General features: G+C 31.0%; 3 protein-coding genes, 2 long non-coding RNA genes, 1 other non-coding gene and 1 pseudogene across 6 annotated transcripts; 4 read left to right on the top strand and 3 right to left on the bottom strand.

Moving 5' to 3' along the window:
• The first annotated feature begins 19,602 nt into the window (after positions 1 to 19,602).
• Positions 19,603 to 21,468, top strand: LOC114379500 (early nodulin-like protein 2). Its single transcript, XM_028338182.1, has 2 exons — positions 19,603 to 19,914; positions 20,981 to 21,468. Exons 1-2 carry the CDS (start codon positions 19,743 to 19,745, stop codon positions 21,343 to 21,345), a joined length of 537 nt encoding a protein of 178 aa, XP_028193983.1. The 5' UTR covers positions 19,603 to 19,742; the 3' UTR covers positions 21,346 to 21,468.
• Positions 21,469 to 34,378: 12,910 nt separating this feature from the next.
• On the bottom strand, positions 34,379 to 36,117 carry LOC114378717 (pentatricopeptide repeat-containing protein At3g24000, mitochondrial-like). Its single transcript, XM_028337352.1, has 2 exons — positions 36,108 to 36,117; positions 34,379 to 34,983 (listed from the first exon to the last, which is right to left on the bottom strand). The coding sequence occupies exons 1-2, from the start codon at positions 36,115 to 36,117 to the stop codon at positions 34,493 to 34,495; spliced, it is 501 nt and encodes a 166-aa protein (XP_028193153.1). The 3' UTR covers positions 34,379 to 34,492.
• A 4,980-nt stretch (positions 36,118 to 41,097) lies between these two features.
• On the bottom strand, positions 41,098 to 42,048 carry LOC114378432. The gene is made up of 2 exons (XM_028337023.1): positions 41,916 to 42,048; positions 41,098 to 41,657 (listed from the first exon to the last, which is right to left on the bottom strand). The coding sequence occupies exon 2, from the start codon at positions 41,641 to 41,643 to the stop codon at positions 41,374 to 41,376; it is 270 nt and encodes an 89-aa protein (XP_028192824.1). The 5' UTR covers positions 41,644 to 41,657; positions 41,916 to 42,048; the 3' UTR covers positions 41,098 to 41,373.
• LOC114380615 lies at positions 41,766 to 41,869 on the bottom strand. Its single transcript, XR_003659791.1, has one exon. It is a non-coding gene; the product is annotated as a small nucleolar RNA R32/R81/Z41 (small nucleolar RNA).
• A 7,864-nt stretch (positions 42,049 to 49,912) lies between the features above and the next one.
• LOC114379547 lies at positions 49,913 to 52,066 on the top strand. Its single transcript, XR_003659521.1, has 5 exons — positions 49,913 to 49,998; positions 50,640 to 50,772; positions 50,998 to 51,142; positions 51,257 to 51,398; positions 51,634 to 52,066. It is a non-coding gene; the product is annotated as an uncharacterized LOC114379547 (long non-coding RNA).
• A 2,109-nt stretch (positions 52,067 to 54,175) lies between these two features.
• On the top strand, positions 54,176 to 58,399 carry LOC114378716 (annotated as a pseudogene).
• Positions 58,400 to 59,641: 1,242 nt separating this feature from the next.
• LOC114379546 lies at positions 59,642 to 62,290 on the top strand. Its single transcript, XR_003659520.1, has 2 exons — positions 59,642 to 59,841; positions 62,052 to 62,290. It is a non-coding gene; the product is annotated as an uncharacterized LOC114379546 (long non-coding RNA).
• The last annotated feature ends 9,799 nt before the right edge of the window (positions 62,291 to 72,089 follow it).

Here is a 72,089-nt window from a genome sequence, read left to right as displayed (position 1 = left end):
GGAAATTAGTTTTATTACTTCTTTTGATGTTAATATTCAACAAAGGTTACATATGTTACCCCCTCTGCATTATCTAACATTTAATGATTCCATGTCATCATTGGGGATGTCTTTACCTTCATATGGATCAATTCCTATATGCCCACAATTTCCCCAAGTCCCAATTTTTCGAATGCCAAATGTAATGCGGGTGACTATGGTTTGTTCATTCTTCTAATTTGATTGTAAAATTGTTTAATTCCATAGATAATGTCATGAAAGTTTTAATTGTTTATTGTTTCAAAATTATGGTGTTCTTAATAACATTAATGATGGTTCTCGGTAGTACAATTTACTTCAAAATGTCACTATTAGAAAATATGCTTTCTATATCGGTTATTTATGACTTTCAACATCGGTTTTTGAGCCGATGTTGAAAGTACCGACGTTGATAGTATTATCGTTAACATCGGATGTTAACATAAAATTACCAACATCGGTTATATAAATAACCGATGTTGGTAATATGAATTACACCCGAAAAATATATATTAATGTTGAAAGTTAACATCGGTTTTCTGTAAAAAAAAAACCGATGTTAACGAATGTGTTAATGTTGACAGTTAACATCGGTTTTTCCAAAAAATCGATGTTAACGTTCTCGATATTAACATTGATTTTTTCCAAAAAACCGATGTTAACTGTTAACATTAACACATTTGTTAACATCGATTTTTCCAAAAAAACCGATGTTATTTTCATGAATTTTTTTTTTAAATAATGTCTCTGTTTTTACAAAAAAACCAAAATATAACCTGTAAATTTAAAATCAGACCACACAACACACAACATATATGATTTGCATTCTGCTTTCAAATAGGTTTTAGCATAAAACTAGCAATCAACAAAGGTTATTCAATGTTAAAATGAAACAATAATTGTAAAAAATGTAATGCAAAGTATGTAAACTAATTAAGTAACCTAAAGTTACATTGTTGCCTAACATCCTATGTTTGATTTCTAACTTTTAGATAATACTGTGCTCACTGGATGCGAAGCGCCTTGAATCTCTCTGCTTCCAATGGTCTAAATTCATTAAAATACTACATGATCAAATAAAAAAATAAATTAATATTGTAATAACAATTATAAGAAAACCAACTTTGTTTGAAATAAACAATTACCGTCTCCCAATTATTCCTGAAAGATCCTAAGATTATCGTGGACATCCAGTGCATCACGTAGTAGCCACATTCAGTGATTCCTTTTTGTCTATTACACTAAATACATAATAAAATTTGGATATTAATTAAACGTTAACTACAATTAGTGTACACACACATAAAATATATATAAGTAGAAGTTTTATTTAAATCACGTACCTTAACAACAATTCACTTAACAACAGCCTTGGATTTAGGTTGTGGAGTATCATCAATTCTTTTCAAAGCACTAGTGTTGAATATGAGGAACATTATTAGTTTACTTTAAAATAATCAAACACGTCTTTTTGGAATATGATTATATTGCCTATCAACGGGAATAATCTTTCTTACAATATTAGTTTACTTTAAAATACTCAATTCAGTCAGATATCTCAAATAAAAACTCCAAATACTTTATGATTAAAAAATCAATTAGGTTAAATCTTGCTAAAGGAATAGTCTCTTCCAAAATTTTAACTTGTGATTTGGATAACTATTATATATATAAAAAAAACTCATATTTAGTATCTAATTGTGGTGTAAAAATCAACAAACGTATATATTTATTTTCCTATTTTAATCTCAACAAACCACTACTTCTTTTAATTCAACTGAAATTAGCATTGAGTACTCGGATGAAATATTGATCTTGTTTAGAAAATAGTATCAACAACGGCTATAATATCTAAGTTTTGTCCATTTATTAATTCTTATACTATAAATTTAAATCTATTTTCAAATATGAAGGTATTTTTCATTTTACTTTAATTGGGTTCTTGTAATATCTCTGTTTAGATTAAAAAAAATCTATGCATTAAGAGTGTTAATTTTACTAAATAAAGCACATCATGCTCATTAGAAAAAAAAAGGGGTTATATTTCTTTGACATTACTAAATACCCATTTGAAAAAAGAAAAAAAAAGTTAGCAAAATGCAGGTGAATAAAAAGATTGGGAGAAAATAAGGAGTGAGCTTACCAGATGATTTACGCCTATTAGGAGAAACGTTCCAGCAAAAGAAAGAATGAGAAAAATTAGGAATTGAAAAAGAAAGTGATAATATGTATAAAATATAAAAGAATATAATATTTGATTAATTATCTTATGATTGTGTCTTATTAATTAAATATGTGGTTAATTAATTATGAATTAAATTAAATTACATTTAATTTATATTTGTTTCGATTGATTAGTAATTAAATATTTGTTCCGATTAAATTAGAAATATTATTTTAAAAGATAAATACAATATATAAAATAAAAAAATTATATAAATATACATATTCTAATTTATGTGAATAGTATTTTTTACATATATTAAAATTAAGATATTTTTATTATTTATTAGAATAGTATTTTTTATTTATATTTAAATTTATTTAATCAAGTTGTTATTTTTTAAAAGAATTAAATTATATAGTAAATAGATATACTTAAATAAAATGAGAATATTTTCTATTTTTAAAATATTTATGTAATTTATTGACACTATTTTTTATCTATATTACAATAAATAACATGAATTTCTTAATAGAGATAAAAAATGTTATCACTAAATCATAAATATTATTTTAAAAGATAAATATAATATATAAAATAAAAAAACTTATATAAATATACATATTCTAATTTATGTGGATAATATTTTTTACATATATTAAGATTAACATATTTTTATTATTTAGTATAATAGTATCTTTTATTTATATTTAACTTTATTTAATCATGTAGTTATTTTTTAAAAGAATTAAATTACATAGTAAATAAATGTACTTAAATAAAATGAGAATATTTTCTATTTTTAAAATATTTATTTATGTAAATTATTGATAATATTTTTTATCTATATTACAATAAATAACATGAATTTCAAAATAGAGATAAGAAAATATTGTCACTAAATCAGAAACATTGCTTTAAAAGATAAATATAATATATAAAATAAAAAAACTTATATAAATATACATATTCTCATTTAGGTGAATAATATTTTTTACATATATTAAGAGTAAGATATTTTTATTATTTATTAGAATATTATTTTTTTATTTATATTTAACTTTATTTAATCAAGTGGTTAATTTTTTTAAAGAATTAAATTATATAGTAAATAAATGTACTTCAATAAAATCATAATATTTTTTATTATTAAAATATTTATTTATGTAATTTATTTACAATATTTTTATCTATATTACAATAAATAATATAAATTTCTTAATATAGATAAAAAAATGTTGTCACTAAATCATAAATGTTATTCTAAAGGATAAATATAATATATAAAATAAAAAACTTATATAAATATACATATTCTAATTTATGTGAATAATAGTTTTTACATATATTAAGAGTAAGATATTTTTATTATTTATTAGAATAGTATTTTTTATTTATATTTAACTTTATCTAATCAAGTGGTTAATTTTTTAAAGAATTAAATTATATAGTAAATAAATGTACTTAAATAAAATGAGAATATTTTCTATTTTTAAAATATTTATTTATGTAATTTTTTTTATCTACATTACAATAAATAACATGAATTTCTTAATATAGATAAAAAAAATGTTGTCATTAAATCAGAAATATTATTTTAAAAGATAAATATAATATATAAAATAAAAAAAATATATAAATATAAATATTCTAATTTATGTGAAAATAGAATTTAATCTTATATGTTATATTTTAAGATATAATTAATAACGCAATATATGATTTTTTTAAATATAAATAATTAAAAAAAATTATATTAACATCGGTTATTTGAAAATCGATGTCGTTAAGCACTTACAACATCGGTTTTCAAATAACCGATGTTAAAACTGAATTATTTTAACATCGGTTATTTAAAAACGAATGTCATTGAACACTTACAACATCGGTCTTCAAATAACCGATGTTAAAATCACACTAAATTCAGTTTTAATATCAGTTATTTGAAATCGATGTTGTAAGTGTTCAATGACATCGGTTTTTAAATAACCAATGTTAATAGGACGATGTTAAAACTCATTTTTTTTAATAGTGTATCATGAATGGTGTGAAAGTTGAACTATTAAGTTAGGTTCATCTAAGTTTTGTTTTTTAGAATTTATTTTGAATTTGCATTGTCTAAAAGTGGTAGATATTATGTTTAATGTAGGTGGAAACCGTGGTTGAATGTTGTTAATTAATGAAAAAGTTGACATCTTTTTATATAATTATATTTAGATACTTGATTTGTTTGTTGGTTTGTAGCTTATAAATTATTTTTGTTTCTCGAAATAAATAAAGTTAAAAAAATTGGTCTTGCTTTGGTCTTAATGTAAGATTATTATTTTCATGTATTTTAGGTTGTGAGGACTCGGCTTATTGCGAAGCAATTTGCACACATCAAAAAGTGATGATTTTCAGTAATGATAAAAGATTTAACTATTTGTATTAAATCTTGTTTTTTTGATTTATTAGTTGTATTAGAAAGTTTATGTCCTTAGATAAATACTTAAATGATTGACCAAATTAGTAGTTGATTTTAAAATATATAGTAACTTATGATATTTCCTCTATCTCTTGTTCATGATTTAGTAGAACCAATTTCATTTTTTTTTAAAATAGTTCTTTGGTGAAAATTTTTAAAATCTTTAGAAATTTTCAGTAAAATACACATTAATGAATTATAAAATACAAATTATTCACATGATATAATTTTTTTATTATATATTTTGTCCAATCGAAATCAAAGTTTATTTTATACAATTAATATATATATTTAATTGGATAACTAATATTAAATCAAATGAATGTAAACACAATAGCAATTATTTTAGTATATGTTAATATATATAATTGTTTATGTAAAACTTAATACCAGACATGACTTGTCGGTAGATTCCTTAATAAATAATCTTTTTATCAACGTTTGAATAGTAAGTGGTTTGGTTTTTATTTTTTTTAAATAAAGGAAATTTAAAAAAAATTGTCAGTAAGTGAATCGAACCCGTCATCTAGGGTAACTAATGCTTGATACCTTGAGTTATTATTACAAAATCTTTTCATCAACAATATATAATAAAAATATTTACCAAAAAAATATAAACATGTCTACTTTTATCGTTTAGTAATTATTGTATACTTCAATAAATAGCTTTACAAAACACTTAAAGATATGCTTAACTTATTTTAGTTAGTTTTTAAATTATTTTTTTAATTTCTTGGTGAGAATCATGTTTAACATTAGTAATGTTTATTAAATAAGTTTTTTTTTAGTAATTTAACATTTTTTAGATGTTACTTGAAGTAATATTTTTTAAATGTAAGTTTTTATCTTCTTTTTTCTTTCAATTTTTATTTAGGTTTAATTACTCATTTAGTTCCTATAATTTTCAAACTTATCCATTTTAGTCCTTATAGTTAATAAGTGATTTTTTTAGTCCTGTAATTTACCATTTAAGTCTCTACCGTTAAAATTGTTGTTCAACACCGTTAAATTATTATTGTCAGCGGTCTTTCCCCGTAACTCCCTCTCTTCCGGGAGACCCCCGCCTTCCACAACGGCGAGGACTGCGGCTCCTCTCCCTCCGCTACCATTAACGTAGCCATGACTCTTGACACCAACAATAATTTAACGGTGTTAAATAATTTTAACGGTAGAGACTTATTAGAAATTAAATAGTAAACTACATAGACTAAAAAAACCACTTATTAACTATAGGAACTAAAATAAATAAGTTTGAAAACTATAAAGACTAAATGGATAATTAAATCTTTTATTTATTTATTCTCTCTTCACATTTAAAATATTTATTAAATGCTCTTTAATTATACTCTTTTCTACATTAGTTGAGATTTTACTACGTTTTTATTTTCTTCTCTTCCACTATTTAGGTTAGGTTTTATCATCTATACATTTTTTTTTATAAAGCAGAATTTCTTATGTTTACCATTTTATTACATAAGATAATATATAATCATCGAGAGTACATTTTTTTTATTTGGATATTAGATGTTGTGCAGTTTATTTCAACAATTATATTATTTATAATATTAATTTGTTTATGATATACTGTTGATAAATATAAAAGGATAGAGACAGAATTTTGTATGGTCCTCTCTGTCATCCATTAAAAGGACAAAAATAGACTATTTTTTATGTTCTTTCAAAATTAATATACTTAAATGAACTTTGAAGATACTATGAGAAAAAATTGAACTAACTAAAAAGGTCAAATACAAACTTTCAATTATTTTTTAGCTTTCAACTATTAGGTTCTTTTACCAAACATCTTGCACTATCATCTTAGCTAGATTTTAGCTTGTTTACTTGCCAAAATCTTGTTTGACGTTATTAGTAATGTTTGGTGGATATAATAAACATGCATATAAAATTATAATTAATATTATTGTTACTATTAATTACTGAGTTTAAAAGAATAACAAATTACTCCATATATTTTTTTAAAACAGGCATATATAATTATAATAAACATGCATATATAATTATAATTAATTTTTAATATTCTTCCAAAATTACCAATATTTTTTTTAAAATTCATGAGAAAGAGAAAGAGATTATATAATTAATTAGAAAAATGATTTTTTTTTATAATTTTAATTAAATACAAAGTTTGAAAGAGTAAGAGAACTCTTGTTAAGGTAATTTTAGACAAAAAGGCTTCAAGTACATCAAAAAGTAAATTAAAACGTATTTTTAAGTTATTAAGTATAATCTAATCATCGATTATATGAACATAATTTTTTAATTTGTATTACTGACATAACTAGTATGTTAAATCTTAATTAAAATACTGTGTACATCATTCATTAAAATACAAATTCAAATATGTTATAAATATAAAAAAAGAAAAACAAATGTTTCAAGCTTAATAAGATTTAACATACTGGTTAAGTTTGTAATACATATTAAACAATTATGTTCATGCATAGTTGTTGATTAGATTAGACTTAATAAATTAAAAAACCCTTTTAATTTCCTTTTTGATGTACTTGAAGTCTTTTTTCCGAAAATACACTTAATAAAGTTCTGTTATTCTTTCAAACTTTGTATTTAATTAAAATTATAAAAAAAATCCTTTTTTTTCTAATTAAAGAGATAATCTCTTTCTCTGTCTCATAAGTTTAAAAAAATATTGGTAATTTTGAAAGAATATTACAAATTATTGACAAATTTAAAATTACTAGCAACGTAAGATGTTACTTAGTGTGAGATAGATGGAGTAACTTGTTATTCTTTTAAATTCAATACTTAATAGTAACAAAAATATTCATTATAATTATATATTCATGTTTATTATATTCACCAAACATTACTAATAAGGTCAAACAAGATTTTTAGCAAGTAAATAAGCTAAAAGCTAATTAAGATGATACTGTAAGATGTTTGGTAAAAGTATAGCTGAAAGTTAAAACTAGTGAAAAGCTTGTATTTGGTTGTTGTTAACCTAGCCTTTGGAAACCTTGTCCCAATATTATTTAGTTAATTTGAGGTCTGTCATTTCCATCCTTTTATTATGCTCAATGTTCTGTTTTATTGCATTCCATTTGTGTTGTGCCATGTCTATTCTATTCTTTTGTTACATTTTATGGTTCTGGGTAGTGGTCTCGATGTTGTTCACTCCACAAGCACACTATTTTCCCATTTTTTTTGTCTAATTTTTTGTGGTTCGATTTTTGGGACAGGCTAAGGGCGCTACTGAACGTTACGGTGCTTTGCCCATGCAAGGGTTGCAACAATAGGATTCACATGGGAGTGTTGGAGAATGAAGGTGTCATTTTTATCTTTTCTTTCCTTTTTTTTTGGTCTGCTTTTTTGTGGCTTTGATGTTTTCCAAGGATATTCCAGGGATATAGGTTTTCACAGTTTTCCTTCTTCTGTTGTTATCTTTCTCTCTTGAGCTACAATGTGGAACATCTATGTTCCCACTAAAAGGTACTTGCTTTCTACCTCCTTATTCTTTCTTTTTCCTGTGAACCTCCCATATATTGTACTTAAAACCAAAATATTGTGATATGTGTTTATTTTGTGAATGTGGTCAGTGTTTGAATGCACGGGCAAATAGATGTTCCATGAATCAGTGTTTGAATGCAAGGGAACTACACATCATCTATCACAGTCAAGGCAATTCTCACATTTGGAGAAATGAAAGTGCTCAATGTATCTGTCATTTGTTTTCCTGTCATGGAACCATTTTATTCTTTTGTTTGATTGTTTAATTTTTGTGTACTGTGTTCTGTTCTGAGTGATGTTTCCTCTGAAAGGTGCTTCTTGCATTTGATTATTTTCCACCGTAACTGTAAATGAATGTGAGAAGGAGTAAATTGTTTTACTTTGTGTGGTTCAATCTCCTGCTTATTTGTGTTTGTTATTGATCACCCAACTATTCTATTATTATAATTTTGTCCTTTATGATGGTTTAATTCAAATACCAGTGGCTGCTTATTCTTTGCTTGGTCTGTTCTATTTCATGTCACATTGATGTTAGTTTAAATCCAAATGGATATCAACACTATTATGCCACCATTGTCTGATTATTAGTTGCAGGCCAAATGTTATATAAACCTTATTCAAGATCCAAATTTATTGTACAATGCATTTCCTAATTAAACTAATTGATTGTTTTTTGTTTTCCTATTTTACACGGTTGCAGGGTTCCGACTAGACATTTCCTGTGCAGGTAATTCATCTATCCACCATCTTATTAAAATATGATATATATATATATATATATATATATATATATATATATATATATATACATTCTTGATTTTTATGTGTCATTTCTTTATTTTGGAGTGGATTCTGGGTAGCTTTTCTTGAGAAAATCTTGCTGGACTTTGACATTGATTGATAGACATTCATTGGAAGACAACACACCCTATTCCTGACTACATTTATAGTTTAGTCCAGCCGTAGCAGTTCATGGTTATCATTATTCTAGATATCAGAATCTGTTTAATAAATGTTCTGGATGATTGTTGGCGTTATATTTCCCTATGGTGCCATACAATCTATCTAATCATGGTCGATTTCCTAGGAAATGTGATAATTATCATGCATTAATATTCACTAATATACATAATTGATTATATGTGTTGTGCTAGATAAAAATGGATCCCCATCTCAGTCTACACATGAATGGGCCACAAACAGCCATGGATATACATAATTGTACAATATCTATATTGAACTTCTTACATTTTTAAATTGCTTAATTACATGCATTCAGCTAATTTAATTTATATGAATTTGTCATTTATAGATTACTCATTCAGCAACCCAACAATAGACGACGCTGATGATTATCATCAATGTTTTCCAGACAAACGTCTTGCCATTTCCACCATATCCATACAGGAAGTTAACTCCTCCTGATTGAGTGTTAACAATGCGGATAATGGTATCAACAATAGCCTTTTTCTCAATTACATACATTCACCTAATTTAATTTATATGAATTTGCTATTTATAGATTACTCATTCAACAACCCAACAATAGACGACGCTGATCATTATCATTAATGTTTTCCAGACAAACTTCTTCCCATTTCCAGCATATCCATACAGGAAGTTAACTCCCCCTGATTGAGTGTCAACAACACGAATAATGGTATCAACAATAGCCTTTTGCTCAATTACATACATTCAGCTACTTTAATTTATATAAATTTTCCATTTATAGATTACTCATTCAACAACCCAACAATAGACGATGCTGATGATTATCATCAATGTTTTCCAGACAAACGTCTTGCCATTTCCATCATATCCATACAGGAAGTTAACTCCCCCTGATTGACTTACATATCGATACATTATGAATTAGTAATAGATGAAGGTGATGATTATGATGAACAGAACATTCTAGGCACACCATGTCAATTGGTAATTGCATTTTCTTTAAAGTACAAGTTTCTTTTCATTCTCCTCCCATTTGTGGGTATCCTTTCTGATGCAATCCTCCCTAGGAAAGGACCAGTTACCAGAGCCATGAGCAAGAGGCTCCAAGAGGATTGGGCTAGAGTTGATAAAGAAGGCTTTAGGGTTCTCATGAACCTTAGGGTAGATTTTTGAGCCCATGGGCCAAGGTTGGGTCCACTCTTCTTTGTAAATAGTAGAATATGTTGTTTTCTTCTTTTGGGCCTTGTATTTTGGCCATTCTAGTAGTATAGGGTTTTAACCTTGTCCTTCAATTTCGTGCTCCCCCTCTTTCTTTCTCTCCCTCTTTCTTTTCCTCCATTAAAGCATCCTCTTCAAGCTTCTTATCCAAGGCAATTCTTGGTGGTGAAGCTCCTTCTTCCTTGGCTTATTCCCTAGTGGATGGTGCCTCCCCTCTCCTCTTCTCCTTTGCCTTCCGCTGCATATCCATGGTGTAAAATCACCATTAAAGGACCTCATTGAAGCTCAAAGATCCTGCCTCCATAGAAGCTCCACAAGCAAGCTTCCATCACTTTCCCTTCTTTAACAAATGTTTCGCATCCTTGAACAATGGCAGCTTGCTATATACATTATTACTTTTTGTTTTTCGTTGTTTATGGGTTACATAGATATCTATTTCCATTCATAATTTGTTGTATAGATTTTATTCTCAACAAATTTTTGTTATTGTTGTGCTTTGGTTTATCGTGTTTAATTTTTTTGTTCATTTCTCTTGCGTTTTGCTAACATTTGTGGTTAAGTCTTTTCGTTCCTCAGGTATTTAAATTGATCGACCTTTATTTTGCAATTTTGGTTTACATTTTTAATTGGTTTCTGGATAGTTTACCCTCCAGAAAATATCCCTGGCCTATGACATTCATTGAAAGAGATTGATTGATAGACAACTCCCGCCACATCCAATATTAAATCCCACCATTTAATTCTGACTGCATTTTAAGTATAGTGTACACATAACAATACACGGTAATTATTGTACATCTTAGATCACAATCCACTTAATTATTATCCTACATAATTTGATGACTTTTGATTCCCAATACTACCATCCATCCTGTCTAATCATAAAACAAGATTGACAAAATATCATCATTGACATACATAAGTATACGCTAATATACAAAATGAATATACACAATTTAGGGAAGCGTAAAAGACAAATACTAAACGAACACTAATAACTATTCATTGTAACTATTCACCACTAAACTTAAGACTGAACTTTGAGGGGTCACAACTTATTTGGTGTCTTTCCAATAGTCACTGCTATATATTTATATTTACTATATTCATTTTAACTCCTTCCATTTGTGTGAGACCTTAAACTTCCACACGACAACATGAGTACATCGGCATCTACTTCTATTCCTGTAAGTTTTTTTTACCGGACATCATTTTAACTTTATGACTATCTGTTTCAGTATGGCCCTTCATATATTTCTTCTTTTCCTCTATCATTAGTCTTTCACATTACTATTACTGGATAATTCTTCCTTACGTGTATATCATCCACTTTTCCCAAACTTACACATATCCTCTTTACACCACAAACATGATTGCACCCAACATTTTCTGATTTACCAATTTTTTGGGGTACATGTTTCTGTGCAGTTTTTTTATAAATTCCTCCATATTTTGTTCTCTTACTAATTACATTATATATTGTGCTACAGGGCGCCTCCCATTGGATGCCAAAAACCCAGTTTTTAGCGGCATTTCGTGTTGACAAGGTCGGCATTCACCATCCCAACTATTTTTCCATTTTCCTTTTTCCACATACAAAAACAAACTTATTTCTATTGTTAGCATGTTTCCTTGCATAACATTATTGAAGTCCCTTTGTCTTACCATAGACAATGGCAGCCATATTACTCAACTTATGTTTTATTTGACTATAACTGAAGCAAACATTTTGTTAGGGTGCGGAAATATGGCACCTGATATTTGTTTGCTAATGGTCTGAAAGAGTTTAGAAGAGCCCACAACATTAACAACAATGTCATTATCCGATTTTTTGCTCCCAACAAAAATACCTCTTTCGAGGTTGATGTCATGGGACCTATCCATGGGCAATCACATGGAAGGTCAGTGGTTACAACTAGAAGGCACGTCTTTACAACTGATGTCACACAAGACATGGTGCAACACAACTTGCCTTTGGTGGGAGTTTCTAACCCAGTCAATTATGTTGTTGTTTTTCTCTACCAACTTTTCTTAAACACAATCAAACTAATGTATTAGTCAAATAACTGTCCTTTATATTCGTTATATTCAGATAACATTTCCTGCTTATTAAAAAAAATTGTCGTTTAATTGCTGTTATAATTTGGCTGCAAGTTTTTCCAGCAGTAGCTTCAAATTTTTTGTTTGGCTCAAAAAAATATATTCCTGTCCAACGTGGTTATGGTAGACGTAACCAGTGACAGATCACCATTCATGATGGTCTGCCATCCCTTGCAGAACCATGGTTCCAATACCTCTTTGAAAATAACTTGATGCCTGGAGATGAAGTTGTATTCTTCTTCAGGTTTGACGAACATACGTGGGAAGTCCTATTTAGGAAAGAAGTAATATGAGATGACACCCTTTCCAGTTGAAGACCATCCCACAGACAATTATATATTTTTTGGTTTTAATTTGGTTTATATTTTGCTTAATTTTGTTAATCAAATACCTTAGGGTATCAAACAATTTCTTTCCCTTTAGGCTGAAGTTATGAACATATGTTGATGACTTACGATTTATATGCCTTACTTTTATGGTACCAATATTCACTACTATGATTGTTGAGTGCATCTAACTATGGTGTATGCAAAAAACTTTACTTTCTTCCTTCCTTTTCCCTCTTGTGATGCCTAGTGTTGTGGGTTATAAACCCAATCTTGCTACTGAAATAGGTTATTCACGGAACAATTTTAAACATGTTTTTCAGACATCTCATAAACCAAACAACTACAAGGAACAATTTTAACAAATTACCCATGATTCCAGATTTCCAGGCCTAATTGCCGTGTAACATTTGTCCCACTTAATTAGTATAATTTATTACCAAATTGTTTAACTAAACTTCTCTTTCATACCATTTGTTATTCATTCCACTAGTTTTTTTTATCATTTTTTTTACTTTCTTTCTATCATTTCCAACACCAACATTTTTGGATTCCAAATTCAAAGCAATGCCTATAATACCCTTTTCAAATTCCACTAATTCACCCATCATTACTTCATCAAGACCATAAATACGAGTAATATCGTCGCTTACTTGAAGTACGATACCCGTATTTACAATTTTGACTTTCGTATTATATTGCTCAATGCGTTCATGAATAATTTTACTAATTTCATCTGCACGAATGGTTATCATGAAAATTTCTTAATTTTATTTTTTTAGAAGAAAAAAATAATTGGCAATACATTTGGGTGTTAAACATTTTTCCTTTTTAAAAAACGATTTAACCAACACATTTTTGTATACTTACTTTCATTCTAAACAATATCCACCTATTTATAACATTAACGCATAACCTTCAAATCACACTTTATTTCCTTCGTAGTACTCAATATTGATTTTTCTAACTTTCTTATATTAATATTAGAGTATCAGCCCGTGCATCCGCACGGGCCTTTCTCTAGTTAATTTTGAAAAAGCACCAAAATAGTCCATTTATGTCCTTTTAATGGATAACAGAGAGGACCATACATTCTCTGTTTCTATCTTTTTATATTTATCAACAGTATATCATAAACAAATGATATTATAAATAATATAATTGTTGAAATAAACTGCACAACATCTAATATTCAAATAATAAAAAATGTACTCTCTATGATTATATATTATCTTATGTAATAAAATGGCAACATAAAAAATTCTACTTTGTGAAAAAAATGTACAGGCTGCAGATAATAAAACCTAACCTTAATAGTGGAAGAGCAGAAAACGAAAACGTAGTAAAATCTCAGCTAACGTAGAAAGGAGAATAAAGAACATTTAATAATTATTTTAAATGCGAAGGGAGAATAAATAAATAAAAATCAAAACAAAAGAAAAAAAATAGAAGTTAAAATTTTAAAAAACATTATTTGAAGTAGTCTCTCAAAAAATGTTATATATAATTTACTAATTTTTTTTAATAAACACTACTAATGTTAAACATGGTTTTCACCAAGAAATAAAAAATTAATCTAGAAACGAACTGAAATGATGTTTCAAGTATATCCTATATAAGCGTTTCGTAAAGCTATTTATTAAGGTATATAATAATTGCTAAACGATAAAAGTATACATGTTTATATATTTTTTTGGGATTTTTTTTATATATTGTTGATGAAAGGATTTTTTAATGATAACTCAAGGTATCAACCATTAAATACTCTAGGTGACGGGTTCAATTCACTGACTGTGACAGTTTTCATTTTGTTTTGTTTTGTTTTTGTTTTTTTTTTAAATTTCCTTTGTTTTGAAAAAAATCAAAAACCAAATCACTTCCTATCCGAACACTGATATAAAGATGATTTATTAAGGAATTTACTAATAAACTATCTTTGGTATTAAGTTCTACGTAAACAATTATGTCCAACCAAATCCTCAATCATTGCATCTTTCCTCATATTAACCATTCAACCTAATTTGATTTCGAATCAAGTCCTCAATTCTTCCATCTTTCCTTAAGCCAATCAAAATTTGATATCCAAAGCATTTTAGTTATCGTATCAGCTAAAAAAAAATCATATGAACCTAAACACTCTGACAAATTTAACTATTTTCACTACTAGAATTTTGCTTACTAGCTGCAATTTTTTTTTTAAAAAAAAACCCCAAGAAACTAGTTTTCAGTAGATTTAATTCAACGGGCAAAACTTTCGTAGATAATTGGTTTCTGCCAACTATAAAGTCGCAGGAAATTCTTGTGGATTTTCCTGCAAATAAAATCTGGAGGAAATTTCCTACAGAATAAAGTCGCAAAAAAAATCCTTAATTAATTTTTTGTAGTGCATCTAGAAATTTCATGCGGATTTAAAAGTTGTAGGTAAATCCACAAGAAATTTCCTTCGAATTTTCATATCCTGATGAAATTTCCTGTAGATTTCCTTGCAGAATAAAATTATTAGGTAATTTATTGTGATTTTAATATATATATATATATATAATTATTTTAAAATGATCTTTTAATTTTAAAAATATCTTAATTTAATGAATTTATTATAAAATATAGAAAATTTTATTTAATTTTTTAAATAATAATAAAATTAAAAATTAATCTTTATAATTGAAAAGATAAGTATTATTTAAAATATTAAAAAGAAGAAGAACATCTCTAATGCAAGAGTTCAATTTGAGTTATTAATTCTTTTTTAGTATTTTGTATGCGTGGGTATCATCTCATACCCTAAAATTAATGAAAAACTATAAGAATAATAAATATTTCTTCATGCTATTTTCCTTGAATTAAATGCCAACAATAACAATTTTTGTTACATCCCGATCCAACAAGCAATCGGTGAGTATAAAATAAGTAAGCCAAGTTAAAAATACACAATTTTTTTTCTCATTTGTGGTACATCCTCATCTAGTTATTTTATTTTATTGTACTACTACTATTGTTTTAAGTGCAAGTACCACTACTAGTTAATGCTTAATACAAGTTATTGCAACTCCTTTCATCACACTTGAAACAATGCAATTCATACATTTTTAAGTTATTATTCTATATCTATCTTACTAGAAAGAAAGAAAGAAGTAGAATATCTTAGGCTTGCTTTAATTTTTCGTATATATTGTTAGCAAATATACATATCTATAGCAATGGGAATTGGTATCTAATCCCCACCGCCACCGCGACCAGACCAAGCTGTAAAAATTTGAAGAAATTCTACTACTAATATTGATAATACAATACAATATATACACCATGAAATTGAAATGGACCACGCTTAAATTAAGGTCATGCATGCATAGACTCTTATATAGATTTATAACTGAGTGTGAGGGGATCAAGTCCAAATGAAATGGACTAAGAGTTTATATTCCTTTCATGCAAATGAAAATATCAAACCAAACTCTAACCAATGCCTTTTAAAGATACTTTAGTTGTAAATTAATCTTTTGGTTATCAATCCAACCAAATCTCATTCTTGTTTTATCAGTCGTGAGATTTTTATTCCCAGTTTCAACGATTACAAATACAATGTTAATTTTAACATGCCACAGCAAATATAATAAGCACAATAGAACACAAAAAATCACTTAATTGAACAAGGAACCAAAGGCCTTACCCTGTCAAATCTCAAGTGCACAATCCAATTCCAACCAAATAATGTGAAATGCAGTTTAAGTATACAATTTCATTTGTTAAATGTAAAATGCCTAATATGATTAGCACCATTACAATTGCCAAACAAAATTTTCAGCAAGCAAACATAGTTGTTGCCTATCTAACAATTACCTACAGAAAATGTTCATATACCATCTTTCATAAAACACACATTACATGTTTATCTTATTCTTAGTTTAAGCAAGATACATTAGTTATAAATGTTGCTCACTAGTGACCAAGTAGAAAGGGAAACGTCAAGGTTCCACTCTAAAATTACAAATACACCAACTCTCAATTAGGCAGCTAACACATAAGTTCTATTAATAATATATAATTTCTTCCCTGTGTCAACTAGCTTTTCTTACCTAGTAGGTCAGTACCACTATATGCCTATATATCAAGATATATAAAATGGGACTAAATTGTAGTAACAACCAATGTCTTAAAAGCAACACGAAACAAACAAGATACCAAAAGTATAATTTCTCATCATCAATTAGGCAGCTAACCATCAAGTCAGAAAATGGCTTGTGTAACAATCCAAGTGTTTTAAATTAAATGTCAATGATAACAATAGATTATTTAAATATTAAAATATGAATTTAATTAAATATTTTTTCAAAGTGTTATTCAATTATAAATCACTAGTTTAATAACATGTTCCCTACACAGATATTAATTTAAAATAATTTCTACATTTAACTTGCTAATGTACTTTAATTAAAAAATAAATTGGTATTTGTTGGCAATTTGCTACCCCTACCTCAAGCTTGGACTATTGCATTTGGAGTCGTAAATATGAAACGAGAAAAGCACTCATGAACTAAATAACAAAATATAATGAACTAAATAATAGTAAATAGTAATAAAAATAAATAAAAAAATATATAAAAAGGAGTAATATTTTCTTTTATTTAAATTTGAAGATAATAATATAATTATAGCTTATAAGATTTTAAAGAAAATCAAACCAAAATCAATTATCTTAAAGATATTTTATATTTAGTTGCAATTGATTCAAATTCAAACACATAGATTTAAGTGAGTTGTTTATAATAATTTTCTGAGACTTATAATATCATATAGATTTAAGTACTCTAAATAAAAATTCACTTAAATGCTAAGATTTTTAAAATGAGTGCTTAACAAAATTGTGGCTCTACAATTGATCCTACATATTAATACTTTTTACTTATTTTTATCTCCAAACAAAATATAATTTTAATTGTATTATAATTAAAATTAAAATAATAATTTTTTTATATTTTTTATGTATATAAATTAAAAAAATAATATTTTTAATTAAAATAATGAGAAATACATAAAAAGAAATAAATAAAAAATCACAATATTTTTAATTATTTTAAATCATCATAATACTTAATAAAATAAAATTTTTTTAGCATTTTTTTTAATTATTTTAAATCTTTAGTAAAATAATAATTCCGGCGGAATAAAATTGTTGGAAAAATCTGCAAGAAATTTATGATTGTTTATTTGGCATCATACTTGCGGATTTGTTTTAACAAATAAATCCGCACTAAATATATGCGATTTTTTTTTTCATAAAAAATTGCAACAAATACCTGCAGATTTATTTTCGCAACAAAATCTGCAGCAAACTAGCAAATTTGTAGTAGTGTTTCTTAGTTTTTAATTAAAATTTTAAAATTAGTATTATTTATTATTTTTCTTTCTAGATTACATCAAAACAAGCAAAAATGTTTCAAGTCAAAATTAATTAAGCGCTGATAAGGAAGTTTTAACATAGATAAAATTTAAATGTTATATGTGCAGTAATTGATCAGGTTGGAATGGCCAAAAACATGACTCGGAAAAGGAGCAACTGAATTCAAAGAGCTTGTTTACAGCTAATTTTGTCACATAATATATAATTGCGAAATAAAAGTATTTATCTGAAGGTAAGATTGATTTTTTTTTTTTTTGAGATAGAAGTAACATTGAATTACAAAGAACTAGTTCACAGCTTATTTAGTCATATATACCTTATAAAATAAAATTTATATAAATGTTTGAGAAACTTTACAAAAGTAATTTATAATATATCTATAAACTGTTTTAACTTATATATTCTAATAAAATTTCTACAATAATTCATAAAAATAACTTACAACTTATATATAAAAAATTACTTTATCCTTATTTTATTTTCAATTATAAAACAATGTATATATAAAATTAATATATGCATAATTAAGAAACAGTTATTTAATAAATAAAGTAACTAATTAATTTAATTATTTACTCAAACACACCCTAAAGTCTAATTTATAAGACTTATATATATATATCCAGTTTGATTAGCTAGCTTTGGTCCGAGAATATATATATATAATCTATCGCTTTCATTTTTTCTCTTGCAATCTTACACTTTCCTAAATGTGTCTAACACCTAGTACCTCACAAGGATGTCCATAGGTCAAATAAATATATAAATACTTATATTTATTTTCTCTTTTTCTACTATATTTTTTCCCTTATTTTTTATTATATTAATTTTCTTATTCTCTCTCTCTTCATCCAACACACTCTTTTTTGGTACAGGCCAATTTCTTTGGTACAGTCATTCCATACACTCTAAGATGAGGTGTATATTTATCATCATTATTCCCTAAAATAAACCGAAAATAAAATATAAACTGAAGGAAGTGTGCATTACCGTTGAGTCTAAGACCTTACAAGGATGTCCAAAGGTCAAATAATTAAATATAAATTAAATACGTATATATTTTTTTCTTTTCTATTATTTTTTATTATATGTATACATATATTCATTATTATTATTATGATCATGATATTAATTTAAAATATTCATAAATTTATTAATAATTATCTCCATCGAATTTCAGTATCACACACCCACCCATAGGCTACAACTTGTTGATCTTCTTTCTTTCATCCCATACACTCTAAGATGAGGTGTAAATTTATCATATATTATCCCTTAAAATAAACCAAAAAAATACTATAGTATGAACTGAAGGAAGTGTATATTACCGTTGAGTCTACTGCATGTCGCCAAGTGTAGCCGTAGTATTGCTAAAAAATTAAGCACAGAAACAAACTCTAGAAACGCCCCCACTACTTTTTATGAGACTCCTGATTCCTATATAATGCCAGCAAATACATTACCCCATCAAAGCATTTTCCATGCTCTAATCCCCAACGGTTACCTCTTCTCAACCCCCACTATATATAATACCCTATCTCCCTTCACACATTTCATCACCTCTCTAACTCTCCTTTTCTATACCACCAATCTAGCAAGCTCAGTTTTAATTCTCAAATGGCATTCCATAGGTTTCTGGGGCTCTTGATTTTGATGACTCCGATCATGTTTGTTCAAGTTGTGGCAAGGCAATTCGATGTTGGTGGCAAAGATGGGTGGGTGCTGAAGCCTACTGAAGACTACGATCACTGGGCTCAAAGAAACAGATTTCAAGTCAATGACACTCTCCGTGAGTCCAATATACCTTTCTTCTTACTTCATACATCAAAGTGTTTTTCTTTCTTTTTATTTTACCATGGGATCTAACTCGTTTGAGTAATATGCATGAGTTTATCGGTTTACGTGGATTATTATAAACTGTTTGTATTTGAGTTTGATTCTCACATGAAAATAAAGTGTTTTCTTTCTCTTATTTTTGGACAAAAATAATTCAAAAGTATTTCATGAGCTCTTTTTTTTTTTTTTTTCCACTTCTCACACTTTTTGATGAAAAGAAAACCGGATAGATACTTTTTTATTTCAAAGAAAAAAAATTGTATGATCAGAATTTCATGTGATTTTTCTTTTCAAACGTTTACGCAATTGGAACCGTTAAATGAAGAGCAGATGACTCATTTTATCTTTGATAGGTTAACTAATAAGAGTTTTTAGTTTCTAATTTTTTTAAGTTTGATTTTTAATCTTTAAACAAAAATTTTACAACTGAAATTCAAAAGTTAAAAAGGATTAAAAATCTTAATGAAAAAAGTTAAGAGTCAAACTTTTATTTAAGAATTAAAAATCAAATTTCGAAAAAGTTAAAAAAAAACTCTACTTTTAGACTAAAAATTGAATTTAAAAAATGTTTAGACCCAATCAAATTTAAAACGCATTTAAATTTGACTCATTTAATTTTCATCCAACTATTACGCTGTCTGCGTTATTGCCTGCAAAAAAAATACTATACCAAATCTGGTTCTAAATTATTCAGTTTCATAACCCACATGGATATTCAGAAATTGATACTCTTCAATTTGTTTTATTCCTATTTTTTTGTTATATATATCATAACATCTAGTACATTCACAGTTATTTTTCATTTATTTTTTCTCTCGGTGTAAATTGACACTTGGGTGTCTATAAATCATTTTGGTTAAAAAAGATTAGCAAAGATAAATGTAACTTATGTATTATTTTTTCTCAAAAAATTGGTATTAATTTTGTTTAACATAAAAATAGTAAAATTAATCTATAAATGGTTAATAGAATATTAATTAATTCTTATTATTTTTTATTTTGGGGTTGCATGCATGCAGATTTCAAGTACAATAAAGGGAGTGATTCGGTTGTGGTGGTGAAGAAGGAGGACTTCGATTCATGCAACATCAACAACCCCATACAAAAGATGGACGGTGGTGATTCAACTTTCCAACTTTCCAACTCTGGCCTTTTTTACTTCATAAGTGGCAACCTTGGCAACTGCAAAAACGGTCAAAAGCTCATTGTTCTTGTCATGGCTGCGAGGCAACCAATTCCTAGGGCTGCGCCGCCACCACAGAAGATTCCGGCAACCAGTTTGACTTCTCTGGCACCGACGCCGACGGACAATTCGGGTTCAGGGAGGGTTGGTGTGAGTGTGGGGATTGTTTTGATGTTCACTGGCTTTGTTGGGTTGGTTTAGTTTGTTGGTGAGGCATATGGATGAGACTTGTGGTTTTGAATTGATGACAAAAAATAATTATTGTTTCCCCATGATTTGTACTTTGTATGGGTGTTTGATTTGAACTTTGTTCTTTTTGTAGGATTTTTTGGATTGAACTTTTTTTTTTTTTTAATGTTGTGGTGGAATGATTGGTGATGCATAACTCACAAGTTTTACATTATTTTATTGTAATTAACTATGTGTTTTTGTTTACATCTTCAATTTTTTTACAATGTACTCCTTCCTTCCGTTCTTTTTTTAACGGTTAAATTTAACAGAAAGTTATTTTTATTTTTCTGTCATTTTTAAAGTTCAAGAGAACATTAATTTTTTTTTCAATTATACCCTTATTTCCATTAATTATTTTAACATATTTTTTTTATAAAATTAAATAATAAACAATTTAAAAGGTCAAAGATAAATTGATCATCTATTGATTAAAACTTTACTGGATATTTTTACTTGACAAAAGTTTCTACACTCTCATCTGCTCGTTGACTCTTGAGTAAATTAACGTTTTTACTATCGAATCAACGAGCTAGAAAATTAAAAAAATTAGACTAAAATGTAAGTCATTTTTTTATTATTTTCTGTTTGTTTAATATTTAATATACCTTCATTTAACGCGTTATTCTCAAATACAAAATTTTTACCTTTAATGATATCAAATTATTGTTCTCTAATAATATCAAATTCTCGATGAGAATGATTTACCACTATTATAACATCTACAAATTATTATTTAGTAGTAATGTATTATTACTAGACTTAGTTATTTAAATATTCTAAACTTTATGATTTACTGTTTTCCTTTATTATATTGTTAAAATTTTTAATTAGTATGTTATTTATAAATATTTTGTTATTATTTTTATATAAAATAGAATCTTAGGAGTCTATGAGTTGAGTCTATGTAACTCTGATAAGTATGCCTAAACTCTCGAGTTTGATAATTTTATTCCCAACCAATTTTTTTTATATTTATGATAATACTTGTTGTGAACCAATGGTGAACTAGTGCTTCCCACAAGCATTAAACACGTTGTAGAGATAGAGAAATTGATTAGAATAACACTAGTACTAGCTTCATAGAAACGTGCAGTGGGAGAAGCGAAATGAGAAGTGCATAATAGGAAAACTACTCACAATGTCACTGAAAATTAAAATGGTGTAATAGATTTCCTTGGTTATAAAAAAGCACTGGGAGTACAATAATAGAATTTGAACCTAAAATTTGATGGAAATTACTTATTTAAGTTCTCTGCCCAGCAGATTCTAGTGAATTACTTCATCTTTCTCCATTCTCACCTTATCAAAGTCATTAATAAAGAAGTTTATTCTCACGAGCAGTGTTTTAAAATTCGTAAGTAATATGAAAGTAATTTTCTTCTTCTTTTGTTTTTAGTAAATGACGATAAAAGAATGGAAAAAAGTTTATTCTCACGAGCAGTGTTAAAGTATGAAAAAAAAAGTGATACAAAGGAGAAATTTCATTAATGGAGATCAGTCAAATTCTTTGATGCATATTAAATATTTATTATCTTTATTAATAATTAATCTTTTTTAAAAAAACTTGACTAACCCAAGATTATATGAGTAATTTTTTTTAATTATAAAAGAATACAAACTAAAGACATATTATATGTTCTGTAAAAAATAAAAAAGGCATACTATTATATGAGTAAAATGTTTTTTTGGTGAAGTCAATTGTTATCAAAAGGAGAAAATTGAACAAATAAGTGGACCAACCTAATTTACAAAGCCGGCCCAGGATATATAAAGTGGATTTTTCATATACGAATAACATCAGATTGGGCAGAACATTTTAAATAACTTATTAAGGATATGTTCAGTATAAATTCTAATAAAACTACTTTTTAGAAGAAAAAAGGTTAATAAAGTTTATTTTAAAAATATTTTATATTAAAATATTTTGTTTGATTGATAAACAAAATACTGTTAAAATAAAAAATAATATTATTTGAATCTCACTAAATTAATTCTTTTTTATCTAACTTATAAATATCTTTCTTGTGAGTTGCGATGTAATTTTATTTTCAAGTTGAGGAGGACTGTTATGGATAATAAATTTTTTAGTCGAATATTTAATATAATTATACTTGAATTTGAGACCTATGTTTAAGCGAGAACAATCCACACTAATTTATTCACGCGATTGGTGGTACTAAATTAATTATTTCTCGTATAAAAAGTTATAAATTTTTAATTCTTTGGTAACCGATTCTATTCATTATAGAATTGATTTTAAAAATAAAAAATATTATTAAACCAAATAAATTCTATTAGAATTTCCAAAAAAACTGTTAGAATTGATTATTTGCATCACTTACTTACGGATCAAGACAAACAGGTACTAAAATAACAATTTCGGTTCCCACATTGTCATGTTGTTTTTCTTTTTCAACTTGTTCCACCTTTTCTTTTAGATTTTTCAAATTTATTTTAACATTTTGGGTATTATTTAATGATTTAGTAACTATATGTTTAAAAAGTGTCATTGGGCAAGGGAGTTAGGTAAAAATCGAAAACAGCAAAAATGTTCTTTTAAAATGAATAAAATGCGTGGGTAAATTTACCTGTAGGTTAAATGGTTAGTATACATTAGAGTTCAAATTATGGTTTAAATAATTTCGGTAAATTATACTCCCTTCTTGTGAGAGATACGAGTATTATTATGGCAAAGTATGAAAAAGAACAAATAAAAAGTTACCTTTTGTTTGGTTAGAGAAAAAAAGATAAAAAATGGAAAAAAAAATCAATGTGAATTTCATATTTTTATATCTCTACTTAAATTCAAATGTTTTTTTATTCTTTTTTCTTTTCTTTCATTTCTTTCTAAACAACCAAACTCACCCAAAGGAAGAGTAGAAGAGTCCAATACAAGACCCTCTTGAATCCCATCCGGCGGAGACTTCCAGGATTGCTCCTGGACATGAGCATGCCTTCCCCACCCTAGCAACCTATCTGCTGCACTTATGTTATCTCTCTCATTTATTTCAAATATATATTTTTTATGACAAATTTGAATATATGACACTATTTAATATATAATTTTTTTGTTAAAATTTCATTAACTTTTGTTACAATTTTTTTAAATGATTTATTACAAATTATTATTAACAAAATAACTTTTACGATAACATTCTTATGACGGATGTAAGTATTAGTGTATTGCACCGTCCTCTTGTGTTAAGGTGTATACATCTCCTTCTCTTTTGACAAATGCAAACAATTACTACAATTTACTCTTTTTTTTAAATGTTGAAAATAATTATATGACTATACTTTATCTTTATGGATTTAAATATTACATTTTCTCTTTTTTTATTTATTTAAAAATACACAATTTTTTTTCTTTTAATAAATGAAAATAAATCACTATTTTTCATTTTTTTTATATTTTCTATAAAAATATAATAATTTCTATTAAAGAATAATTTTGTTACTAGGGAATCATTTGTTAACATATTTGTGTATTTATTTTTCAAGAAATACATTTTATTAAGTTATTTTATTTTTAAAATATATTTTCGGTCATAAATTCTTTCTCCATTGTCATTGAGCGCCATTTCTTGCCTTTTATATACTGTCTCTTCCTATATATATACGAAGAGGTAATATTGAAATGCATATTAAATCAAATTTCCATTTCTACAGACTTGGTTGGATATGCTTGCAGTTTAGAATACTTTTCAAGGCAAAGATTCCCAAACAAAAATTTGTTGTAAGCTAAACACGTTAAATCTATAAACTGAACTTGTTTATAATAAACTAGTTAGACCAAAATGGTAAGTGAGGGATATGAGGTCTGATATGAAAAGGTGATGGCATATTATACCTCGAATAAGATGCTAAGATAATTTTAATTTGAGATAACACTTTAATTTGATATTCTGAATTCTTACACTTTAATTTGATATTCTGAATTCTTACTGGAACTGAGGATAAGGATCGATTGAACCCATTTAAGGTTTAATATGTGAAGCTCACGTTTTAGATGAGTAAAATAAGTTTGATAAGTAAAATAAATGATTTTTTTAATGTCCATATCTAGTCCACAAAAAGCCCACAAATAAACTAATGAAGCTGTCTGCGGGTCAAAATAGTAATTTAAAAGTTATTTTTTATAAATAAATATTTTTAAAAAGTAAAAAAATATATAAAATTAGAAGAAGAAAAAATTGACATTATTTTTTAAACTAAAATCTATCACACTAAAATATACTCACATTTTAAACATATCAAATTAATAATAATAACCTAAATTAAAAATCAAAATATTAATATAAAAAATTAATAATACTTACATATTAGACTAAGACGAGTTAAACGGTTAATTCACAAGTTCATAGATAAAATCCATACAGATTTAACAAGTCGAACTCAAAATCTCGATATAACTATATAATTTTTTTAAAAAAAAAACTCTTTATTGGCAAAGTCCCCAGGCATAATGGACCGATTTGTGGATTTGGAATCATATACCCATCCCTAATTATTAATACTTTAGAAATTTAGTTTATTAAAATAATTATAATTTTAATCCTCTAGATATTTTATTATCATCGTACAATTCCAGAAAAAAAAAAGAAGAAGATTTACCTATATGAAGAAGGTTCACAGACTAAAGGAAAAGAAATCAAGTAATGTGCTTGACAACATCCTAAGTCATCCTATAATGTATATATAGAATACTAATGCACGAGGAAATGTGTTCAAACCATAGATGAAACATATTACTCTCACTCTCATAATATCCCAAGTTTTTCTACACAAATCAAGAAAAATTTAATAAATAAATGAAAGACTTGGATAATTTTATTAAATTAATCTTATCATCATTAATTTATTTATAAACTTTGTTGTTTATTATTGATATTATAAGAGATATAAGTAAAAAAAATATCAGTTACATTGAAAAGATAATGACAATTATTTTGAGACTTATTTTTTTTTCTTCTTACATGATAATTATTATGAGATGGACTTGAGTCAAATTCAATCAAATTTGATCAACATTACTTGGCCTTACTTGTTGATGACTTTAGAAAACTGTTATTTATCATATGCCAAAAGCCAATTTCTTATTTGTGAATTGTGATAGATAAAATCAATTTGAAAAATGTTGTTTTTAGTTTTTTTTCTTATATAAAAATTTACATTTTCTACTTTTTCAAACTCTTGTGGACTAAAGAATATTTTTTGAATTTAAAAGACTAAAAAAAATTATAAATATTGGTTTTTCTAGTTTTACATTAGTTCATGGGTTTCAATCTTTCTCATCAGTGTCATGCTCAAATCCCATACCTATCTTCCAACACACCATGATTTGTCTTTGTCGCCTCCAAATCTTCCTCACCATTATACTCAATCACACTTTCACCACCAAGACCCTATTCAGACATTTTGGGGCTTAAGACAAAAATATTAAAGAGGTCTTTTTTTTTACAAGAATTTTAAAGAGACTTAGTATATTATATAAAATATCAGTTTTTATATTAATTTTCTAGCTATTTTAGCTGCAAAATCATTTATCAGAGTTTTATAATCAAACAATTTTAACACTTCACTTTCAATAAATAAAATAACTAACTCATTCAATCTATCTTGTAACATTGTTGATTTTAGATATGATTTAAGTAATTTTAATTTTGAAAAACTTCTTTCAATAGTAGCAACTGTTACAGGGATTGTCAATAAAATTCTAGATGCAATGTAAACATTTGGAAAAGAATCTAAAGTGTTAATATAACTCAATACTTCTATTGGTGTGCTAATTTTTTCTCTTAAAACTTCTTTTAGTACTTTTAATTCTGAAAATAAATCAAGACCATCAATATCAGAGTATTCATTAAACCTTAAAAACATTTCAAGATTAATACAATATTTTTTCAATTCATCCTCATCTAAAGCTTTAATTTTTTTGGAATCAAATAAAAAACCAAAAATAGTCTCATATTATAAAAATTGTTCAAATCGTGTCTCAATAGAATTAATTGATTGATCTAATATGTATAAAAAATACTCAATACGAAAAGATTCTTCATGTTTGTAATATCAGAGATTGATTAATTCAATAGAATTAATTGATTGATCTTTTGTAATAGTCAATTAATTGATTAATTCTCCAAAATTAGTCTCCATTGTAATACTCAATTAATTGATTAATTCAATGGAGATTGATTAATTCAATAGAATTAATTAATTGATCTAATATGTATAAAAAATACTCAATACGAAAAGATTCTTCAATAGAATTAATTTCATGTTTGTTTTAATTTAAAGTATTAAACTAACAATATCAGAATATGATTTTTTTTTAATTTAAAGTAAATGGAAACTAATTTTTCTATAATTTTCAAATGAATTATAAACTTCTCAAGTGATTTATAATATATCTATTTGTGTACATATATTAAAATTTTATAATTTTACTAACAGAATAATAATAAATAATAAAAAAATATATTACCTAATAATTTAAATTTAAATTAATTTTTTATAAATACATATAAAATTAAGATCTTGGTGGGAGGCCTAAGGCAATGGCCTAATTGGCCTTACCATTGCCACGACACTGTTCACCGCATCCACCACATCCTACAAAGTTCTTTAGTCTCTTCTCCCATTGCATTCTTGTTTTTTAGAGTATCTTTCACCTCCAAATTGACTCCCCACCATTACCCTCATCCCTCAACAAACCTCTCCAACCACCATATTTTGCTTCCAAAACCTCACTCCCACAAAGTGTTTTCTTGATGAAATAAATTTCATCTCCATTTGGCTAAAAGGACTTCATTAAATAATTTTAGGTCCCTCACTCCCAACCTACCATGACTTTTATAAGACAATGTTTAGTGTGTATGTTGTGTGTTAACGGATGATTACATAGAAGTGTTCTTAACACTTGTAGCGGAAAAATTAGGATATATTTTGCTTTCAAAACATACAACAATAATAAATAGAGAAAAATAGATTTGTGTATCCGGATGTGCATTCTTGAAGTAATTTTTTTTTCTTTAATAGTGTGAAGATACTACATGTATCCACATCGAGACCAATCCATGTTATCAACTCTTTGATGAATGAAACTCTAAAGAACAATTTCTCTTTCTCCTTTTGAGGTCTAAAACTAGACTTGAACTTTGCTAGTTTGTGTCTAATGCATTTTGCCTTAGATATATGCTTCTATCCATATGAATTTGGACATTTTTCAAAGAAAAAAAAAGAGATTTAAAATAACTTTATATCTTTTTATCATTATAAAAATAAACATTATTTCATATATTTTATTTTAAGAAGGTTCTTGATATAAGACAAAGATAATTCATAATTAATCACATGACTAATTACGATAATTAATCTCATTCATGATATGTAGCAATAGAATAGTATTCTTATTTTATGGATAACTTCCACAATTATAAAATAATACCCCCCTTTTATATTAATTATATTTTTTGTGCTAGCAAAAAATATAATAATATTCCACTAAAATATTTATTTGATTATATTAAATTCTCTAATTTAATTATCAAATAAATTATTTTCTTTTACAAAGATTAGAACACTCGTTTGTGTGTTATTATGTAAGTTCAATACTAAATCGGTAGTAAATTTATCATAGAGTTAAAACTCATTACCAAGAGTTGATGAATTTTTTCTTGATTAATCATTAATTCTACAAGTATTTAATCATATCCAATATTCATTCATCTAGTGCCCTAAGATATTAGGTGTCCGAAATTAAAATATAAGGAAGCTATTATATTTCTTCTTGAAAACTTCCTATTGACATATCCACGTAATATTAATTAGTATGAATTCTCAATTAAATCAGTTCAATGATAACATCTGCATATACATCATCTATATGTGCAATTTAATAAATGAAATCTATTAGTCTTTATCCAATAAAGACCATTACATATATATTGATCTATCCGGATTATTGATGTCCTATTTACAATCATCCAACGATCAAGAACAATTTATATTAAACTTATAAAAGACTTGTTTCTCATTATCATAATCAGTATCGTGATAACAAACTTTTAATTTTAATCAAAGACTTGCCAAATTAAAAATTTAATAAAATAATAAATATGATAATAAAATAAAGAATAATTCTTTACTAAAATTGATAACATGATGGATTGGATCTTAGACATACATATTTATCTTCAACATTAATATCACAGATTTTTTTATTTATAATACATAAATAAAATCAGTAATTGTTACATAAATCAATTAATTACTTATTTATAGCATGTAATTGTTTAATAATAAATGTAAGATAAGAACATATCTCGCACTCCCCTCAAGTTGGAGCATATATGTCATATGGTTCGAGCTTGTAACAAATGTGATCAATCCGGGAACCTTTTAGAATTGACAAAATTAATGGTAATTTCTCGTGAGTACCTTCTCTCTCACAAAGTGACAATCTATCTCTATGTGCACGGTTCGCTCATGAAAAACTGGATTTCATGCTATGTGGAGAGTGACTTGATTATTGATAATTCATGTAGTAGCTTGAGTGTCTCCAAATTTGAGTTGTTGGAGAAGTTGTCTATGCATGTATTCTCGCAAGAGGCTATTGCCATTGCATTGTATTCAACTTCAATACCAGATCTGACAACTATGCCTTGCTTCTTGCTTCTCCGTGAGATCATATTCTCTCCAATAAGAACACAATACCCAAAAGTGATTCTCCTATCTAATGGTGACCCTGCCCAATCAGCTTTAGCATAAGAAATGATCTTGGTATTGATGATCTCCGGAGCAAGATATTCATAGGTTCCAATAAAGTAGTTAGACCGTGCACTAGTAGGCTCCACCATAAGTTGTGGCAGAGGACCAACCTGAGAAGCTATGTCAGCCTTCATCTTCGGAGCAAGATATTCATAGATTTTTCTCCAGCAGATAACAGAATGGAAGTAAAGCAGGAAACTTGCCAATCTAGTTGGAGACAGAAAGGAAAATAAGGAAATACAAATGGAAGAACTTTTAGTTAAACAATTTCAGGCTAGCGTAAAGTGCAGTTACTCATTTACAATAGAATGACATGATATAAAAATTCAAAAAAAAATTGTAGGTTGGTATTAGTAGTAATAGCCATACAGAAAGCATAACGAATAACTAAAAAAAATCCTATACACTAAACAAGAAATTTTCTATATATTATCTTTAATATTTCATCAAATGGCAACAAGTAATGACAAACAATTGGAAAAAAGAAGTCAAGAACAATATTATTGAAGGAATATTAATTAATTCAAATCAAAATAAAAATATGGAAACTTTTCAGACTTATGTACGAGTGAGCAAAAGAAAGTATACAATGGGTAGAGTATGAATTTTAAATGTATTTCCAAAAATAACTCAATAAATACATGCAAGTATGTAACAACCTCACCTTCTACCTAAAAAGAAGTTAGGTACATCTCACTAGCCCATATATTTATGTTTCAAATAAATTATAACCATAGTCACGGTCAAGACTTACATTTACTTGAATTTTTGGACCAACCTTCAAGCAAATGGAGACTGTCACGCCACCTAATAAGAAGGGAATTTTGCGAACTCAAGTAGAAGCAGAGCGATTGGGCGATAATATTTGGAAAAAAAAAACTATCCCATGATACCTCTCAATGATTAGATGATATTGTTAATAATTGGCTCTACCAATAGTCCCCACATGAGCAGAAGCCATCACGAAAATGATGAAACCGATTGGTGTCTCTTACAATGATTTCCCTCTTCACCACCAATGCTACATAATTTATTGATGAGTGGCAATCACCAGAAACCCTAATATTCTTCATAATGCGTGTAGTGGATCTAGGAGGAGTATTTAGAAATGCCAATGTAAGAGCCAACTTCTCAGTATGATATTGAAAATTTAGTTCCTTCTCTTGTTGGTCTACGAACAAAAGCACATGACTAGTGTCAGGAACATAGCCAATCTCCTTAATTTTCTGATTAAGCTTCTCCCACATTTTATGGATCTTCTCTTTCTGTGGATGAGCAGCGTCGTTTGCCACAAACACATGGACAGAATTTTCAATCTCAACCTAGCTACATGTTGGTTCCTTCTTCACTCCACTATCTTTCATTATCTTTATGACTTTTGCAACATCCTCCCACCTCCCAGCTGAGGCATACATATTGACAAGCAATGTATGTGTCCCTCGACATGAAGGATTAAGCTCAAAAACCTGTTGAGCAGCATAAGCACCCATTTTGGTGTTCTTATGCATCTTGGAATCACCAAGCAAAGCACCCTAGATAGCCACAATGGGCTCAATTGGCATTTCTTCTATGAAACTCTCTGCTTGATCAAGAAGACCAGCTCAGCCAAGAAGATCAATAATTGTTGCATAATGCGACACTTTTGGTTCAATACTGTACTTTCTCATCAATCCAAAATAATGTTTACCCTCATCCAAAAGTCTAGCATGGCTACAAGAACTTAGAACAAAGAGGACTGTTATATCATTGGGTTCAATCCCAAAGCTTATCATTTCTTCAAATTGCTGCATAGCTTCCTTCCCAAGCCCATGTTGGGCATACCTTGTCAACATCGAATTGCAAGAAACAACATCAACTTTCACCAATTTGTCAAAAAACTTCTCTACATCCCGAATTTTGCCCAACTTTGCATACATGTGAAGTAGTGTGTTCCCCACGTAAACAACTAACTTCTGACCCGGTTTCATCAAATGTGCAAGAAGCCATTTCCCTTGCTCCAAACACCCCATACTCAAATAAGAACTCAAAATCCCTGAATAAGTAAACTGGATCGGCTTATAAGCTTCCATTTGCATCCTCAGATACAAAGCCAAAGCCTCTTCTCCTTCCCCTTTCTTAGCATAACCGCCTATCAAAGCATTCCAAGAAACCTCATTCTTACACCATGAATTATCAAAAACCAACTATTCCTCCCCTAAGTAGCCACACCTAGCTTACATATTCACAAGGGAACTCCCCACAAACACGTTAGAGTGACATCCATACATCCAACAACTAGCATGAATCTACTTCCATCATTAGAACTCACCATATACTAATAAATCTCATGTCCACCATGAATGAATGAATGCAAAGCTTGCAGAAAAATAAGGTTCAAGGTCATGGGAAGTAGATAGTGAAAGAGAGAAAAATGGAGAAAAGGAAAAACTGAATATTATTTTGGATAATGTTTAAATAACCAATCTATCTTTACAAGAATACATTGAGCCTTATATAACTAATGCTAGTAAACTGTTACATAATTGGATACAAGAGTAACTAACTAAACTAATAATTAACTTATAACTAACTAATGCTAGTAACAGTGGTAATCTATATCTCTAATACTTTCCCGCAAGCTAGAAAGGGTTGAAAACAGTTTCCAGCTTGGAGAAGATAATACATCTACATTAAAGGAAATGAAAATAAAGTATGAAAAATTGGAATATAGCTAAACATGCTGGATATACATCGGCCAAAATAAAAATTTAGAAACAAAATAAAATGTAGGTGCGACCATGGTGTATAGCTCCTAAAAATCTTCGACCAACATCGACCTCCTTAAACTTCTTCCAACATCTCCACAACATTCGCCCCAACAAATCAAGTCTAGAGCAAGCATCAAAGGCAAAAAATAAGCAAATCAAAGCTTAACCACCAAGAAAAGGCAACAACAAGACCACTTCGCAGAAGCTCAAATCATCAAAGCTTAATCATCAAGAGAAGAAGCTAAATAATGCTTAATCACTCAAGATAAAAGCAATCAAAGCTTAACCATCCATGACAGAAGCTAAAACAGTACTTAACCACCATGGACAAAAGCAAACAAAAGAATAGTACTTAACCACCACACATAACAGAAGCTAAAATCATCAAAACAAGCCTAAAAGGCAAAAAATAATAAGCCAAATATCAATTAAACATTAAGTTGTATAGTAGAAAAATGAATCTATCTTCAAAGTTAATTTTGTACAAACAGGTTGTGTGCAAGAAAACCTTATACCAAATATCAATGAAACATTGAAAAGATTAATCACCAAACGGTTGGTGTGTACCTTTTTGAAATAGTGCAAGACTTCAAATAGTAGCCAGTATCTTCAAAATCTTCAGAAGCATTTAATCAAACACCTTGTAGGCAAAAATTGGGCAATGATAGACATAGAGAAAACCTCAAGATCTACCAAACTCAAAGGCATCTAACTCGACATCAAGCCTGAGATAATAGTTCCATATGCATCCTCGCCGTAAATTGTCACTCACGGTGCAGGAAGGCGGCACACAACGATCAAAAATCGCCTCATGGTAGCGGAGACCAAAAAGATAGAGGGGTTTTGTTGTAGACGTAAAATAACGCTTGAAAATCATTGTCGCGGCAGAGCACGGTGGCTGAATATTGTCGACCCAGCGAAGAATGGTGGTTGGAAATCATCGACATGGCGGAGAACGGTGGCCAGAAATCGCTGACGCGATGGCGGTGACAAATGTTTAGGGGTTTTGTTATGGACAGGGAGAGGAATTGATTAGTGGTGGTGGTTTCACAAATCGTGACTCATAATGGCCAAAAATCAAAGGAAAGGGAAAATTTTAGGTTGTGTTTTGGAGAAATTTTTAGGAAAATGTAATCGAAAAATGAAAAGGGAAATATGAGAAGATGAATAAGGTTGAACGAAGGTAGGTATTGGTCAGAATCGATGACTCGTGACGGAGGACAACAACAACGATGAACGGAGAGGAAACGATATTGCTCTGATAGCATGATAAATCTCATGTCTGTCATGAATCAATGAATGCAAAGCCTACAAAAGAATAAAGTTCAAGGTCATGTGAAGTAGATAGTGGAAGAGAGTAAATGGAGAAAATGAAAAAGTGGGAGAGCGGAAAATGGAGAAAAGAAAAAATTGAATATTATTTTGGATAATACTCAAATGAGAAAATCTCATATTTATATGAATACATTGAGTCTTATATAACTAATACTAGTAAGTTGTTACATAATTGGTTACAAGAGTAACTAACTAATGCTGGTAACACTAGTAATCTATATCTCTAATATATACCCACAACACTTCACCAAGCTTGACAATATGAACTAGTTCGGCTTTGTGCCCTCACTAAGTATTCGAGGAAACAACACGAGCGTGTCCTTGGCCCTTTCATTTTGAGCATAGCCACTGATCATGGAGGTCCAAGTAACCATGTCCTTTTGCAGCTTTTCGTTGAACACGTGTTGTGTGTCTTTCAAATTTCCACACCTAGCGTACATGAATAGAACAAAGTTCTGAATAACAAGGTCATCTTTGAATTTGGAATTGAACATGTGGAAGTGCACTAGTTTTCCTTCTTTGAGCTTCCCCAACTGGGTGCACCTCTTTAACAATGTGTTGTACAGGGTTAGGTCTAGTTCAAACGAACCACAGTCAATGAGGTCCAGAATGTGAAGACCAATTTTGGAGTTCAGACTCGGCCTTAGAAGGTTCTTGTTGTCTATAACATATGCTGAAATATCTGAATCACAAAAAGTGGACTGAATTGTAGATAGAGATTGCCAAAGTGTTCGAAAGCTATCAAAATGTCGTTTAACTGAAATGGAAAAAAAAAAGAGTTGATAAAATGAGTTAACATGTAATGAATAAATTAAAATGAAATTAATCATGAGAAATGTTAAGCTCGTGGGGGGGGGGGGGGGATAGGAGCAATGATTTGAAAACCAAAAAAAGAGGTTTCACATTGGATCATCCCCTCCTCAAATTCTTAGTTCTATTTGGGATTTGTTGGCAAATTAAGCTGAGTAATAATTAGGAAAAAGGTTTATTGGCTATTTAGGTGTGGGTGTTGTTGGGTTGGGTTTAGCGGTCTTTATTGGATTGAGTCCATAATTTTGTTTGGTTTGCATCAAAGTTTTATTGGGTTGCATCTAGGGCTATCAAAATGGACTCAAACCCATGGGTCAATCTCATCCACAAGAGGTTCATATAAGGTCGATGTCCAAAAAGGAAAAAAATTACAAATTGACTATAAAACTTGACTCAGTCCATCTGGAGTGAACTTGGGGTAGGTTGTGTTGACTCACTTTTAGTATTTTGTAATATTTTTTAAGACTTTAAAATGTTTCTTCATTTAACTAAAAATAGAATAAAACTCAACTAAAATACACTTTAGTATTTTGAAATATTGTTCAACATTATTTTATTTAGTGTTTTGTTCAAGACTATTTTTTATATTCTTGTTATTATAGTTATAGGCTTTTAGCTTATGATAATATCTCTTGTTGTGGTGTGTGAATAGTAAAAGATTTAATTTAACTCATATTTTTCTAATTTATTCAAATTTATTTTTCTAAAAAAATTAATTCTTTTGTTGAATTTTTTTTTTATAAAAACAAATATTTTTTTTTTAAATTTTAGGTGGGTTTGTGGGCCAACTCGTTTAACCCACAACCCATGATGAATCACGGTAGATAACTTTTTCCTAGAATCAATATTAAGTGGATTGGGTTGAACTGACCCGTTTAAGGGATAAGCCAAAGTGATTTTTTTACATATTAGGTCAACCCGTTTTGACAACTCTAGGACGAAAGAAGTATTTAAGTAATAATACCTTTAAGTTTCTCACAATTTTCATTTTGACGTACTCTTTCATTTGCATGCCATGACGACAACATAGTTATAAATCTATCCCGGCTAAAATCTCAATGGAGAGGATACATTCCCCCATCTTCAACAGGTACAACATTCCCTAAGTTTTTTATCTACAAATTCATTAACATGTGATATATACTACATCAATGATACGTTAAAATCCAATATGTTCATCTGAAACCAATTTAAAACCTAGAAAGATTCATAAACTAAAGAATATAAAACTATGCATATCAAATAGGTGTCTGGGAGCAAAAGGCCCACATTTCCAATGTGCTCTCGCTTTCCCTTTACATATGTTACAACAAATATTATGTCAATTGATCCTCTTCGATGATCAATCCACGGTTATTTGAAATGAATTTCCACTTTAGTTTTTGTTGCATAGATACCTTGATCTGGCACATTCTTGAGTCTCTTCCTTCCTTGTGATGGACCTGGAAGAGGGGGGTCATGCCAAGTATCCGCTTGGGATCATGTCTTCTTAGGACTATTTTGGATGTACAATTCCATTTCGGTAGTAATTTTTCATTTCAATTGGAAAGTACAATTAGATGTTTGGGATAGTATAAATGATCAAGGGATAGTAAATCATATTACGGGAAAATTTTGCTTAGAGTTCCATTGCCAGTAATGGTTGGCTCCGTGGTTTCTTATGGGCACAGGCATCCCAGGTAATTCAGTCTTGTATTTGATTTCATGAAAACCTCATAATACCCAAAAGAAAGAATCGTCATTGCAAGAGTCACTCCATGGGAGGAACAAAGTGTTCAGTTTGTTGCTTTTACCTCAAGCACAATTGATGTGAAAAGGTTCAATCCTAAAGGAAAGTTTCAATTTGAAGTAGAAGCAAACAAATTAAACACTGCGATTTAGCTGAGGTAAATGCAACTGTTGGAGATATACTTTTGTAACTGCATAATATTTTATTTTTCAGTTTTTAAAATAGGATTTAGTAAATAAGTTGATTTCCTATATTTTAGGAGTAAGTCAGTTTTAATGGATTAGCCTAGTCAATAAGTGGTTCCTCTTATCTTTAAGGAGCAAGTTAGTTTTAATATTCTGATTTGCTAATATCTTGTTATCTAATTAGTTTATCTTTTGCTATTTATTGTATCGCTGCTGAGAACAATTTGAATTAGAATAGAATAATTCTATTTCCTCTGCATACGTATTGTCTCTCTTCTCTCCTCTATTTTTTTTATAATTTCCTCCATAAAACCAACAATTGGTATCAGAGCCTTATTCTTACGGGACCTCTACCATGGAAGGTGAAGCAAGTTTTTCCCACATAACTCTTCCAATCTTTGATGGAGAGAATTATGATCTTTGGGAAGTGAAAATGCAATCCTACATGGAGTCTTTGGATTTATGGGATGCTGTGGAAGATGATTATGAAATATATCCGCTGCCTGAAAATCCCACCATGGCCCAAATTAAAAATCACAAGGAAAGAAAGATGAAGAAGGAAAAGGCGAGGTCATGTTTGTTCACTGGTATTTCACAAATGATATTCATCAGAATCATGACTCTTAAATCACCCAAAGCAATTTGGGATTATCTGAAAGAGGAATACGCTGGAGATGATAGAATACGAAGCATGCAAGTGCTGAATTTAAGGAGGGAATTTGAGCTTCAAAGGATGCAAGAGTCAGAGACAATCAAAGAATACTCAAACAAATTGTTGGGTATTGCCAACAAGATAAAGTTGTTGGGAAGTGATTTTGCTGATTCGAGAATTGTAGAGAAAATTTTGGTAACGGTGCCGGAGAGGTATGAAGCATCTATAGCTTCATTGGAGAACACAAAGGATCTTTCGAAAATCACATTGGCAGAAGTGCTACATGCCCTGCAAGCTCAAGAGCAACGAAGGCTGATGAGGCAAGATCGTGTTGTCGAAGGTGCTTTGCCCGCCAAACATCATGAAGTTGATGAAAGCAAAAAAGATTTTTTCAAGAAGAATCAACCAGCAAGCAGCGAAAACAGTGCAAACAACCAAGGTAAGGATAAAAAGAAAAATTATCCACCTTGTCAGCATTGTGGCAAAAAAGGTCATGCACCTTTCAGATGTTGGAGGAGACCAGATGCAAAATGTAACAAGTGCAACCAGATAGGGCATGAAGCGGTGATCTGCGCCAACAAAAATCACCATGATGAGGGAGCTCAGATTGCTAATCAAGAAGAAGAGGACCAACTGTTTGTGGCCACATGCTTCTTGAGTAGTGAATCAAGTGAAAGTTGGTTGATTGATAGTGGTTGTACGAATCACATGACATATGATAAGACTTTATTCAAAGATTTGAAGCCAACTAGTGTCTCAAAGGTTAGAATTGGGAATGGTGGCTATATTCCTGTAAAAGGAAAAGGAATTATTGCAATTTCAACGTGTTCATGTATCAAATTAATATCAGATGTTCTTTATGTACCTAACATTGACCAAAACTTGCTAAGCATAGGTCAGTTGATTAAAAAGGGATTTAAAGTGTCCTTTGAACATCAACATTGCTTTATCTATGACAATTTTGGCCGGGAAGTTCTAAGGGTTAAAATGAAAGGTAAAAGCTTCTCATTTGATCCAGCAGAGGAGGAACATACAACCTATTTCACTCAAGTCACACCCACGGAATTCAAGCACAAGAGACTTGATCATTGCCATCTTGAAAGAATGCTAAACATGAAAAAAAGGAAATATGCAAAAGAAAATTTGAAGAAGTTTCAAATGGAGGAATGCAAATCTGCTAGCACACTAATGAATCAAAAGGAGAAGTTCAGAAAAGAAGAAGGTGTTGATAACATTGATGAAAGATATTATGGGAGCTTGATTGGATGTCTAATGTATCTCACTACAACAAGGCCAAACATTCTATTTGCTCAAAAGAACAAAACTAGAATTTTTGTTGACAATCAAGTAGCCATTGCTATTGCAAACAATTCCGTGTGTCATGGGAAGACTAAACATTTCAACATCAAGTTCTATTATTTGATAAAGATGCAACAAAGTGGTGAAGTGAACTTAATTTATTGTAAGTCTAAAGATCAACTGACTGACATGTTTACAAAGTCACTACCTATCAACAAACTTGAACTCAAAGAATTGGAGTTTGCAGTTCCAAAAGCGCAAGAAGGAGTGTTGGAGATATACTTTTGTAACTGGATAATATTTTATTTTTCAGTTTTTAAAATAGGATTTAGTAAATAAGTTGATTTCCTATATTTTAGGAGTAAGTCAGTTTTAATGGATTAGCCTAGTCAATAAGTGGTTCCTCTTATCTTTAAGGAGCAAGTTAGTTTTAATATTCTGTTTTACTAATATCTTGTTATCTAATTAGTTTATCTTTTGCTATTTATTGTATCGTTGCTGAGAACAATTTGAATTAGAATAGAATAATTCTATTTTCTCTGCATACGTATTGTCTCTCTTCTCTCCTCTGTTTTTTATAATTTCCTCCATAAAACCAACAACAACAAACCAAACCCCGTGTGCTTCTCTTGAGTAACTATGGCAATCAACATATTCACATATTCCTTGGCATTGTTGCTTTCTGGAATGTATTGTGTGATAGACTCTTCACGGTACATTTAATCACCTTTAAGCAAATCATATTACTCTATTAGGAATATTAGGAATATGTGATGTCTATTACTTAAAGGAATGATGCACATAGCAGGAGAAAGATAAAAATAATTATCCCAAACTTGTCGATTTACTAGGTGCCAAAAGTCTAGCTATGACTACTGGGGGTGGGCAAAATGAACTGCTGGATAGAATTGAATTGATACTAAACTGCATTGAATTGGCTCATAAAAAACTGATCTGAACCGTCCAGTAGTTCAGTTCTTTTTAGCAGTTCAATTCTATTGATTTTTCAGTTTTTTTTCATCACCGGCTCACCGCAAGTCTGCAACAGCCCCCCATCGTATAGCTCACCAATCATATCCCTTGTATGTGAGAATTTTTGGCACAGTAACGTGACCAATCATGCTCACGCATTATCTTCACAAACAGGCGAATATATCTAATAACTCTAATTAGGTTATTAAATTATAGTCATTTCATAAGTGAGACCAAAAGCAAAGAAGCTTATGAATTATGTTTGTTGTCATGGAAACTTTTGCCACTTTATTTTTTAGATGCACTACAATAATTCTCAGTTTGAGGTGGGATTCAATTTGATAAATGTTAATTTTTCTTCATAATAGCAGAATTTTTTTATTGTATATTTGCATATAAATTTTTCTTTCTCCAGAGGCTTCAAGTACAACTCCAGTACAATAAATTCCTTCGCCTATTTCTTTTGAAATCTGTTAAAATGAGAAGAAAAAAATTGTTCATAAATTTAAAAAACCGAAATTTTCAAAATGCTCAAACTTATCCTTTGAAGATTGGTCATGTACGATTGTTAATACACATTATCTACCTTTCGAATTATTGTTCATAATTTTCTTCTAAAATCAAAATAGACATTTATATTACATATTTTTTATGGCATCTCGGCTTAGTATTTCATATTTTTTTTTCTTATTTTGTTATGTAGAAAATAAAAAAAAAGAGACTCGTATATAAAAATAACAAATATTCTTTTTTTTTGTCTTCAAATAACATAAAATATTCTAAATAAAGAATGAGATATGACTTGTATAAAGATATTTTTTTTTATCTTTATACTCAATAATATTTAGTCAAATCATTATTAAAATTGAAAATAAAACAATTATTTTCTCAAACACAATTATCTTTATTTGGAGCAGTTCTGAAAAGTTCAAAAAATAGTTAAGCTCAGTTCAATGTGCTTTTAAAACAATTCGATTCAGTTTGTCCAAATTGTCTGACAGCTCAATGTTCAATTTGGAATTAGGTTCAGGTGAATTACGTTTGCAGTTCACCATAATAGATGGGTTCAATTCAATTCAAACAGTCCTACCTATCACAAATAGAAAGCTATTTCTCCCTCAACCTCAAGAAGACGAGGTTATAGCCCCTTTGTATTCCTTATGAAACAATATAAGTCCGTTTCTTTCAAAGAAGGAAAAAAGAAAAAAAAGAGTCTCTGAGTAGAACATAGATGCAATCTCACAAGAAATCATACTGAATGATTGAAAAGATGCAGAAAATATACACAATGCTCTAATTTATATTCAGCATTGAGCACTGACTAGTGGCCACAACAAGTAACTAACCATAACAATCCATTTAGCAGGTAACTAACTCTAATAGAATGTTTACTGTTTACTAAATATCCTTATAAGACACACACTCCACTTCATGTTTTTTTTTTCTCTAGAAAAAAAATGTATATACATTGAAAAACAATAAGCATGTGAAGATTGTTGATTAGTTGATGTGACGAGGAGGGAGTTGACCTTTTCTGAGAAAGGAGAGAGAGTACTCTGCAGCATCAATGAGATCCGCAATATTGTGCAACGAGCGTTCATCGGAGCCCACCCAGAACATTGCACGCGCCTCCGCCTTCTTCGCCAGCCTCGCCGCGAAGCCCAGCCGCAACTCCGGCGAGTTCAGACCCCGCAGTATTTGCCGGTAAAGAGACAGCACGCGGGCCCTGTTGCGGCCCAAATCCTCCGCCGTGGCCCATATCCGGCCCATTTTCCAATTCGACTCTGCAACAACAGCTAATTAACGCATCAACATGTTCGTTCGTGACTTCGTGTCGTAAAATTATTCAATTATTTGATTAAATAAGTGAATTAAAAAGAGAGGTGTGGGAATGGTGAGTCAGAAAGAACGTAGCGATAGAAATTGGATCATATCAAACACATAATGCTTGATTATCACCGTTTCTCTTTGTTTATGGTTTTCATCATTTTCACCTTCACTACCACACCAGAGAGGAACAAATGAAAGAGTATTGTTGTTACCTGAATCGAAGAAGCTGCGATGAGAGTGAGGAATGTGTCAATGACGGCTTTTAAAGCGTTTTCAATTACATGAACAACTCAAACAAACCCTAACTCCCAGGTTGGACCGAAGCTTCCGAGTTTAAGCTCAGTTTTATTTTGGGCTTTAAGCCCATTTCGATCAGTACTTGCTTTCTATTTATTTATTCTTTAACTAAACTTTCTAGCCGTGAAAGCCGAACACTAGATAGTACAGCATAAGGAAAACAATGTGGAATTTATTATTATACTTTTTTACTATTTTTTAAAATTTTTAATTATAAGATCTTTTTTTAAAAAATTATTTTTTATGAGATCATTTTTTAATTTCTAAATATATTAATTATAATTTTTTCTTATATATCTTTACTTAATTATTGTTTCTTCAAATATTAATGAAAAATAATTAAATGAATAAAAAGTTAAAAAAAATAATTTAAATATGATTAAATATATTAATTAATTTTTTAAGAAACATGAACTAATTAAAAGAGTCTTATAATTAAAAACTGAAAAAATATTAATCATTTTAATACAATTGGTATTGTTATTATTATAAAATAATATATTATGTATTATATATCATAATTGTATGTCACACATGCATACTAATAAGATTTAAATTGTAAATAAATTTTATCACCTATTCTTCTTATAACATGGACAAAAACTCCAAAACTAACACTTTACAATAGGCAGTCACGATAAAATCAAACCATAGAAGGATCTTGCACTTTGCAAGAGAGTTATCATAAAACACCAACCCTTGCAAAGAGTGATGAAATTTGGAAGCTAGGTTGTCAGCCACACTATTAGCCTCACACAACACATGTAGGTAATCTTCACATTCCAGGAACGCCATAATGGAACAACGACCCAATTGTCTCGTGAACCCATTTATCCAATGGCCATTAGCATCACGAAGCACCCCACCATAGCTAGCCTTTTCACCACCATTAATAACAGGCATCAACATTATACTTGAAACAACGCCCAACAGGTGGCTGCCAAACAAAACCTCAGAGAAGGGTTGCCTATGCACAGAAATCTGCATGGCTTGATCAACTCCCAAACTAGTAAAAATAAGCTCATTTCTAGCCAATCAAATTCTCCAAATAGTAATACCAAAGATTGTTCTGCAAGCACAAGGCCCCTTGGTAATGCTTGCCCTGACCAAACAAATTAGAGGAGAAAAAGTTACCAAATCAATATGATAAGAAGAACTCAATCTAGCCCAAACTTCCTTAACCATCGAACAATCCCGCAAGATATGAATAGGAGTTTCCGTCATATATAACTCCACATAAGGGGCATGAATTGTGATATGATAAACCACACTCTTGCCTTTTGACATTCGTTTTAAGCCCATCTTGCAACACCACCCAAACAAAGCAACCTTACCCAATGAGGTTCCTTCCAATCTCACACAAAGCTATGATTAAAACCATTTCTCTGACCAGAATTGTTAAGGGCATCATAAATCGACTTAACCGAGAAACGATCATCAGGGGTTAACCCCCAGATAGGCCTATCAGCACCACCCAACTGTTGGGAAAACTCAGACTTTCCCGCTTCGTGAAGTTAAGATAGGCACTTAGTAATTAAAGGTAGTAATTGGAGCACACGATTATAATTCTCCAATATGGAGATTCTTCCATTATACAAAGTGATAGTAGGGTTACAAGGATGTGTTTACAAAATTGACTCACTCTATGGTGGTTCACTTAAGCTTGAGGATAGAGACTTTCCAAGCTATTTATCTTCTCTCTCGGAGAGGCTTACTCAAGCTTGAGGGTAGAGACTTCCCAAGCTATTTATCTTCTCTCTCAGAGAGGCTCTCTCATTGGATTGTTAGGAATGAAGGCTCCTACCCTTATTTATAATACTCCACCTTCACAATGAATGGTGGAGATTACTTGTATCCTAGGGTGGAGATTAATTCTCTAGAATGCTCCACACATTCTAGGAGTCTCTACACTCTTCTGCTCCTTTCCATACTCTTCCATAAGGTTCTAGAAGGTTTCACACATCTCCAGAATATTCCAGAGGTTTCCACATTCTTCCACAAGCTTCTAGAGAGTTCTACACTACTCTAGAGTTCTCCAGGACGTTTTAGAAAATTCTACACTTTTCCAGAAAGCTTCAGAATTTTCTAGAACCCTTCCTTAATTGGAGAGGTTCTAGAAAATTCTAGAGCTTTCTGGAAAAGTGTAGAATTTTCTAAAACGTCCTGGAGAACTCTAGAGTAGTGTAGAACTCTCTAGAAGCTTGTGGAAGAATGTGAAAACCTCTAGAATATTCTAGAGATGTGTGGAACCTTTTGGAACCTTATGGAAAGATATGGAAAAGCGTAGAAGAGTGTAGAGACTCCTAGAATGTGTGGAGCATTCTAGAGAATTAATCTCCACCCTAGGATACAAGTAATCTCCACTATTCATTGTGGAGGTGGAGTAGTATAAATAAGGGTAGGAGCCTTCATTCCTATCCATCCAAGACAAAGAGTGAATCCACTTCTTAGAGTGAGAAAGAGCCTCTTTGAGAGAGAAGATAAATAGCTTGGGAAGTCTCTATCCTCAAGCTTGAGTGAGCCACCATAGAGTAAGTCAATTTTGTAAACACATCCTTGTAACCCTACTATCACATTGTATAATGGAAGAATCTCCATATTGGAGAATTATAATCGTGTGCTCCCATTACTACCTTTAATTACATTATCCTCTATCTTGAACTGCACGAGCTAATGACAGCTCCAGATGAACTTGACTCTTGATACCACTGTTGGGAAAAACTCGATGGGAGGAAATACTCGTGGATGATGACTTTCGCTCGAAGGGGGAGGCTTCCATGTGGAAGAGACTCACACTTGAGGGGGAGATGTGTTAGAGTACAAGTGTGGGATGAAGTCCCACATCGGGTAAAAGAATCTCCCCGGTATTTCCTCCCATCGAGTTTTTCCCAACAGTGGTATCAAGAGTCAAGTTCATCTGGAGCTGTCATTAGCTCGTGCAGTTCAAGATAGAGGATAATGTCGCTCATGATGGAGACATGTTCAAGGATATGTTTACAAAATTGAAGAATGGAGAAGAGCCATGCAAGAAGAGATGCAATCCTTGCATGAGAATAACACCTATGAATTGGTGGAGTGGAGAATAGCCATGCAAGAAGAGATGAAATCCTTGCATGAGAATAACACTTATGAATTGGTGGTGGAGAAGAGCCATGCAAGAAGATATGAAATCCTTGCATGAGAATAACACCGGAGTGGAGAATAGCCATGCAAGAAGAGATGAAATCCTTGCATGAGAGTAACACCTATGAATTGGAAGAGTGGAGAAGAGCCATGCAAGAAGAGAAGCAATCCTTGCATGATGACCAAAGCACATTGACATAAGGTATCCAAGGTGCCGGTTTGCTACTACCCCCCAATTAAGTCGGGAGGGGGAGATTTGTTGGGATCCCTCCTTAATTGGAGAGGTTCTAGAAAATTCTAGAGCTTTCTAGAAAAGTGTAGAATTTTCTAGAACGTCCTGGAGAACTCTAGAGTAGTGTAGAACTCTCTAGAAGCTTGTGGAAGAATGTGAAAACCTCTAGAATATTCTAGAGATGTGTGGAACCTTTTGGAACCTTATGGAAAGATATGGAAAAGAGTAGAAGAGTGTAGAGACTCCTAGAATGTGTGGAGCATTCTAGAGAATTAATCTCCACCCTAGGATACAAGTAATCTCCACTATTCATTGTGGAGGTGGAGTAGTATAAATAAGGGTAGGAGCCTTCATTCCTATCCATCCAAGACAAAGAGTGAATCCACTTCTTAGAGTGAGAAAGAGCCTCTTTGAGAGAGAAGATAAATAGCTTGGGAAGTCTCTATCCTCAAGCTTGAGTGAGCCACCATAGAGTGAGTCAATTTTGTAAACACATCCTTGTAACCCTACTATCACTTTGTATAGTGGAAGAATCTCCATATTGGAGAATTATAATCGTGTGTTCCCATTACTACCTTTAATTACTAAGTGCCTATCTTAACTTCACGAAGCGGGAAAGTCCGAGTTTTCCCAACACCAACAAGTTAGGCACATGATAGGCAAGAATTTCAAGTAAAGCAGAGAGAGGAAGGAAACTTGAAACACACTATCAATATCCCAAGCTCCACATTGATTAATTAACATGACACCTTTTATCAAGTAACACTCTCGTTGGAAATGTTTTTTTAAAGACAAAATGTTATCATATCATATATAAAAGTAAAGGGGAATACAAAGTTGTTCTATACAAGATGTACACCGAGCAATATAAATATATTGTGTTCTAAACCAAAAAATCCCTTATCTTATCAACAAAACCAACATCACGTATATTACTCCAATGCATCCAAAATACATTCCTTAGGTTAATGCACCACAAAGAGAAGAATAAACCAAAATGCTTTCCAGATCTGTGAAGGAACCATTGCCATGACATCACCAACAATGCCAACACTTTGTTTCTGAAAATGATGGAGTTCCTAGAAATCCAGATACACCAAGACCTAGCATGCAAAAAAAAAATGACTCAATTTCTCCGCTTTCCTTTGCAACAGGCATCTTCCCATCTGTAAATATAGTTGTTCAATATCCCGTGAAATAACAAGAGATACCCAGCCACCTGAAAACCAACTGTTAGATATCAATAATTGATGTGATCTGAACTCAAGAGCAATCAAACATCAAGCTGGTGTGGGGGTGTGATCCTTGATACGGTGGAATGATGTGAGAATTAAAGATGAATTTCCATCAGAATTGTCTTTGAAAATCACTATTATAAAAAGTTTTTTTCCCTACAAAATTTTTTAGGACGATTTTCAACTGTTTAAGAGATCACTCCCGTGTAAAATCAACACTTTTTTATGATGGTTTTGTCAAAAAATCATCTTAAAAATTAATTTTTTAAAGATAAATGTTTCTAAGACAATTTTCAAAAAAGAATCATCTCACAATTCTCTAAAAAATCATTTTAAAATATTTATTTTTAAAATGAGGATTTTAAGACGGTTATGTAAAAAATTGTTTTAGAATCATTTTTTTTTTAAATTATAGATTCTAAGATGATTTTATTAAAAATTGTCTTAGAAAGTAAATTTTTTAAGATGATTTTTTGAAAACCGTCTTAAAATATCATAAATTTTTTTTAAAAAAATTACAGGATTTTAAAATAATTTTTTGAGAAATCACCTTAAAAAGTCTACTTTTATAACGATTTTTTAAAGAATCATTTTAAAAAGTGAGATTTATTATTTAGAAATTAATTATTTTAAAATACAGTATTTCTATTTGAAAACTAAATCATCATTTATAATATATTAAAAGTAAAATATAAAATTAAAATTATTTTATCTTTATTTAAATATAATTAAAAAGTTATAAACATAAAAAAATTAAATAAAAAATTTATTTAAATATGATTAAAAAGTTATAAACCTCTTGTATTATTTATACGCTACATGTCTTTGTACAAATTATTTCAGCACACTAACCTAATTCACCCGCATTTTATCAGAAAATTTTGTATTCCAATTAGCATAGTATCTTATCACTTAACAACTTGAAAATTGGATACATTAAATTCCCTGTTTAACGGAGATTAGATTAGCATAATATTCACACATTTAAGTTCTTTAACCTTTTAAGACTATTGATTCTTGATACTTACAATGAACATTTTAGATTTTTCTATTCCCAAATAATTTAAAAAAAAAAAACGAAAAAGACTCATTTATCTAAATCCAAAATTTCTTCACGCACCCCTTCCCCCAATTCCATATAATCATACCTTCAAACCATGTCTTCGGGTGGTCAACCGCTGCAGCAAGATCACTGTTTGAAGCCAGTACAACTTTATCATTTTCTTCATCTTCACACTACAAAAAAAAAGACCAGCTTGCATTAGGAAAACGAGAAAAAACTAATTGAAGAATATAAATATAACATCTTAAACTTACCAAAATTTGGGGAAGGTTCATGGGGTCAATATAAATATAACACGTCACTTAATACTTGGTATAACCCCTTCAGCATATTGGTTATAAAATGAGGTGTTTTACTTTTTTTTTTAGTTTTAAATAATAGTGGTAGTTGTAGTTTTTTTCTTCAAATTATTTATTCATAGTCCAGTTCATGCCAGCAGAGATATCATTGCAACATTTAAACTAAATATATATAATATATAATGTAGTCACACTTAGATAAAGGGATGCATTGAAAATCTCACATGGCAAGTAGTTATGAAAAAAATGAAACATGTTGAAGTCTCATATCAAATAAAGATAGTGTCAAGATAAATTATATAAAGTAGGAAATTATCCTCACGTTACAAGTCAATTTTATAGGATTGAATTAAAATTCAAACCCACTTTTTGACACGTAATGAAGCAAAGGGTTGGTAAAATTCTAAACAAATGAAATAATGATATAGTTAATTTTCACACAACAAGGAACATGAATTGGAAGACCTTGAAAATCAAGATTCTTTGTTCTTTGATATATTACGGGGCAGTCTCTTCAACTTGTGTTAAGACATGAAACTTTACATGTTCAATTCAAGAAAATTAGCTATCAAAATGACTCACCACACACAAAACATAATGGATGAAGAATTCAATTATTACTAGCGAGTTGCGACATGTGTGCAACCAAGTTCAAAAGCACCTAATATTTGTGTAAATGGAAAGAAAGTTAGATAAGCATTGCATTGCATAGAGTTGGATATAGATGACTGCTAAAACTAGCCATCAAAAACCAAACAATAGAAAAAGGCATTGAGAGGCACTACTACAATAATTGCATTTTACGACAGGGTTACTACGCCGGTTAAATAAAAATGTCGTTGAAGGTAACACAGTGGCAATGTTGTAATTTTAAGAAATGCATACGACGCCGGTTATTGAAAGACCGCCCTAGGAGGTGAGTTTCATAATTACTAGGACGGGTAGGAAAAGATCGTTGTAGTTGTATTAGTGTACAACGACGGCTTTTTTTCTTTTGACCGTCTTTGAATCATTTACTTATTTTTAATAATTAATAATAACGTTAACCTAGCTTTGTCCTTGAGAGCTCTCAGTCGTGCCTTGCTTCTTCTCAATCAGCTTCCGCTCATCGCTAAAAGAAAAAGGAGGGAGGTAACTCAGTCCCTCTCCTTCTCCCTCTCCGCCCGTAACGGAATCAGCCCATGAGCTCCTCTTTCATCATCTCGAATGAGTCCTTTTCGTGGTTATCGACTCGGGTAAGAATCTAGGGTTCTTATTCTCCTGTTTTGCTCACTCCTTGCAAATCTCGTGTTACGCATGCGTTTCTTCTTCGCTTTGTTTATTTAATTGGAGCTTAGCACTGATCTATCGAAAACTCAAGTCCTCTGAGGTTTTTCCTAGAATCTAGCTAGGGTTTAGTTTTTGCTGCTTAATTTGATGCTCTTTGTTGTATCTGTGCCGTTTGATCGGTCTTCCCTGGCTCTTGTTAAATGCTTGTTTTTCTATTCGTTAATTGGTTTGATTTGCATGGGAAATTTCATCACTTACATTTGTTTATTGGACATTTTCTACCACCAGTTATTTAACAATTATGCATAGCCTTAGATCTTATTATGCACAGTTCAGTCCACGAGTTGCAGGATCAGCCACCGGTTATACAGAACAGCCGGTGGGCTAGCCTTCCTCTGGAGCTTCTTGGTGATGTTATTAATAGATTGGAAGCAAGCGAGAGTACATGGCCTGGTCATAAGCATGTGGTTGCATGTGTTGCCGTGTGCAAGTCCTGGAGAGAAATGTGCAAAGAAATTGTCAGCAGTCCTGAATTCTGTAGGAAGATTACTTTCCCTGTTTCCTTGAAGCAGGTAAGATTTTCTTGTTCTTCTATTCTATGCCTAAAATATGTCTAAAATAAGTAAAATATGAAATTTGTACCATGACTGAAGTTTAAATTTTTATGCTTGGTTGATTCTTGTTTACAGCCTGGGCATAGGGATGGACCCATTCAATGTTTCATCAAGAGAGACAAATCTAAGCTGACATACCACCTCTTCCTTTGCCTTAGTCCTGGTAAGTTTTCTGTTGTTCACACCTAACTTATATGGATTTATATAATCATCTTGTTTTGTGATTTCTTTGATTTTTTATCGTATAATTTATGTATTTATGGCATTTGATATATGTGTTGAATTTTTTTCCTTGTGAATCTAGGTTGAATGTAGAATTTATTTATGTTTACTTGATTTTCGATTTTGCTAAATTGAATATGATATTCATTTCTATGTTTGGATTGGTGAAAAGTGATGGAATCAAGTGGATGCTTTCTTGTATTGATAGCTCATGACGCTTGAATGCAAATCTACTCAATAAATTGCAACCTTTGGTGCCATTAACTACATCTTACTAACTGCTTCCAAGTGATAGTGGCAATTGTTTGCCGTAACTAAATTTTCATGGAAACTAAGTTCTTGTTTGTGCAATTTAGATATATGGCAAGTGCCACATATGATGGTCAAATTCTTTTCTGTGGCCCACTTATGAGTTTCTTGTGGTTATTTATTGAAGTTTATGATAATAGCTAATGGTTTACCAAGTTACTCTAGTATTGGGTGTGCTGATGTCACATCATGCTTAATTGCTTAATTGCTTATTGTTATTGTTATTGTCTTTTGGACCTGTTTTGGACTCATAAGTCAGTTCTACTCCTACAGTCTTGCTTGTTGAAAATGGAAAGTTTCTTCTCTCTGCAAAACGGACAAGAAGAACAACTTGCACAGAGTATATTATATCAATGAATACAAATAACATATCAAGATCTAGTAGTACTTACATTGGAAAACTGAGGTAAGACTTAATTTTTGGTACTCGTTTGGGACCTACTTGACATTCATTTTGCACTAACAATCATTGAATTGTTTAAGATCTAAGACTATTATTTTGGTGTGTGTGTGTGTGAGAGAGAGCGAATGATGATAAAGGTATAGGGAGGGAAAAAGGTTCTGATTCACTTAGTCTTTGGTGAATACTTTCAATGCTTTTTTTAATGGTCAATACTACTATTATTTTCAGGATAAATGGCTTCCTCTCCACACTCTTGCTGCATGTGGAGAATTTTACCTTTTAGATTCTCTGTTGAAGCACAATGTTGATATCAATGTTCTGAAAAATGAAGATTCAGGGCCATTGAAGGAATCCACATCCTTGATTGAGCACCGTAAGTGGGATGGATTATATTGTCTTCCTTCGGAGAAGAGTGAGATAGTTTCAGATGAGTATCTTCCTACAAATGATCCAAAGTCTAACAATAATATAAATGATGAAGCTGCAGAACTAGTCAAGCTGACAGAGCAATCACTTCTTCTCAAGAAAAGGACAAACCAAACAAAGCCCAGGCCTATAGTAGTGAGATTGGATGATGGAGATGTGGCACCAATTTCAGTCAAAAGACCAGAGCCAATGGATGATATTGTGTAAGTGTATAATGTCTGTATGCATGTATTATGCCCCCAATTAATAAAGTCCATAGTAGAAGGTCTGAAAGGTCCCACCAGTTCACAGTTTGGCATAGTTTTATAGATAATGCTTTGGGAAATCTCCCATTTTGTCCCACCCAAATTTGTAAAGTTACACTCTTTCTAGTTTCTTTTACATTATTACAAGCAAGATTATGAAGATTGAATAACAAGAGTTATTGATGTTTTTCAGATTGAATTACAAGCAAGTGGGAATGAGAACATTATTGAAAGTATTCTCCTTAGTTGGCTCATGTTGGAGTATTCTGCCTTCTTCCTCTGTATCTTCTAATGGCTATGTGGTGTTATCATTATTGAAAGGTAGTAATTCAAATTTCAACGAATTCTATGTTTATCAAAAATAAAAAATTATCAGCAATATAATGATCAGGTAAGGATTAGTTCTAAATTATTTTACTATATGGCTGCTTTGATGGGGATGTCCGCCAGCAATGCATATAATCAAAATTCAAATCAATGAAAGAAACTAAAAGATTATTGCATGATTTCTATATTGTTATAGTATCTGTCTAAATATTTCAAATAATTTATATCCAGCTACATTTTCTTTTTTAGATGACTACGTACCAATCTGCATTTAAAACTTGTCTTAAAATAAGCTGTTGGATATAAAACTTTGGCAAACTTACATGGTTGTGAATTTTAGGTAAAAAAATCAAGTGAAAAGCAAGAAAGACAATGTAAGTATATTCTCATTCTTGAAACTACATGCCTTTTAGTTCTTGAATCTTCTTTTAGTGTTTTGTTATTATTTTAATTTTCATGCTTAATATAATGCTACCAAACCAGGAACTCGGGAAAGCACTTTTCATACATGTAAAAGTGTTAATTTGTATATGAATATGTAAAAGTGTTAATTCTAGAAACTAATTTGTCAATTTAATCAATAAAATTATAAAAAAATTACTTTAGTATTTGAAATTATAACAATAAAGACTAAAATGATTAGCATTTGGTAATTTCAAAAATTGAAAAGCTATTTTTATATAATTTCAGAAACTAGATTAACTAGTACATACAATTATGGAAACTAATTTTGATGTATTGTTACTTTTATATTTTTTTATCAACAATGTTATTTCCTTTTGCTTGTGTGAAGTGCCAAAGTTCATATTAAGAGAGAAAGAGAGAGATAGAAGGGAAAAAAGCATCAAAGATCATGAAACCCAACTTTTCCTTTTTATCTAAGCTTTTGATACTGCAATATCTATCAGTTTTATGCATTTCTCAGGAATTTGATTTCTTCTACTTTGTTCAGCAGGTAAGTCATGATGAGTTTTGCATATTATAACGTTGAATAGTTTAGTGTTTCATTTTCTTTCTTTTTTACTTCTACTGGATTCATTTATGTATGTCTTTGTGTATTCACATTTTATTCTGATTAATTCTTCACGTATCATGCAGTGGCCAGGAGCATACTGTGACACAAAGCAGAGCTGCTGCTATCCTAAGACTGGGAAACCTGCTGCTATCCTAAGACTGGGAAACCTGCTATCTATCATATTTTGGTGCTAGAGGTAAATTGCCTTGCCTCCACGCTCAAAGTCTTAAATCTCACTTAATTTTACCTAATACATGACTTTGGGTTTGATTTGAATAAATCTTTTTTTCCTTCTCTAATTTCTTTTTAAACAACTACTAGGAAAAAAGAAAAAAAGCACACAGTTTTTGCGTAGTTTGTTCTAGAACATTTAATCATCATAATTTTTAATTTAAAAAATAATGGAGTAGGCTGTCTATAATTTCGTCTTATATAGCTCAACAAAAAGATCTGCAACCAATCAACATAAAATATAAATAGGCACCGATGTATGAATATGTCTAGAAAATAAAGCTTTCTACATCGGTCGTAAAAGGACCGATGTAGAACATGTGATAAACAAAGTCGTTTCTATGCAGGTGGCGATGTAGAAATCATAACTTTCTACATCGGTCATAAAAGGACCGTCGTAGAACACGTCATAAAAGAAGTCGTGTCTACAACACCACCGATGTAGAAAATCACATGTTTCTAAGATGGTCCTTTTACGACCGTCGTAGAAATCCACCCTCTACAACGACACTCGTTTCAAAGACGGGCGTCCACCGTCTTTGAAATACGTTTTCCACCGATGTAAAATGGGATTTTTCTAGTAGTGAGGAAAGGCAAAAGGTTCAAGTGAAATACCTAAAAAAAATGTAATGGAATTTACTATACATTAATGAGAAAGGAGGGTCTCAGTTAAAGATATCACAAATTGCTTTTAACAAATAGACTAACGAAGCAAGCGTACCAATATAGTTTTCTTTACAACAAAAATATATATCTTTATTAAAATAATACTATTTAGTTAAATAACACTTCCCCAAGCCACAAACCCTAAAAGGCTGTGAGCTAAATTCCTAAACCAAAACTAACCTTGAAAAAAATTTCTAAAATCCTTACCAATAGTGATGTCATGAGCTACATTATTAACCATCTCCTCTGACACAACTAGCTCAGGTAAAGTTGGTGGTTGTCTGCTTGAAAATAAAAACATACCAATGTAAGTTTTAAAGTTTTAAAAATGATGAAAAATACACAATGATCAAAATTAGCAATGCATAAAATGACACCCAAGGAAACATGCTACCTCTTCCACAATAGAACATTAACATCTACAACAGAGACAAAGGAAAGCAAACATCGGAATTAATGTAACCATATTGAATCTGAAAAACAAAGATATGCTAGCATGCAGTGTTATGATCTTTGGCAATTATATCCAAAATTTGTAAAGGTAAAAAAGAAAAGAGTTTAATTTATTAAAAGAAATTATTATCTGGTTTGAATTAGATCTTCACATGGACAAATAAAAATTTTCAGCTCAAAAATAGTTTTCAATCCCAAATCCAAACCATTAGGATTAGAATATGTTGACCAACGCAAAATGAAAGAAAGAAGAATAAATCATTACAATCTTCCATGAATCCAATTCAAGCAATGCATCAGCACCCTATGCACTCAGGGGTGGATCCACGCTGAGGCAGAGTGTGGCTATAGCCACACCAGAATTTTTAAGTTTTTTTTGTTTGTTTCAAAAGGACGTTGTTTTGATTAGTAGGTTTTTTTAAACAAAACTTCATTCTCTCTCTTGTTCACTGCTGTTGTGCTGCACCTGACCTAGGGTTCCTTCTCTCTCTTGTTCACGGTGAACTGCGCCTCTTCTTCCATTGCGTCGTGCGCTGCCGCCGCCGTTGCCCCTCTCGGCCTCTCCGCCTCTTCCCTTCCACCGTTCCACGACTTTGTTGAGGTAAGGTTTCCATGAAATAGCTTAGATTATTAACAGCCTTGATTATGAATTGTTGGAAACAGATCCAGGAATTAGGCCTCCAAAAATAGCTTAGATTATTAATAGCCTTGCTCCTACTGATCATCATATGCCTTCCTTTTTCTTAGAAATATTGAGTTATTAACAAAGAGTGTAACGGGGTTTATCTTTAGTGCATTTCTTATCATACTGAGCCTAGCATAAATAACCTACCTGGGTAAACTTTATATACATTATGATGTATTGCAACATTACCTAGGCCTATTTTCTGATGTGCGATGATTAATAAAATCCAATATTACCTTAGGCTTAATACAATTTTCCTGATCTACTTTCATGTTTAAATTGAATTTTTATTTTCTGTTATAAAAGCTTAGAGCTCTTATTTCAATATTTTGATAGTTTTCTTGGGTGCATTGAAAATAGTGCTCCAAAACTCCTTTCTATTACTATTACATTTCACATTGCACATCTTGTAATTTATAAAGAGCATGTGAATAAAGTTGAGTTCAGAGCATTTAGAACATTTAAATCTTCTGAACTTTTATTTTCGTAATGATGCAATCAGTAAAGGATAAACCTCTTAATTTAAATATCATACCTTTTTTATGTTGATGTTAACTGATGGCATGCCTTGTTGGACTCCTTTCTTGTTTAACTCTTGAGCTAATAGCATCACAACTATTGACATAATATTAATTGTAGGCATGCTTAGTTATTTCTATCAATCCCAGATAGCAGACGCGTAGCAGCTGACACCAAAATTGCTATAGTAGTATAGTTGATAGTGCATAACAATATGACTGCTATTTTCAAAAATTTTATACAGTTTATATAATTCATACTAACTATATATAAAAATTCTCAAATTAAAAAAAATCTTAACTTGTTCATAATTAACAATAAAAAGTTATAGGTCTTAGCTCTTAAAACAAACATGCTAGCAAAATTGTTACAACGGATGCCATGACTAACCAAATAGAGAGAGAGAGAGAGAACAAAGGAGTAAAGAGTGTTCAGTTTAATCCATTCCCTTATTTATGCTTTCATGAAGGAATTGGAAAATCTAGTTGTTGAGATAGGCATTTTAACAATAAGAAAATTGCTTTTGCTCTGTCCATTTTGTTTCTTTTTCCTTCCTCTTTCAGGGACTTGGTCCTTTCCCTTTTTCACCAGATAAACCTCAAAATTCAACTTCTTGTAATGAATTATTAAAGCACATCTAAAGATAACAATGGCTTTGAGTTAGATAATTAACTAATTTTAGTGGTTTCATTGTCTCTTTATAGGATGAAGAAATTTTTTCCTGTGCTTTCTAGAGACAAATCTACTTCTTCGGTAAATCTAGAAGCATCAAAAACTCAACATCCAAGTGAGAGTATTAAAGTTGTTGATTATGAATTGTTGGAAACAGATCCAGGAATTAGGCCTCCAATTTCAAACTATCATCCTGACATCCAAAATGAGGTAAGCAAAGCTTATTTAAAAATAGGTTGTCATCAACCTCCTCATAATTTCGTTTACCCTTGGTCTCTTAAAGGTAATCAAAGACGTAGATTTGGCAAAAATTGGTTTGATTTGTATGATTGGATTGATTATAGTGAATCTAAGGACCTAGCATTTTGCTTGCCATGTTTTTTGTTTAAGAATGTCTCTAAATACGGGGGAGATCACTTTGTGACTGAGGGGTTTAGTGATTGGAAGAATTCTCAAAGATTGGCTAATCATGCTACTTCTTCCAATAGTCATGTTGATTGTGTGCATATGAGTTATGCTCTCATGAACCCAAACCAAAGTATTAAGGCTGCATTTGTTAATCAAACTAAATAAATGAATTCTGAATATCGTGTTCGTGTAAACACATCTCTTATAGCTACTAAGTTTCTTTTGAGGTGTGGCATGCCATTTAGAGGGAGTGACGAGTCCTTTAACTCTTTATTTAAGGGGCCATTTCTTGAGTTGGTGGACACTTTAAAGGAAATTAACCCAGAGATAGCTAATGTAATAGATTGTGCTCCAGGCAATAACTTTATGACTGCTCCTACGATTCAAAAGGATCTTGTTGCTGCTTGTGCATGTGAAATAACTCAACAAATTGTTTGTGATATTGCAGATGATGTATTTTGTGTTTTGATTGATGAATCTGGTGATGTTACTGGTAAAGAACAAATGGTTGTTGTTATTCGCTATGTTAATAGTGAAGGTTTGGTAAAAGAAAGGTTTCTTGGGATTGTTAGTGTTAAAGAAACAAGTGCTAAGTCACTTAAGGAGGCACTTGAGAAGTTGTTGTCTATTAATGGCTTGAGTTTATCTAGCATAAGGGGGCAAAGATATGATGGAGCTAGCAATATGCGAGGTAAATTTGGTGGTTTGAGAACTTTAATTCAAAATGAAAATCCATCTGCTTATTATGTGCATTGTTTTGCCCATCAACTTCAATTGGCACTTGTTGCATGTGCTAAGACTCACAAAGATGTTAGTGGTTTTTTCGGTAAGGTCAATATGCTTGTTAATTTCATACGGTCTTCTAATAAGAGACAAGAATTGCTTCGGGACAAACAAGTATCTCAATTTGCTAAATTGATTGAAGAGGGTCAGATAGAGATTGATAGTGGATTAAATCAAGAATCGTCTATTGCTAGAGCGGGTGACACTCGTTGGGGTTACCACTTTAGGACTCTCACTAGTTTGATGACTATATATGGTGCCATTATTGAGGTACTTGAAGAAGTCGGGAAAGATACGTCATTTGAAAAATATGGTGAAACTATGCTTTTGCTAGATGTGCTTCAGTCCTTTGATTTTATTTTCATGTTATACATGATGGTTGAGATTTTAGGATTTACAAATGATTTAAGTGTAGCGCTACAAAAGCGTGATCAAGATCTTTTGAATGCTTTATCACTTGTCAAAGCCACCAAAGAAGAATTACAAGAAATGAGGAATGATGGATGGGAAGAACTTATATCTAAGGTTATGGAAATTTGCAATAAGCATGATATTGACGTGCCTGATTTGGATGCACCGTATGTGCAAAGGAAGAAACCTAGATGACATGCTACCACTTCTAGTGTTTCTAATTTGCATCATTATAAGAATGATTATTTATTTAGTGTTTTAGATTTGTAGTTGCATGAGCTCAATGCTAGGTTTGATGAAGAGAATACTGAACTTTTACAATGTGTTTCATGTTTGAGTCCCTCATCATCATTTGAAGCTTTTGATGTGCAAAAATTGTTGAGGATGGTTGAACTTTATCCAAATGATTTTGTAGATGTGCCGGAAGTGGTGGTGCGACATCAGCTTCAGAATTATGTTAGAAATGTTTGATGTGATCCAAAATTTGCAAAGTTAAAAGGACTTTCAGACCTTTGTGCAAAGCTTGTGGAAACAAAAAAGTGCAACACATTTGATATAGTTTATAGGCTTCTGAAGTTGGCTTTAGTCTTGCCGGTAGCAACTGCAAGCGTGGTACATGTTTTTTCAGCTATGAAGTTTGTGAAGAGTTAGCTATGTAACAAAATGGGTGATCAATGGTTAAATGATCGTCTTGTAACTTTTATAGAAAGAGATGTTCTTGGAACAATCAACAATGATGTTATTTTAGCTCATTTTCAAAAAATGAGTAGTAGACGATTTTCATTGTAAATACATTTCATTAAACAACATTATTTCTTATTTTCAATATATTTTAGTCTATAATTTCTTTTATATTTTAGCCACACTGATATTTATTGTCTGGATCCGCCCTTGTATGCACTTGAAAAACAAACACTTGCCCAAGTTAGAGTGGAAAGTGGAAATGCACAAAGTATGTGCATACCAATGGAGACTTTCCGGTTTCCTAGAATGTGAAATATTGCTTCATTTGAAAAGACAAAATAAAGAACATATGTTTAGTCACTGGACCAACCTCTAATAGTTGCTATTAGCCAATAATAGCCTTAAGTAGGTAGAAGTAGAAAGTAAGAAAATGTTTTAGTTTGAGATGAAAAAAAATAATTTCACACAATAACATTTAGAAAGAAAATAATAAAAGATGATAATATTTACATATCATACAATAAGCTTTTTACACAGATGTCTGGGAGAAGATGGTAGCCCAAAAAATAACCCGCGGGTAGAGGAGGTAATATAAATCTCTTAGTTAAGCCCATTGCATTTGTCGTTGAGTTCTCTGATGTAGAATCACTTGTAGACACTTTCATTTGTCCTGAGAATCTTCACCTGAAAACAAGCCACACCATGAGCATCATGCTATGTTCTAATTAGGGCAGAAACCAAACAACAGATGTAAATCACAACTCACAACACATTCTAGCATACCCGGTTGAGCCAATCAAAAGAAGTAGATAACAACAACATGATAAGGCGACAATACAGAGAAAACGCCAGCATGCTGTCCGATAAAAGAGAAAGTGTGAAAAAGTGTAAACATTGAAAAGAAGATTTTGTAAAATCGTCTTTTAAATTATTTAATTATAACGGTTTTTTGAATACTTAAATTCACACTTCTAAAATGTTTATTAATAAACTTAATTATAATACTGCTACCAAATTGACTTTAAAGATGGTTTCTAATCAACCTTATTGATGATGTATCGTAATAAATAATTTTTATAATAATAGATGAGTTGGTTATTATTTAGTAGTGAGTGAGAACTACCACAAAATAGAGAATTAATATTATTAAATCTATGTCGGTTATTGAAAAATTGATGTAACAAACTATGTGGTGACATTTTTGAAATTTTAATAAACTTTTTGAAGATGTTAAAGACGGTTTTTATATAACTGTTTTTTATTTTATGGAAATGTTACAAAAGATGATTTTATAAAAATGCTGTTTGTTTGTAACTAGATTACTACGGTTTTTTACCACCGTCATTGAAGTGATAATATTTTAAATCTCGTTGCTACTGCTACATTCAGCTAACTTCTCTAAACATAGTAAAGGCATTTTCTGGAAACCTCCAAACGCAACCGCAAGCTTCGTCGTACCTCCTTCACTCCGCCATAAGCTTCGAATTGTGCCGCCATTGCCATTGTCTGTCTTAGTTGCGACAGCCAGCTGCCTCCGACCGTTGAAAGTAAGTACCACTATTGTGTTCGTCCTCGTAAATTTAATTTACTTGTTTGTTGTTCGTGGTCCCTCATAGGTTTCATTCATACATGCCTGGTGTTTATCATATTATCATTTTGTTGACATTCTAAGTTTCTGTTTGTTTAAACCCTAAATTTACTTAGTTGTGAGTAGAAATCCCTTTTTGGATTATACAAACCTGGCATCATAGCTTTGTTGTAAAAGCCCGGTCTTGTCGACAGAGAGGTTGTAATTTCGGGAACCTAATTCAGGGGCAAAGAATAGACTATATTTCATAGGTGAGATAACAACAGGTAGCAAGGTGTAGTGGGAATGCAGAATGTTCGGTTTTATTTATGCTTAGTAACGATGATGCCATCGCCACGTGGCCTTTGAAGAGGAAGAGGGCTAAGATGCCAGTGAAGAAGGCCGTTTTGCTCATCTTCCAAATGTGGAAAATGGGGACAATCAACTTCTTCTCTGGTGGCTTCTCCTCTTCTGGTTTATTCTCTTCTTCTGCAGGTTTTTCAACATCTTTGCTCTCTTCTTTCTTTTCTGGTTCAGGTTCTGGCTGGGGAACTATCTTGGCGTGCTTTTTGGTGCATCTATATACATAATCCACTAGCTTGTTTGCATCCGTGGTTCCTGTCACAAGAACCTTCCCTGTGCTAAACTCTGTCATTGTTGTTTGAACTCCTACATCAATCAACACAGGTTTTCACATTAATTACATATGAAGACGGAATTATATCTTTACTTTAAAAAAGAATAGTGAATTTAGATAAATAAAATAATCTTATTCTTAGCATTTACTACATTTAAAGATGTTATTAAATTGTTTTTAAGATTAGAATGCTATTAGTATTTGAATTTTGTATTACACTTAAGCTATATATATATAGAGAGAGAGTCTAAGAGTAGAAGTTTATCAAGCTCATAGTAAAATATATCTCCACTTCTTTGGAAAAATAATTTTTCTATCGAGAATCCCAACAATTTGTTGATAAATTAGAAGGGGAAGGACAGGAACAATTTGAATTTTGTACTATGAAAATTATCAAAAGAATATATTTCTAAACTCTATAGATATGAAATGTCATTCACTAGTCTTGGAAAAGCTAGATTGACTGAAGTTAAAAGAGAAAAATAAGAAGACAATAAAGGAGAAGATATTGAGAATAGTTTAGATTTGTTGACATTAATCTGTAAGATATTGTTGCAAATTTCGTGGCTGGAAAAAGAATTACAATAAGATGACACTAATGCATGGCCTCATCGATCTGAATTGATCAGTGTCAATAATTCTTGAAACAGAACATATTGAAACCCAGTGAACTTGATTTTTTTTTTTCTAGATACACATGCAACACATTGTACTGGAATTCAAATCATTTATTTAGAATATACTTATATTTTTGCTGAATTGAATAAAGATTGTAAATGGCCATTAAAAGGGTAAAATCATTAAAAGAAATAATATTGTGATACTCCTTTTCCCCATATATAGTGATTGAAACTACTGCATGAAATAGAAACCTAATACTACACAAATTCACATATCACATTAATCAAATTACATAAGTGCTAAAAAACGAAGATTAACCAAATACTTAATACTGATGTGCAATTCGATTCAATCCTTCAACATAAATTGATTTTCCTTTTTCCTTTTGTGAATGATAATATGTCCAAGGGTAGTAACTGTTCTAATTAGTTACTCAAGAGCCATAAATTGAACCTGCAATCCAATCATAATGCCATTAAAGGGATAAACTGTAAGTTATGTGAATAACTTTCAATATCGTAATACATGGAAAGTGTGGAAACAATCAATATTAAGTTGCTGAATTGTCAATTCCACAGTCTGCATTTTAATTTTTATAAATGTAAATAGATAGATTGCAAATTACTTAAACAAGAGACAACAGACCACAGATGCTATGCATGCATATGTTAATAAATACAATGAACTGCAGAAGGTGTCATATCCAACCTTCCAAAATTGAGGTCATTACCTTATTATGTTGTACATATTTTTAATGCCTATTATCTCCCTTTCTGGTTGAATATCATATGAACTTCTAAGCACTTGCTAGAATTTACAAAGGTCCACGTTTTCCTTATTTTTTTAAAATATTTTTCCCTACATGAACTTGTGTTTTATTTTTAAATAGTGTATAATTGCTGAATGCTGATCCTGTATTCAATTTTTTTCAGAGGCCCGTTGAAGGAAATGCAACAATGAAACAGGATTTAAGAAGCTGACTTCACATATTGGAATATATTAAAGCCCTGCCTCTAAGTACTTCAATGCATTTTCTTTTAATTGTGGCATAAGCTACAATGTTTTTATACGCTTGTCTAATTTCACTATATATGTATTGTAAATCAATTGTTCATTTGATAATTACAATGGTATTTGTGACATGAATGAGGATAAAATAGGTATTCCCTTTTTTTCTACTTGAGATAATAAAGTACAACGATTTCATCAGTAGTTTAAGTATGGGCTATAAAGGATGAAATTTGTTTATTTTATTAGAATCTTTATTTTTCTATTTTTTTAAGATGTCGATATTCTTATAAATGTGGATATGTTTTACCAAATATGACTATTTTATTAGAATTCTTTGAAGTATTTTTGTTGACCTACCCACAAATGTCCATTCATGCAAACTTCATTCCATAAGTACAATTTTAGGTATAACGGGGTGTGTTAAGATACCACCTTTGCTACGAATATGCCAAAAGTAATTCTCCTACTTTAACTAGGTTTTTGAATTGCATTAAGCCCAAAAAGGATGAATTTGAGGACAAGATAAGTGGTGCTATGCAATGCTGTCCTTCAAGTCCAAAGGGCTCTTATGCAAGCAAACATGTTGGAATATACATACAAGCCATTTATATGTCTTAGCCTAATAGCTTAAGCTTTTGGATGAAAACTCATAAGTTGTTCTTGTATCATATTTCTAACATTAACGATTTTTATTCACATAGGTGAATAGCTAAGAAAAAATTGGAAGTAAAAAACAGAAAGCATGTATTACAAGAGAATATATATCAAAATTCTTAATTTCAATGGATAATCCTAACTAGTGGTCTACATTGTCACTTCCAAGCTCGACTTTGAGTGTGTCCTGAAGCTCACATTCAAATTTTAAGAAGAGTTTCCTTGCGGCCATCCTGTGATTTTCAATTCATCTATTTCTATAGTGCTTCTAATTGGTAGAACATGCAATGCTATCTAATATCCATAAAATCATGTAAAGGGTTGTCCAGAAAATAACATTTCCTAGTTGTTTAATTTTGAATGCATGTATAATATCACTAGAGCTTCTATTATATTCTCAAGAAAGAAAGAAAAAAGAAAAACACACTCAGGTTTCAAGCTTGTAACTAATTGATTCTTAAATAAAGTGTGACTTTGCGGATGATATAAAAAAGTTACCTATAAATAAATATAATAAATAATATCTTTTGTTATCCTTTGTGGATGGTTTGAAAGGACAAATTCTGTGCATGATTCCTAAGTATATATCACTCATATTTATTATTCTCTTAACCACTTTTTGTTCTACTGCTATGTGCTCATATTTTGTTCTATCTAAGCATTAAGGAAAATCCTTCCAATGCGAGCTTGTCTTTGCCAAGATGGGAATCAAGTGAGTAAATGCTGTATATATATTACTACTACAAAACAGAACACATCAGTTATATACATTACTACATTAGCAACTCTAGTGCATTAGAACTTAGTACCTAGCACTCAGTAGTTGAAGTGTGTTCCAATGACATCTCTAAATGGAACTTTAGTTGAACATAGGATTAAAATATGTTTTTGGTCTCTTAAAATTTGACTTTAATCCCTATAAAAGTTCCTACGTTTTTACATAAATGCATGTGTAGTCTCTGCTGAGAGACTAAAACAATGTTACTCTTAATAAAGCAGACATGATCAAGAAGGGAAAGATGTGTGCTCTCTTCATATTTTAGGGTATGTACAACAAGGAAGAGAACCATAGATGTCCTACACTTTAGGATTATTTCTCTTTATATCTCTTATTGTTAGATTTCATCTTAAAATCAATTGACATTAAGTGAAATTGTCCAACAAATATATAAGCTGCACTCCAAGGATTGTGGCAGCCGATGTGGGACTTGAGTATTTCCCAATACTTATCCTATCACATCATATATCTCAGCTATCATGCCTACACTTTTCTCTAGGTGTCGTTTAGCTCTTAGATGTCCTTACATTACAATAAGACTAACGGTATGCAATTTATGATTGTAGATTTATTTGGTGCTCTCAGGGCTAGAGTGTATGATGATGAGGTGAGGAAGTGGATTTTTGTTATTGGTGTTGACTTCATTGGGAAGAAGCTTGTGAACTCCAAGGAAGGACCTCCAACCTTTGACCAACCGAAGATGACTTTGAGCAAGCTCTTGGAGTATGGTAACATACTTGTCCAAGAACAAAGAGAATGTGAAGAGAGTACAACTAGCAGACAAGTACTTGAAAGAGGCTGCTCTTGGTGATGCTAATCAAGATTCCATCAACAGAGGAACTTTCTATGGTTTGTTCTTTTATCTTGAATCTTAATATAGGATATACCATGCTCAAAGGTCTAATTGATTTGCTGTAATTAGCATTTGATGTAATATAGGAACCGGCGAAATTCTTTGGTTATGGATTGTAGTTAATTTTTTGTCGATATATTGTCTTTCAATATTACATGTGTTTGTTTTGTTGTTTTTTTTGTTTCATATGTTATTTGTGCTGAATATTGTTGATAGCAGGAAACTAGCTTAAGGGGGTGTGTTAAAATTCAATAGAATAAATAAGCTAGTTATTGATTGAGTATTAGCTATGTGCTAACAGAAATAATTTCCGTTGTAACTGTTTTCCCCTTTCTCTGTCTCGTTCTTGGAAAAGTGTATGTGCTTGATTTTTCTTTTGATGAATTCATACTCCAACAAATGGTATCCAGAGCAGGTTGTTGAAGTGTGATCATCGATTGAAAGTGAGGTGAGTGAAACCTAAACACGAGAGACGGTAAGCGAGTGAAAACACGAGAGGCGGTGAGGAACCTTATCAATGGCAACGATGAACGCAAACTTTCCGGCGAACTTTCCGGTTCTTGATGGGAGAAATTACAATCAATGGAGTATGAAGATGAAGGCGATCCTCGGTTATCAAGATGTGTGGGATCTAGTGGTGAACGGACTTGATCCGTTGCCGGCGAATCCAACCGCTGCGCAACAAGCGATATATAGAGATGCGAAGAAGAAGGATTGCAAAGGCTTGTGCATTCTGCATTAGTGTGTGAATCAAGCAATTTTTGAGAAAATTGCGAGATCGGAGACGAGCAAAGCGGCGTGGGATGTTCTCGCGAGCTCCTACGCCGGTGATCAGAAATTGAAGAAAGTACGACTTCAAACTCTAAGGCGACAGTATGAATTGCTAGGCATGGAAGAGAGTGAGACAATTGCTACCTATTTCACTCGTGTTCAAACCATGACATATCAAATGCAATCGAGTGGTGAAACTCTGTTTGATGAGAAGATTGTTGAGAAGATATTACAATCGGTGCATTCGTGATTTGATCATGTCACGGTAGCGATTGAGGAATCGAAGGATCTATCAACACTAAAATTGGAGGAACTTCAAGGATCACTTGAAGCACATGAACAACGAATGAATGAGAGGAAGTTTGTGAAGCCTAGCACTGAACAAGCACTCATGGCAGAAAGTGGAAACAGAAGTCATGACAATCAAGGAGGACGTGGCAGAAGTAGAAACAATTACAGAGGAGGAAAAGGCAGAGGTAACAATTGTAACTCAAACTCTGGTAGAGGAAACTCTAGTAATAATTACAATAGTGAACAAAAGAACAATAACAGTGAGAATTATAGAAGAAGAGGTGGAAGAGGTGGTAGAGGAAGAGGTGGAAGAGGAGGATGAAAAACTGATAAGAGTCACATTCAATGCTATAATTGTGAGAAATACGGTCATTTTGCTGATGAATGCTATAGTAATCCAAGCCACACTGATGCAAGATTGGCTCAAGAAGAAGATGAGAAGGAGGAAATTTTGTTAATGGCAGTAAAGGAGGAAATTGGTGATGATGGAGTGGAAGAAGTGAGAAAGGAGAAAGTAGATATAGAAGAAGTGTTATATATGGTGACTGTGAAGGATGCGAGTGATCATGGTGATAACTGGTTCCTTGACATTGGGTGTTCAACACACATGTCAGGAAAAAAGGAATGGTTTGTTGAGATAAATTTCACTGTCAAAAGCAGGCTGAGGTTTGCTGATAACAGGACTATGAAGGTTGAAGGTGTAGGAAAGGTGATGATCAGGAAGAGAGATGGATCTAAATGCTTTATTTCTGGAGTGTTGTATGTTCCAGGAATGAAGAGCAATCTTCTAAGCATTGGACAGCTATTGGAGAAAGGGTACAAGATGGTGTTGGAGGATTGTGCCATGAAGGTGTATGACAATGAGAGGAGATTGTTGATTAAAGCAAATTTGTCAAAGAATAGAACATTTAAAGCTAAGCTAGATGTTCTAGTGCAACAGTGTTTAGCATCAACAATTGACAAGGAAGAATGGCTATGGCATTTTCGTTATAGTCACTTAAACTTCACTGATCTGAATAGGTTACAGAGTAAGGGAATAGTGAAAGGAATTCCTCATATCAAGGTGCCAAATGATGTATGTGGAGAATGTATAAAAAGCAAGATGTCCAGAAACTCATTCAATCAAAATGTATCCACAAGATCCAAGAGGAAGCTGCAAGTTGTTTTTTCTGATGTATGTGGACCAATTCAACATATGACTCCTGGAGGTAACGAATACTTTGTTACATTTATAGATGAGTTTAGTAGAAAACTTTGGATTTACTTGATTAAGAGGAAAAGTGATGTGATTGAAGTATTCAAGAAATTCAAAGTTTCAGTGGAGAAACAGCGTGGAAAGAATTTAGAGATATTAAGAACGGATGGTGGGGGTGAATATGTATCTGCTGAGTTTACTGAATTTTGTGAGAAAGAAGGCATCACACATGAAGTAACACCTCCATACACTCCTCAACATAATGGAGTAGCTGAGAGGAAGAATATAACTTTGTTGAACATGGTGAGGAGCATGTTAAAGAGCAAGAAACTACCAAAATATTTGTGGGGAGAAGCTGTGAACACTACTGCATACATCTTGAACAGAAGCCCAACTAGGAAATTGGAAAATATAACACCTGAGGAAGCTTGGACAGGAGTGAAACCAAATGTGTCTCACCTCAGAGTGTTTGGATCTATTTGTTATAGACATGTACCTTACCAACTGAGAACTAAACTTGATGATAAAGGAGAAATGATGATATTGATTGGATATCACTCAACTGGAGGTTATAAATTGTTGAATCCAATGAATAACAAGATAGTGATAAGCAGGGATGTAGTGGTGGATGAAAGCAAGGATTGGGAGTGGAATGTCACACCAGAGATAGAAAAACAGAATCAAGTTGAATTGCAACTTGAAGACAGTGACACTGTGACTGTGCAAGAAAATGAAACTGGAGAAGACAGTGCTGAGGGGCCAAGAAGATCTTTGAGACAGAGACAAGTCCCTCAAAGATTAAATGATTTTGAATTGTTGAATGATGGTGCAATTAATGATGAAGGTGAGATAGTGCATTTTGCACTACTAGCTGAATCTGAGCCACTCACAGTGGAAGAAACAATGCAGAATAAGAAATGGATTAAAGCTATGAATGAAGAGCTTAATTCCATAGAAAAGAATAATACTTGGGAGTTAGTGGAACTACCAAAGAATAAGAAAGCCATTGGAGTGAAATGGGTGTATAAGGTGAAAGTAAATCCCAAAGGAGAAGTGGTGAGGTATAAGGCGAGGTTAGTAGCAAGGGGATTTCTCCAAAGGCAAGGCATTGACTACGAAGAAGTATTTGCACCTGTGGCCAGATTAGAGACAATGAGAGTGGTGGTGGCACATGCAAGTTTGAGAGGGTGGAAACTACATCAACTTGATGTAAAATCAGAATTTTTGGATAGTGATTTACAAGAAGAAGTGTACATTGATCAACCACCTGGGTTTGTAGTGAAAGGCAGTGAGAGCAAGGTGTTCAAATTGAGGAAGGCTCTATATGGGTTGAAACAAGCACCACGTGCTTGGAACATGAAAATAGATAAGAGCTTGACCAATTTGGGTTTTGTGAAATGTAGGTCTGAGCATGGAGTGTATGTGAAGTCAGGGGGTGAAGACATTATTATGCTATGCCTTTATGTTGATGATCTGTTATTGACAGGAAATAATGAAGCAAAAGTGAATGAATTTAAGAAAAATCTAATGGATGAGTTTGACATGACTGACCTGGGTGAGTTGTCATATTTCCTTGGAATTGAATTCAAGAAGTGTAGTGAAGGAATTGTTCTCACACAACAAAAATATGCTATTGATATTCTACATAGATTCAATATGCAACACTGTAACAGTGTTGAAACACCTGCAAAAGCTGGATTGTGGCTCGATAGAGATAGTGAAGAGGACTTAGTAGATGCTACTGAGTTTAGAAGGATTGTTGAGGCATTGAGATATCTTTGCAACACCAGACCTGATCTGGTTTTCAGTGTTGGTCTGATTAGCAGAGTTATGGACAGGCCTAGAGTATCACATCTCAATGCAGCAAAACGAATATTGAGATATGTGAAAGGAACAATTCGTTATGGAATTTTGATGCCCATTAACCATAGTGAAAATACAAGAAATCTATATGGCTATACAAATGCTGATTGGTGTGGAGACAAAAGTGATAGGAAGAGCACTGCTGGGTTTGTTTTTCTAATTGATTCAACACCAATTTCTTGGAGCTCCAAGAAGGAATCTGTGGTTGCACTTTCATCGTGCGAAGCTCTGAATACATTGCTGCTGCAATGGGAGCTTGTCAAGCAGTGTGGCTTGATACTTTGATGCAGGAACTGAAGATCAAAGAAGAAGTTCCAGTTGTGCTATATGTAGATAACAAATCTACAATCAAGTTAGCCAAACATCCAATAGCACATGGAAGATCAAAGCACATTGAAACCAAATTTCATTTCATAAGAGACCAAGTTGCGAAGGGAAAATTCAAGTTGAAGTTCTACAAATCAGAAGATCAGCTTGCAGATATATTTACCAAGTCCTTGAAATCTGAAACCTTCAAGAAACAGAGAAGCATGCTGAATATTGTTGATAGCAGAAAACTAGCTTAAGGGGGTGTGTTAAAATTCAATAGAATAAATAAGCTAACTATTGATTGAGTATTAGCTATGTGCTAACAGAAATAATTTTCGTTGTAACTGTTTTTCCCTTTCTCTCTCGTTCTTGGGAAAGTGTATGTGCTTGATTTTTCTTTTGATGAATTCATACTCCAACAATTTGGGCATATCAAATTATTGAGGGGATGCTTTGGGTAACGTTTGGTAATTGTAATTTGGTTGCCATTTAGTATATTTAGTTAGGATCAAATTTTCTTCAAAAATAGTCATTGTCAAAATCTGCTAAATATTAATTTTTGTATTTATTATTACGTAATATTATTGGAATTAATAACTTTTTTTGTATATGCATGTAAAAACAAGACTGCATACAATTATATATCCTTCCCCGTACATGTGTATTTCGAGAGGAGTCATAGGCAGTAGGTACATTAGTTTTTATTTTTATTTTTGTGTTATGAGAGCTCATTAACTATTTGTGTGTTTTAATGGATTGCTAAGTGACCTGACAATTCTAGATTTCTAAAATGAATGTGAGAACTAAAAACAACGATTTCAGATTTTAAAAAGATAAAAATCAAATGAAAATGTTTTATTGGACTCAACAAAAATCTGTTCATAAAACTAAAAACAATGATTTCAAAATCTAGAACAATAAAAAGCAAAAATTATTATTGGAGCAAGATTAAAACTCACTTATTTTCTAGGAAATAAAAATATATTTAAATCATTAAAATTTATTTATTTATGTAAAAATATAATTTATATCTCAATTACGTTAACGATTTAAATTTAACTTTCTTTTAATTTAAAACAAACAAATACTTAATTAATTGAGTGGTTATATTTGAAGATCCATTATTTACAAACATATCATTAATATATATCTTTTATTTTCTTTATTTATCTTTTCTTTATCATATCATATCATCAAAATCTTATTGGTCATTTATTCTTCTTTTCTTTCTATCTCTCTCAAGATATATACACCTTTAGGTCTAGGTGTCCAAAAATTGTTTTCCTAGTAAATTGTCTCCAGAAGCCTTTGATTGGTAATTACAAGTTGAATGACCTCTGATTTATGAATAAGACAAAAATGCAGTTCGAGACATGAGAGCTAATGTGGACATGCTCGATCACAGACAGGAACTATTATTTCTACACTTAATTTGGAGTAGCTTTGCCTACTATCAACAGTATACAATCAAAGATATTATCAAACATCCATTGTCATCATTATTAAGTTATTAGCTAATACGGTTAGTTGTACTTGTAGGAATTAAATGCTTTTATCACCATCAAGAACATTATGCGGTTTTGATCAAACACACGTCTCAATGAAATTAGAAGTCTGAAAATTATTGATTAAATATCTATCCAAAACCCTCTTTGATGTCGACTGATGCAAAAAATCAAACTGTCATAGATGATTTTTTTCTTGCATGTCGTAGTTGACATTTACCAAAATTATTGAGTAATTGTTAGCAATATTTCTTCTTCTTTACCTATTAACGTTTCTAAACTTATTTTCTCTTTAAAAAAACTAATAATAGACATGTTATTATAAGATATCTCACCAAAGCTATCTCACCTCAACTGAAAATGTAGTCAAAATAATCATAAATTTTAGATAATCCCTTCATTAATTTGGTTTTGTTATCTAATGTATATCAAACATTAGATATGATAAAAAAATTTATCCTATCATATTTTATCTTACTTTATATCCTATATGTCCTAACCATCAAATGAGTCCTTCATTTCATGAATTACTTTGATAATTAAAAAGAGAGAATAGAATTAACTGGGGGAACAAAATGTCAAACACTTTGCATGCTTTCACATATGCTGCAACAGAAGTCATATTTAAAAGTCAACAAGTAAAATGATTGCAGCTACCGTAAAAATTAGTACACTTAATGAGAATTGAAAAAATGGATGGACCAGGCATCAGCCTTGGTTGTTTTGTAACCTATTTCTTTTCAATTTTCTTTGTTAAGTCTTTCCTCACTTTCCCACAATGGAAACATAACTTCTGCCAAAAATAAATAATGGAAACACAATTAACTGACCCTTATCATGTTACTTTCAACCTATTTCATTAATTTTTCGTCTACTTTCTTTCTGGCCTTCTGCCATATAGTAACTCAGGAGTCAGCTCATTTAATGTACAGGCAACAAAGATGTACTAATAGTTTGATGGCATTTAATTGATCAAAGTTAAATATGTCAATAAATGACTTACAAGGAGGGTGGTAAGGAATTTAGGGGGTGTTTGGTTTCATTGTTTTCTGTTTTCATTTTCACTGAAAATAGAAAACGGTGATGAAAATGGTGTTTGGTTGAATTTCTGAAAACATTTTCAGTGAAAATAAAAAAAGGAAACAACCATAAAATGAAAACAATAAATTCTCGTTTTCAGTATTTTAAGTTGAGAGCAAAAATCTCATTTCGGGTAAAATGAAATTGTGGTGATAATGAATATAACTTTAAGCAAATCTAAAAATACAAAAAGATAAGAAATCAATAATATATTATAAATTTTCAGTATTTTTATTTCATGAAAACAGAAAATAAGAAGTCAAACCAAACATGTTTTTAGAATTCTAATCTTTTAAAAATAAAAATAGTTTTCAGAAAATGAAAACAGGAAATGAAAATAGAAACCAAACACACCCTTAGATTTTGAATGGAATTTTTAAAGTGACAAGTTTAGCTTTAACCTACCCTTTGAGTTTCCTATATTTTTTTCAGTTGAAGATCAAATAAGGATATGTTTGTATAAACTTCCTTAAAAACACTTAGAGGTGAAAATAAGAAAAAACAAAAATAACTTTTTTCATAAATTAAAATTAACCTATACATAAATTAAAAATCATCTTTAAGAAACAAATATGAGGAAATTTCTATAGATTAATTTTAGTTTATGGACAAAATCATTAAAAAAACATAACAAATTATTTAAAAAAAATTATTTACAAA

The sequence above is a fragment of the Glycine soja genome, chromosome 12 (assembly GCF_004193775.1).
Source record: "Glycine soja cultivar W05 chromosome 12, ASM419377v2, whole genome shotgun sequence".
Lineage (NCBI taxonomy): Eukaryota > Viridiplantae > Streptophyta > Magnoliopsida > Fabales > Fabaceae > Glycine > Glycine soja.
This window is presented reverse-complemented; position numbering and strand designations above follow the sequence as displayed.

Excerpts from the sequence above, each read along its gene's own strand:
- LOC114378432 (XM_028337023.1), bottom strand. The coding sequence starts at position 41,643 with ATGGGCCGGATATGGGCCACGGCGGAGGATTTGGGCCGCAACAGGGCC.
- LOC114379500 (XM_028338182.1), top strand. The coding sequence starts at position 19,743 with ATGGCATTCCATAGGTTTCTGGGGCTCTTGATTTTGATGACTCCGATC. Across the intron at positions 19,915-20,980 it reads TCAAGTCAATGACACTCTCC|ATTTCAAGTACAATAAAGGG; the intron begins GTGAGTCCAATA and ends GCATGCATGCAG.